General features: G+C 35.8%; 1 protein-coding gene across 1 annotated transcript; it reads left to right on the top strand.

Moving 5' to 3' along the window:
- Positions 1-27,444: 27,444 nt before the first annotated feature.
- On the top strand, positions 27,445-61,845 carry LOC141388653 (adenosylhomocysteinase-like 2). The gene is made up of 8 exons (XM_073958749.1): positions 27,445-27,649; positions 45,688-45,771; positions 57,525-57,935; positions 57,993-58,342; positions 58,406-58,558; positions 61,032-61,197; positions 61,269-61,515; positions 61,581-61,845. Exons 2-8 carry the CDS (start codon positions 45,721-45,723, stop codon positions 61,706-61,708), a joined length of 1,506 nt encoding a protein of 501 aa, XP_073814850.1. The 5' UTR covers positions 27,445-27,649; positions 45,688-45,720; the 3' UTR covers positions 61,709-61,845.
- The last annotated feature ends 8,592 nt before the right edge of the window (positions 61,846-70,437 follow it).

The raw sequence follows: 70,437 nt of genomic DNA, 5'->3' as shown, positions 1-70,437 counted from the left end.
TTTGGAAGAATTTTACTTATTAGAGTTGGGCAATCTCATTCAATTGAACGATCCGGATCACTGTCCTCGTTCAAAAACGAATGAGTAACATCATAAAAACCATACGCAGTTTTGTCAAGAAATTACCGGTGTCCCTTGAACGAGAAGGATCTCACCCAAAAGAAAATAAAGATAAATGTTGATAGATAAATGCTTTAATTTCAATATGACATGGTAATTATTGTCAAAATATGGGTAAAATATTGGGTGGGTTGGTATGTCAAAATATGGGGTAAAACATGGGTAAAATATTGGGTGGGTTGGCATGTCAAAATATGGGGTAAAATGGGGTAAAGGTAAAATATTAAAATATTATATATGTCTGCCGAGGTGTAGTTGCTGAACGTATACATCCCGTCGCTAAATAACTGTACTCCATAAGCGGGACCAATCATTGACTGTAATCCTGCGTAATCCTGTACTGTTTCATATTTTTAAATAATCATCTGATATGCGTCGAAACAAATTAAAATTGTGATTACCGCAACCTTTTTCCATTCATCAATGACTAGGCGAATAAAAAATGTTGCATACTTTAAGGCATAAATGAGTCTTCTTAACCCTTATATGTACGTTCGAACTTTTCTATACAACGTAGCAGTGAGGGACCTTCGAATTACTACGTTATATACAAATCGGGGAAATGGTTTAATTTGACCCACTATCGAATAAATAAAAATTGAATTTTTGTTTCTCATAATAAATGATAATTCATTTGCTTTTGTTTTTGCCACTTATATCTATCACGAAGTCTTAAGAATAAGCAACGGAAGAAAAAAATTTTATGACACTCCTGTAACTGGGAAAATGAAGGCAATTCAGATATTTCTGCACCTTTGTCCGATTCATCATCCTCGAAATCTAAACAAAAAAAGTCATAAACATACAGTTCTTTATTAGCGTATGCCAACACGCTTGTACCTTTGGAGATTATTTTCTTCAATATGAGCGTCTAATTTCCGAGAAAATATGCATAGTAGTCATTGAAAATGTAACGCCTTTCACAACAATTTTTATTTAAGAGTTTACCTCTCCTTTTTAGTGTGAACTTCAATAAAAATAGCGTTGATCAATAATTTTTGTTTCTCATTTATTTTTAAACTTCAATGAAAGCAAATTCGCCCAAAATTCGTTATAGAGAACTTATTTTGTGTGAGAATTTCCATTTGAGCCTTAAAACCAATTCTTTATAGAGAAGTTTTCGTTATAGAGGGGTTAACATGGGTGGAAAAAAAGTTGTGTTTTCAGTTATTCTTCGTTATAGAGAAAAACTCGATATAGGGAAGTTCGTTATAGAGAAGTTCGACTGTATTTGCATTTTAAAACAAATAGTGTAGCATGTGGATGTTTCTACGCCAATGTCTATCTTATTGAAATCTATGAAATCTACTTAAAAAAACGTCAAAGAGAGTTTAAACAGTACATTGTAGGTATATTTTTTAATTTTGTGTGTATCTTTCATGATCTCAGAAAGACCTTTCATACCATTAAAAGACAACTACTAAAGAATTGGAATCCAAATAATTTGTATGAAAAAATAATAACAAATGCCAACATTATATAATATATAGGGCTTAGTGATGGAGAACCTGTGCCATGTATGCTCCTTTTTGGTGTCATGTTGATAATTTAAGAAAAAGTGTTTTATTTTAAATGACATTTTTTGAGTCCTTAGCCCACATAGAGGGGTATAGTGTCAACATGAAAACAGGTGTGTTAAAATTTTTTGACTACTGCAGTTTTCATTTTTTTTTTAATCTGGCCACTAATGGTGTCAATATGAGCACATGCATGCTCAATTTTTAACATTTCTAAAAAATGGGGCTACAGAGAGTAATGTTTACAAAACGCACTGACAGCCTGCAAAATTTACTGGTCGCTACCAATGTCATTTCATTCCGGCGAAGGGAATTATCAATTGGCTTTTCAGTTTTTATACCTTCAGCATTTATGCTGAGGTTTACCATTTAATAAATCGCGAACTGGAAATATATTTTATACAATATGAATATATTTCTGTTGATTGAAGGTTTTAGCCACGATCTCATAATATAGACCATAACAAATAATTTACGTGGAAGCTGTGTTGGTGTGTTTTTTTTAATAACTTTTATTATTATTAATGATTACTGCAACTAGTTACAAGAAATTAACAAGCAATTTACTTCAAACAATTCAAAATTTCATTTGTGTTTATATATACAACTAGCTGACCCGGTCCGCGTTGCTGGCCCGTTGTTTGGGTTCTCTGTGTAAACTTTAGTTATCTGTCCAGTATTGATGTCAATGTTTTGACATAAATTCCATGTAATGGTATCTCCCAAATTTAAGATATAAAATCTCTTTTATTATACCCTTCACATAAATGGACAGTTTAAAGCGCTTTGTGACCCACATATAATGGTCGGTGCAGGTCAATTAACATTGCTATATATTGGTTTGTTGGTCTCGGTTGGGGTCATAAATATTACTGCAGAGAATTGTCAGTATAGGTCCACGTTTTGATATACATAGCTCCCAAAGAACGGGATTTTTTTAGGATTTAACATCATTATCACACCAAAATGGCTGTAATCTGGTTTTAATATAATTTAAAGATGCGAGCATAAATATTCGGATCGACCGAAAGACACGCCTTTTTCTTTGCGCTCGGTATGCAACAGCTATAGGTTCACGTTTTGATATATCTCCCAAAAAACGTAAACGTAAAGTCGTAAACAGTCTTGCAGAAAATTTTCAGTATACGTCCTCGTTTTGATATACATAGGTCCCATAGAACGGTGGCGACTAATTTTCGATATTTTTGGTGGATTTAACCTCATTCAGCCCGATCGAACGTAACGCCTCTTTTCTTCGCGCTCTATTTTACCACTATTGCATGGTAAAATACCCCTCAGCGAAATGTATGTTCCTTCGGTATATGTATGGCACCATTTATATAATTCATAAAAAATTACTTCTATAAACTATAAACTGAAATCAATGCTCATAAAGTTTCACTTCCCACATTTTGAGATTTTATCCGTAATTGTAATATTTTCAAAAATCGGACACTATCGCGGTATTCTGATTCTAATGATGATATTGTATTGTATATCAATAACTTTGTCTGATGTGCAATCATTTTTCTGGAATTTCGGTCTAGTGACATCTCAAGTTATCGGGATTTCACTGTATTCCAAAATGTGGAGTTGATCGAGCTATCCCACTTATTGTTAAGTGTTCAGGGTTTGTAGCGTTTTTTATGCACACTTACAAAATTATGTATATTATCTGAAATAATAAATGTTTGAACATTTTGTGATGACCATGATATTTCACTTCCGCGAAGACCATTCAGGGTCAAGACAGTATTACAATAGTATTGCAAACAATCTGTAAACAATACGTTCAAAATATCATGGACTTCAGATTTTTTTTAAATTTTGAAGGAGAACCTCCGGTCACTACCTCCGGCCACTACCACTTGTTCAAGCTAGTGTTTATATCATTTTTGTGTCACGCTTACTAAAATTATGTATATTAATTGAAATAATACATTTTTGAAAACTTTGTGATGACCGCGATTTCAGATTTTATTAAAAACATTGTAGGGGAGGACCACCGGTCACTACTCTTAGTCGTATAAAAACAGCTTACGAACGTTCTAATTAATTGAAATAATACATTTTTGAAAATTTTGGGATGACCGCGATATTTCACTTCCGCGACGACCATTCTGGGTCAAGACAGTAATTACCATAGCATTGCAAACAATTTGTAAACAATATATTAAAAAGTAACTTGAATTTCGCGGTTTTCTTAAAAAATTGTGGGGAGGACCACCGGTCACTACACTTAGCGGGTTAAATAAATAGATTACGACCTATTCTCAGACCTAAAAACTTCACATACAAAATTTTATAAGATTTCCCAATCGATTTTTCGGAATTGCTTTATCGTGACATCTCAAGTTATCGGGATTTTACTGTATTCCAAAATATGGCGTTGACCGCGTTATCCCACACATAGAAGCCAGTGTTATAGCGGTTTTATAGTCACGCTTACTAAAATTTGCTATACTATCTGAAATAGTACATTTTTGAATAATTTAGGATGACCGCGATATTTCACTTCCGCGACGACCATTTAAGAAAATATATAGCCTATTTTCACCACCGGTGTTCCCAGTACATTATCGGAAATTTTCCAAAAAATCTATTCAGCCGTTTTTGAGTCTTTTCGTTTTTGAATAATTTGGAATGACCGCGATATTTCACTTCCGCGACGACCATTCAAGAAAATATATAGCCTATTTTCACCACCGGTGTTCCCTGTACATTATCTGAAATTTTCAAGAAAATCTGTTCAGCCGTTTTTGAGTCTATTCGGAACATACAAACATACAAACATAGTAACATACACACATTGTCTTTTATATATTAGAAGATACTCAAAGTGGTTGTCGTTCTAAGACATGAAAATTTCGGACCAGGTCAGATGGCTTCCTTCTTTTGAGTCTGCGTACGTTGTACGTATGTACTATGCACCTGAGTGCATTATTTTGAAAGCGTTGTATAACATTTATGTTTTTATTGCTTGTGCATCCCCACAATTGCACCATAAGTCCATATAGGTTTTAGCATTTGGTTGTATATTGTAAGTTTATTTTCAACTGACAATTTCGATTTTCATCCAATTAACCAATTTAGCTTTCTCCACTTTAGCGTTAACTCTGCAGCTTTAATTTTAACATGTTCGTTCCATCTAAGCTTTGCATCTAGAGTCATACCAAGGTATTTAGCTGTGTTAGCATAAGGTATCTGTCTGCTATCGATATATAAAGGGTTACATGTAACCTGTGTTGGTGGTAATACAAAAAAAATGGGTAAAAATGTGTTGAAGTAAACAAGTTTTTTGTGTTCTTTCGCTGTATACGAAAAGTGCATGCGCCTTAACTGATTTTAAGAAATCGCGAATTACACGCTTTTTAACTTTTGTGTTTTTTCTTTAGTTGTGATTTTAATATTTCTCTGTACTTCTTAATTCTATTGCTGATCACACCAAGCAAATATACTTTCAAGATGACAAACTATTTTCCTTGAAAAAGTTTTAGCAAAATACTTCAGGTTTTGTATGGAAATTTAGCGAAATAGTAGAATAACTCCTAAAAATGTTTCTCCAATTTTTCATATTAAACCAAAAAATATATTTTTGAAATAATATTCCAACATTAAGTTTTTGTCTTTTGTTGTTGCTGCAATATACAAGTTATAAACCCAATCTTTAAAATTTTGGTCTCACATTTTTCTGGACATTGTCTAGATTATGTACGTATTTTTAATTTATTTTTTAGAGATTTTTATGGACTCTAAGTTAGAGCAAATAAAATTTTCTCCAAGATTCCTTCATTATTTTTTGATTTTCCGCGAAAACAAAAATAAATGTAGCAAATATTTAGGCGTCTAAAGATAGATATTAAACCGATTTATACATATATTTTTTGGTATTACAACACAAAGGAAATTTTTAAATATTTTTTCTTTATAAGGGAATAAAACCCCCCATAACTTTGGGACGCAGCATCCAATTTTGTGAACGCGAACAGATTTGAAACCACAATTTTTTTCTTAACCCAGGTACCAAAAATCATGAATGTGCTAGCAAAAATTTTTTTAATTTTTTTCGATGGAATTGCAAAGGAAATTTGAAATTTACCATATACACTTTCATACGGGCAAAATGTGCCTCATCGATATATTGGTTTTAGACCCCAAGTATGTATGTTTGGATGAAATTCGTTTCAAACAATTTGGAGTCGATTTAGCAATGCCCGTCTGTCTGTCTGGCTGGCTGGTACCCACGATAACTCTCGGACGGATCAACCGATTTGGCTCAACATTTGGCCTTCGTAATATTTTGTACAAACATAGGTCCACTCCATCAGGTACCTCCCCCACAAAAGTTCAAAAATGTTCGGAAAATTTGTTCACACGATAACTCTTGAAGGGAGAGACCAATTTGGTCCATACTTTACACATCCTAATATATATACCAGATATAGATCAGGTTCGGATATGGACACCTTCGGGTACCTATCACACAAAATTACGGATAAGTTCACTTTAAGACCAGCTCTCGAATCACTTTGATTTTTGTTGAGCTACTTGCATTCGCTGCCTTACCCAATGATTACACATGCAAGTAACTTGCAGAGAGTTGTGTATACATATTATAGTCGAAACTTCAATTTTTTCGAACTGACACTTGCATGTGTAAACGTTCGGAAAAAATTGAAGTTACTTTCAAAGCACTTACATTGATTACTGACATGGACATTTTGTCGGCAGTGAGGTCGTTAGTTGGTGTGGCAGTGAATATGTGTGAGTGTATTGGTATTTTTCGAACTGTCACTTGCATGTGTAAACGGGGGGTTAATTACGACGGTAAAAGTTTTTTTCAGGGGCAAGTCCATACTTCATGAGAGAAAAGCCTGAAAGCTGTAAAAACCCCTATGGCACCATATGTAGTGGATGGAGAGCACGATAACTCTCGAAGTAACCGATTTGGTCCAAAATTTGGCCTTCCTCATATTTTGTCATACTTTCGGTTCGAAGATAGGCAATACCGGTCCACAACTTCCGGTACTTCCCTCGAATATTTAAAAAAATGTCACTTAAATGGTATTCACGATATCTCTTGTACAAATTTGGTCCAAACTTTTGATCTCCTAATAGTTTGTCCAAATTTGTCATACTTCGGTTCGAAGATAGGCAATACCTGTCCACAACTTCCGGTATTTCCCTCGAATATTTAAAAAAATTTCACTTTAATGGTATGCACGATATCTCTTGTATAAATTTGGTCCAAACTTTTGATCTCCTAATATTTTGTCCAAATTTAGTTTAACTTTTAAAATGGAGGTACCTTAGGGCACCTCCTCCACAAAAGTTCAACACTTGTATGAAAGTGCAGTTTAAGGTCTGTTCGAAGATCCTTTGGAAATGTATACCGATGCTGTTCGTTGTTGTCCTGCTTACAGAGGTATTATGTTTTCCGTGGACAAGTCCATGCTTCCTGGCATACTGGTCCAAAAGTTATACGATGACCCACTATCGAAAAGATATGACTCCCAAAATAAGATCCACTTCCATAATGGACTATGTCGGTCCATTCCTTTAAGCACCTCCTCTGCAACCCTTTTGAACTTTAATCCTAATCCATATTTTCGTCGGCAAGTTCAAATGTCCAAAAAAGGCCACAAAATAATGAAATGGCCATTAACAGATCCGATCTGACCGTAGATGGAAGTTTCAATTCACATAGGCTGAGGGTATATCTCTGTCGACTGATGCTTTTTTACTTGTTAAATGATGAACTCTTTAAGCATCTAGTACTCTTATGTTAATGAGAATGAAGCTCAATTTTTGGTTTTCCAAAAAAAAAAAAAAAAACCAGAACAAAATATTTGCAAGCTGACAGCTCGATTTAACTAAAAAATCATCGATTTCTGTAAGTTGAAAAAACATCAACACAGTTACAGCTTGCAAATATTTTGTTTTGTTGTTGTTTTTTTTTGGGAAAGCCGAAAAGTAAACATCATTCTCATTAACATGAGAATAACCCATGCTTAAAGAGTTCAGGTTTTCACTAGAAAAATCATCATCAAAACTGAAAACCCAATTGATAATTCCCTTCGCCCGGGGTGAAATCACGATATTGGTAGCGATCAGTAAATTTTGCTGGCTGTCAGTGCGTTTTGTAAACATTACTCTTTGTAATAATGAGCATTGATGAAGATAAGCCAATAGGAATACTCCAGACTTAAGCAATCATGTGATTGAATCTTCAACAAAACAAAACGAACAGATAACTTGATTAGCCACAGAAATGAACTGGTAAAATTTTCTCTTCGATTGCACAATAAATGTGACCTTTACAGCAATTTCTTGAAATTTCACCTTTGGCCCCATACAAATTACTACGAAAACTTTGAGGCCCCAGTGGCAAGTGTTAACATATTCCGATTGTACTCAGACTTTGGCAATCTCAAAAACCTAACAAAACTAAAAAAATAAGGGGCTGTCGCGTAAAAAATCCGACATCGAATTTTTCCCTTTGAGTTAAAACCAGTCTAGTGCTGACATTGACCACGGTACGTTGTCAATTCTCGAAAGCATTGACACCATCTCGTCAAATTGACAACGGCGCACACTGGTCGAAACCATTGATCTAGCGGAGCGAAAGTCAAAAAATCAAAGTATAAAATTGCGAAATGTTTCCCATTGTATCGATCACAGACACTCAGGTGACTAAAATTTTGTTTTTTTCTTTTTTGTTGTTGTAAATATTCACTCAGTTGTTCACTGTCAAGTGCAAGAAATTTGGATGCATCAGATTTTAACAAAGTTGTTGCTAAAAACCTGGTTTCATATTTGTTTAATTGTTAAATAAGTTCGTAATAAAACTAAACAAAGTTTTCTTTTTATTGGTAGGGGAGGGTGTAAGTTAAATTTAAAAAAAATATTTGGGGCCTTAGGTTACATAGTTATATATCAATACATTTTCAAAAATTATTAATGTTTTTATGTTTTAAGTGCAATATACTTTTGTTGAATGGAGCGTTACTACAAAGGTTCTCAAGGGTCCAGTCCAATTCCTTTTCGACAAATTAAATTGGACTTCCTAGATTCCGAATAACCAACTTTTGGCTGCAAAAAGCCGCAAATCTTGCTGATAAATGCATGGAAAATATTGCTTAAATCCTCAAAATACCAAAAATCGGGCGGTACAGCTATATGGGGGCTATATCAAAACGTAAACCTATGTGTACAGTTTTTGGTGGAGATTGTTTGTGTCCACTGGGAACTCCAAATACCAAATTACACCTAATTTGGGCTGAAAATTAAGCTTAAATCCCCCAAAATACTGAAAATCGGGAGATACGTAAAAAGGGGCCTATACCCAAACGTGGACCTATGTCCACAATTTTTGGTTGAAAAGTTTATTGACCACAAGAAACCCTAAGTACCAAATTTGGAAGGAAATGATTGCATAAATCCTAAAAATACCGAATATCAGGATGTACCGTTATATGGGGCTATACCAAAATATTAACCGGTCTTGTTCATATTTAGTCCATTATTACCCAAGGACACATACTACGTTTGTGCAAAATTTCAGAAACATATCTCCATTCGTTTGCAAGTTATTAATTTCGCGCCGCTAGATCAGTGGTTTCGACCACTGTGCGGCGTGCCCTTTTCGACCAAAAACGGTGTTGATACGCTATCAAAAACGGATGTGGTCATTTTTTTTCTGGGTGCAGGAGTAGGGCATCTTCGCCACTTCAGTCGTTTTGTTAATATGAATTAAAGCTTGTTATTGACATATTTCAATATTTTAACAAGAAATAATATTTGAAAAAATTTAATCAAACACAAAGGTTTTGCATTTTTTTCATAAACACAAATTTGTTAATGTTTCGATATTTCGAATAGTATCTGTTCTATCATGTTTAGCGGGAAGTTTCCGCAGACACTATCAGAACTTATGCAAGGAGCTCTGGTCAAGTTATCAAGATGGGCACTCAACAATGGCCTCGGAGTGAACCCATCAAAGACTGAGCTAGTTCTATTTACAAACAAAAGGAAGGTCAGACCATTTACCCTACCAGTGCTGGACGGAGTTATTCTTGAACTCTCTTCGGAAGCCAAATACCTCGTCATTATCCTAGACCAGCAACTCTCGTGGAAAAGGAATGTCGAGGAGCGCACCAAGAAAGGTCTAATAGCTCTATACTCCTGCAAAAATTCCATTGGCAGGAGCTGGGGTCTGAGACCAACGGTAATCCACTGGATATATACGACCATTGTACGCCCAATTCTTACATATGGCTCTCTGGTATGGTGGAATGCTCTCAATAAAACGACATATTTAAACAAAATGAACAGCGTCCAAAGAGCGGCATCAGTCCTAATCACTGGTGCCATGAGGAGCACTCCACAAGCTGCCCTGAATGTACTACTGGATCTACATCCGCTAGATCTAGTAGTACAGGAACTGGCAGCAATGAGTGCACTTCGTCTTAAGGAGCTAGGTTCATGGCGCAGTTCCGAACACGGAATAACTGCAATTCTACGTCGATTCGGACTATCAACGGCCTCGGGGAACATCAGTGATTATATATCACCACAAATGTGCTTCGAGGCAACGAAGGTGCACATACCCCACAGGGATGAATGGACACACAGTAGCCAACCTCTAGACGGTATAGAGATCTATACTGATGGCTCTAAGATGGAAACAGGCACAGGGGCAGGTGTCTATAGCAAATCCCTTGGTCTACGACAATCATACAAGCTGAACGAATATTGTAGTGTCTTCCAAGCCGAAGTTTTTGCGATAAGAAAGGCCGCGGAACTGATAAACAACTTGAGAGGGGAAATAGTTGGACCGGTGACTATCTACGTTGATAGTCAAGCGGCCCTAAAATCACTCAAATCCCAATACATCAAGTCCGCGGCTGTTCTAGACTGCAAACACGCTTTGGAGCCACTAAAATCAATCGTCACCTTGTGTTGGGTCCCAGGGCATTGCAACATCGAAGGTAACGAGGCAGCCGACGAACTGGCACGCCGTGGATCGGAGTCACAAACCATTGAAATCGACTACTCCATCAAGCCACCACTGTGTCATTTCAGGAAAATAATAGCGCAAAAATGTCGGGAGAAATTCTGCCAACAATGGCAAAACACGCCAAACTGCAGCATATCAAGGGCAATCTGGCCAATCCCGTCCATGTCAAGAACCGCCTCACTGCTCTCAATGAGGAAATCAGACCTCAAACTAGCAGTGGGGATCATCACGGGTCACTGTAGAATAGGATCCATGATGAGCAAATGGGAAGCAGACCACACGGCTGACTACTGCAGGTTATGCAAGGATGAGGAAGAAATAGAAACGATCGAGCACCTTTTATGTCGCTGTCCTATGCTCCTTTCTAGAAGACAACGCACCATGGGTGTGCACACCATCCATGCTCTTACAGCATTCTGCCAAGAAGAGCCGTCGGATCTTTTACACATGGCAAAAGGCCTAAAATGGCTCCAAAGTACTGAGAACAGAGAGAACAGGACAAGCGCTATCCCTACATAGTAGCATTGTCAACCACGCCCGAGCTACAACTTACTTCTATTAACAAAACTACAACTTAACTACTTCTATATCTAACCTCCACATCTACACTCTCATCTACAATCTCTTTCTACTCCTATAGTTGCATCCGAAATTCACACCCAATCTGCAGACATCGCCTATACATCACTACATCTCACCCGTCATCACCTTCAATACCATCACCACCACACCTGAACTATTGGATTCTACGCTTTTACAACCACATCACTCACAAGCTCCGTCTACCCACAGCTACTATCACACATCCACATCTCCTATATATCACAATCACAACCACAATCCGTTTCAACCTTCAGGATGATCACAATGGACCCCAAGGTCTCCGAGTGGAGTGGCTGCTATCACAGCAGCTACGCATCCTAAAACCTAACCTAACCATCTGTTCTATTCGTACGCAAGGCGGATCCAAAGTAAATTTATTTAAGATTTGTACATGCAAGGCCACATTTTTTCCAGCAGAAGTTTTTTTTAGACAAATTATGATAATGTGGCTATGTTCAATCTAATAAAAGTTTGGTTGGGACACTATTTCCAAACACTGAAAATTACATTTGATATTTTTTGAGCTTGTTGGATAGTGCGGAGATGAACGAGTTGAGCTCTTTCATTCTTTCCCTTCTTTTATATGACATTTTCAACATCTGGCTTAGGAACAAACCAGATAGGCGACTGATTTTGAATTAAATTGCAGGGATTGATTCTAATTAAATTATTGTTGTTAAATTAAATTATTGCCCAAAGGTCCGACTTACCACCTTGTGAATTTATGAAATAAATACATAAAAATAGATTCTCTCTATAATCCACTGGAGTCACAACCCAAAAACCTTCAGTAAATCAAACGCAATGTGTGTTTTAATCTGCGCATTTTTTTATGGCTAACAGTAAGTTACTTATATTTATTTAATGTTCAATAAAAGTAAGATAAAGTTTCTGTAAGTTACCTTTTTAGCAAAAGTATTTGAGAACTTCCATAAAAGTTGATAAGATTACTGGCTGCACTACACATTTGCAATATTTCAATGTAACTTTTAACAAATACCTTGTCTGTGATGTTTTGCGTTTGCCGTGATAAGTAGATAAGGTGATCAAATTATAAATTTATTTTGATCTAGAAGTACCACAATACCTGGGGGGTGGATTCTCATGCTATGAAAATAAAAAACCAATAAGGAAAGGATCAAAGTAGGAATATGTAAAACTTAAGAAGAAGTATTTTATTTATTTTTTTTTGAGTCAAAATCGGTATATGTAAAATATACATATATGGGCAAAAATGTGTAAAATTGAGTTTTCCATTTTAAAAATGATCAATGATTTTTGGTACAAAGATTAAGAAAAGAATCGTCAATCCAAGTCTGTTTATGTAACTATGTTTAGAAAAAATTAAAAAAATCGTGGCATGATATAGTAAGCTATTACATGTCATTACAGTTAACTGAATTCGTACTTATTGCAATGTTGAAAAAATTCTCCCGAAATTGCTAAATGGATTCGCGAAAAACCAAATTTATGACAAAATTTTAAGTATTTTCAGACATTTTTTTGAAATAGTAGCGCATGTGCATACAAAATATACATAAAAAATTAAAATAGCATCCAGACTTCGTGAGAAATAAAATTACGCCTATGTCGTGAAGGTCGGAACTATAATATTCATGTTACTTGCAAAAACACGATGAAGATTTTGGAAAAAAAAATACAAATGTTATTATTATTTAAATTTTTTTATTTTCTGAAAAGTTTAAGAAAAAATATTTTGAGTTCTTTCGCGTGTTTGTCAAATATTTTGTGCGATAATGATGATACTCGGTTGCAACCAATGTTTGCCTTATAGTTTTCGTATTGGCGAACATTTTTAGATCATTATATTAAATCACAAAGAATTCGAGTCGTGCCATTAAATTAAAATAAAGTACATCATGCGCATCCGATTTTCCAACACAGTAAATGAATCACTTTTATTTGATATGTACTTTGTAAAATTCTATTTGGCGACCAGGATGTAGCATCAGTTGCATATTAGGGTAGAAAAAAACAGAAAAATGGCCATAATTTCCACGAAGAAAATTTATATTTATGCGCATCCGATTTCAATGATCACCATTTAAAAACCCATCATTCTATGCCGTTTCAGTGCGATCCATAAAGAACCGTCGACGTAGTATCTCACTCAATTTTTAGAAATAATCTATTATATTTCCGGATTCCCGATAATTTTTAAATATCTGTTTTCGCACATTTTAAACAGGCGTATTAGTCTATTTATTTAAGTAATGGTTTATTAGATTCCGAATGACAAAAATTAAATTCACGCGGGTTTCCACGGGAATCGCATGACAGTTTTTTACAACCCAAAAATGGTTTCTTTGAAAGTTACACACTCGAGTTATACATGCAAAATTGCGTAATCACGAGTTCTTCAAGCACATACATATTAAACTTTTAGATAAATCCAGTTGCGCGTCTAAAATAGAGACAAAATTCAAAAAAATTCAATATTTCAGTCTTTAAGATGTCAGCATCCCTTAGAGGACAATGTAGTGGATAATATATACAATATCCAATGGATATATTAAAAATATTTGAAGTGTATTCTTTAACTTCTTCTGGGAGCATTAAGCTCTACATTGTGTTGAAAAGCCACAAATTGGAAATTAATATAAAATACTCGTTTCCTTCAACGCATTTTTCCTATTTTTTTCATTAATACGACCATAGCATCCGCTCAGATTTAAAAAAAAATCCATCGGTGAGTCGAGCAAAAGCAGTTGATTTTACAGAAATGCATTCAAAATGTATAGTATAGTGCAATTGTTCGCGAGTTACAATACCCCATACCACAGTTTCAACATATGTTAATTTTCTACAAAAAGGCCCATATGAGAGCTATATCCAAATCTGAACCGATTTCGATATAATTTGGCACATTTATTTCTAGACCGAATTCCGTCAAACGATCCAAAGTACATCGAAATAGGACAAATATAGCGTGTACTCGTATATGGGAGCCAAATTCCGTAACACGTTCCAAATTTCATCAAAATTGGACAGATACAACGAGTGAGGTGCATCAAATACCTCAAATCGGCCGAAAAGCTATATCCAAATCTGAACCGATCACGTTCCAAATTTCATCGAAATCGGACTTATATAGCATGTTTGGTGCAGCAAATACGTGAAATCGGCAGAAAATATATATGCGAGCTACATCCAAATCTGAACCTATTTTCACCAAAAGCAATAGCGTTCTTCCTATGGCGAAAAAAATTATAATCCCATACTTTGTGAGATGTTAAAAGGCAGGAACAAGAATACATACATGTAGGAACGGGTTACGCATGCTCACATTTGTGCGCCTGCATTACACACAACAGGAGATAAACATAGACGAAGACGACACAACACATTGTACATACGAAGAGAGGAAAGCGAACTTCACATAAACACAAATGTGCTGTTTTACATTTAAACTATTTGTCTTACGACAAATAGCTTTTCACTGCTAAACATTTCTTTTAGGGAATATAATCCGACTACCACCAAAAATAATATGCCTCTTTCTCTCTGGGACCCCCATAAGCAACCAAAATTTCGTGACCATCCGATCAAAATTACGACCTGTAGCTTGATTGCAAAAAATGGAAGAATTCGATGCATTATCGACTATTGTGGTATCTCCCTTGTTTGACCACCTTCGCCAACCTGCTTTACACCAATGTAAAGGTAATATTTTCTTCTTCCATTTACAGGCTTTGCCGTTGGAATACCACTACTAGAAGCCGATATATTCACAAAGAATAAAACTTTGAATTTGTCTCCAAATGAGTTTTTCGCCATTCCGACCCCTAAATATTATCCGACTATCACCAAAATCAATAGGCTTCTTCCTGTGTGGAGCCCCCATCTACCCCCAAAATTTCGTCACCATCCGATCAAAATTCCAACTTGTAGCGTGATTACAAAAAATGGAAAAATTGGGTTTATTACTGAATTTTGCAGTATCTCGGTTTGCTCACTTACGCCAACATACTTTGCATCAATATAAACGAGATCTTTTCTTGTTCCATTGACGGGTATTCCTTTTGGAATACTCCAACCAGAAGCGGAGATATTCGCATAAGAAAAAAACGTTGACTTTCCTCCACATCAGCTTTTCGCTTATTCCGACTCCTGAATATTATCCGACCATCACCAAACTAAATAGGCTTCTTCCTCTGTGGGACCCGCATCCACTCCCAAAAAATTCGTGACGATCCAATGAAAATTGCGACCTGTAGCGTGACTACAAGCAAATCAGAAAATAGGATGCATTACCGACTATTGCGATATCTCTGTTGTTTGAGCAGATACGACAACCTACTTTACATCGTTGTAAAGGTGATATTTTCTACTTTCCTTGCCAGGTTTTGCTTTTGATATAACTTAAAAAAAACAGAGATATTGGCTTTGAAATATAACGTAGACGTTTTCTCTAAATAAGTTTTTCCCCATTCCGACCCCTGAATATTATCCGACCATCATTAAAATCAGTAGGCTTCTTCCTCTGTGGGACTCCCATTAACCCCCAAAATTTCGTGACGATCCGATCAAAATTGCGACCTGTAGCGTGATTACAAAAAAAATTGGAAAACGGGATGCATTATCGACTATTGCCATATCTCTGCTATTTGACCACCTACGACAACCTAAGGTCGTGGGTTCGATTCCCCGTCCAGGCAACATCAAAAATTTCAACGGTGGCAAAATACCCCTCAGTAATGTTGGCGACATTTCCTGAGTATTTCAGCCATGTAAAACTTCTCCATAAAGTGGTGTCGTAAGGCACGCCGTTCGGACTCGGCGATAAACAGTAGGTCCCATATCATTGAGCTAATATGAATCGGGGTGCACTCATTGATATGAGAGAAGTCTCCCCTGTCCCGTCTGGGATGTTTGTGGAACAATTATTACGACAACCTACTTTACATCGTTGTAAAGGTGATATTTTCTACTTTCCTTGCTATCATCAAAATCAATAGGCTTCTTTCTCTTTGGGACCCCCATTAACCCCCAAAATTTCGTGACGATCCGATCAAAATTGCGACCTGTAGCGTGATTACAAAAAAATCGGAAAATGGGATGCATTATCGACTATTGCCATATCTCTGCTATTTGATCACCTACGACAACCTACTTTACATCGTTGTAAAGGTGATATTTTGTAGTTTCCTTGCCTAGTTTTGCTTTTGATATACCTCTTAAAGAAACAGAGATATTGGCTTTGAAATAAAATGTTGACTTTTCTCCAAATAAGTGTTTGCCCATTCCGACCCCTAAATATTATCCGACCATCACCAAAATCAATAGGCTTCTTCATCTGTGAGAACCCCAATAACCCTCAAATTTTCGTGACGATCGTGATGATTACAAGGTTTAGATGAACAGACGGACAGACGGACTGACGGACGGACACACATAGCCAGATCGACTCAGCTCGTCGAGACATTCATTTTGGTATATATAAGTATGGGTCTACGACCACTATTTCGATGCGTTACAAACTTTTTGGCCAAAACCAACTTATAATACCCTCCCCACATAGTGGTGTAGGGTATAAAAATATGTTATACAAATTTTAAAATGCTTATAAAAAATAATCATTTTATGCTTTAAATGATTTTTTATGCACAAAATTCATTGCAAAACTAAATTTTGTTTCAATTTCTCTTACTATGTTTTGCAACTCTGCCTAACAAGAATAACCACCACAAAGAGGAGACAAAAAATCGTAAGAGAAATCGTTTAAATGTAAAACAGCACAATGAGTGCAGAGACACGCCGATCATGAACAGTCGCTAAATAGAAGTCATCAAGTATAGAAGTGCTCTTGGAAGATAGAAGTAATTGAAGTTAAGAAGACATTATAGAAGTTGTGAAGTTTTATATTTTGTGAATTATTTTATTTTTATGTTAATAAGTGAACTCTGTAAATAGTTTTATTCCAACTTTATTTAATTAATTTAAGAACCCATTTTAAGAACATTCATTAAAGTGGTTCATTTTATGACAAGGAAGGTAACCAAACCTACATACATATGCAGGAGAGATTTCGATGAGGAAACTCATTCGCAGGGGTGCACCCAAACAGCAAGCTCTCTCACACTTACTTTAGCTTTAGGTAACAAATTAATTTCTTGTTAGTTTCGGCCAGTTGCAGCCAAAGTTGATGCTTTACGCTGATGATAGTTATGTTCCAGAACAAAAACTAGTAAAGCAGGCACCTGCAAAGGGCTGCATCAATCCTTATCCCAGGGGCAATCAATAGGGAAGTTCAACCTCTGGATATTCTAGATCGATTCTAATCATCTTTTTCAGACAATTTGAAGTGGATTCAGCCGTGTCCGTTTCTAGAAATCTAGAACGGAGTAACTGATTTAGTCCGTATCTCTGGCCATAGGTCGAAGTTGGGTGTTATAGGCTGAAGGTATATTTTTGTCAGAAAAAGCCACTGATATTTTCTGACATGTTTTATATATAGATGGATTTTGTCTGACGAAAGCTCGTATTCTTATTGAACTGTTTACTCTGTCCGAAGTAGCATCTATTATTCTTCTTTTTGTCACAAAACGTATGTTTTTGTTTTATTGAGGAATTTTCGCGTACCTGAAATATGAAGTTTCCAACTTCTACTGTCTAACCAAGTCTGTTGTTGTTGTTTTTGTTGTACCAACGCAAATATGTTAGTTCGTGAATTATTTCATTGTACATTAAATCGTGACAGCTATGCTCACGGTGATAACACCAAATCAGGTACTGCATCCACAACATCCTGTTGTGTTGATGCACCGGTAAAACCTTCGCCTTCTCATGAAGATGGTTCACTAGTGTCATGAGGAGCCACCCTGTTGCAGTCCTCACGGTGGCGTTCTGGCAGGTTTGAATATTCTTTTACCGCTAACATTTGCATACCACGCTGGCGCCGCATAGCTTACCACAGATCGGCCTAATGTTTTAGAAGAGGTCAGCACGTTTACTTGTCAGTTGCTGCCGGCCAGAGATTTGAGAACTTTGTTCTTATTTCTGATCTAGTCGCAAATAGGTGGGGTAGTCAATGGTTCGAATTAGTACACCATCGACCAATATGTTCAGTGGGAGCCTCATTTCAGCCGTCCAAGCGGTTAAAAGTGTGGCAGTGGATTTGGCGGCGGATATTTTCATATTCCTCAGATGGAAGAACTGCAGAAGGTCAGGTATGTAAACATTTGTCCTATCACATATCGACAATAGGACCCGACACCAAGATCGTACAATCATTCGCATAAATTACGATCTCTATGCCGTCTGGAGGATGTGAAATTTCGGAATGGTAGAGGGTAAAATAGTTCCGGGGATATCACGCTGACTTGGGGAACGCCCGGTTTCACTCTACGGGGTTTAGAATTCTTGCACTTGGATTTCCCGTCAGCACATATACTTAATTATCCAACGTTTCAAACACGGCTGGATAGTGGTTTTCTCAATATCCTCGAACAGCTTGGCATGGCAGACGGTAAAGAAGGCCTGCGATAGGTCAAGTGCTGACTGTTCGGTCGCATGGCCTGTTCATGTTCAGTCCTCTACTGATATGGTGTGTAATGCTGTTGAAGTACTATGCATTTTCCGGAATCCACGTTGATGTTGGGCAACGTGGGGAGGAGTAGTACTTCTAGAATCTTTGCTACCTTGCCAACTTTCCAGGCTTCTGGTATTATACAGGTAGCTAACGATAGGTTGAGGACACTTGTTCAATTCTCAACTACGGTTTAATTCAGTTGCTTAAGCATTACCATTGATATTCCATGTGGGCCGATGATTTGGATGATTTCGCGTTCTGGATGACGTCTGCAACACTTCCCATTATAAATTGTTGTGGTACCTCCTCGGCTGGGACGGCTCTTCTTATACGGCGTAACACACTCCTCTTCGCTCTATCACTATAGGGGTGCTCTATAAACTGCCGCTTAAAATAAAAGACACACCTCTTTGGGTCTGATAATGTCACGCCGTTGAAAGAAACTAGTTGAACCCTTGCCAATTAGCTTTCCCATGGTTTCGAAAAGTATGGCATTCAGAGGTTATGATGACGGGTAGTGTATTAACGGAGACGATGATAAGAAGGTTATGATAAGAAGAAGAAATTATATTAAAATTGTGATCCTAAAAGTATGCTATAATTTGTTTAAGCTGAATCATCACAACTTATATTGAAGGATAATAACAGCTGAACCCCCCCACATGAAATAATACAGAAGTTTGAACAGTTCTTTTTGGTGCTATACAAGTGAATACAAGTGAAATTAAAATGCCAAAAACCAAAGGACGAAAAAGTTTTTGTAATATGAATGATGAATTCAATATACGGGAACAATTGCATCGAATGGAAGAAAAGTTAAATATTATAGACCGCCTGACTGAATCTGTGGACTTCATGTCTTCTAAGTTTGAGAATTTAATTAAAGCTGTAACTGCGAATGAAAAAAGAGTAGAACAAGTGGAAAAAGAAAATACTAAGCTCAAAGCCGAAATTAATCATTTGAAAGAATCGGTAAAAATGTTAACTGATGAAAGAGTAAAAAATGACTGTCTAATAAATGGAATAATGGCAAATGAAAGTACGAATGCAAAGGATGCGGTGATTGAACTATCTGAAAATGTTGGTGTCCAAATAAGTGAAAAAGACATAGAAGAAGCATACTTTTTGAAGAAGAAAAACGCGAACAATAAAAGCCAATCCTTAATCGTTAAATTCAATTCCAAATCTACCAAGAACAAACTTATGGAAGCTAAAATCAAACTAAAAGAGAGTGATACTACAAAATGTATATATATTAATGATCTGTTGAGCATGGAAACACTTGAACTTTTTAATTATGCGAAGTTGCTTAAAACGGTGGGTTATTCTTTTATATACACTAACAGAAGTCGCATTTTTGCAAAAAGAAGTGCAACAAACAAGCCCCAACTTATACGTGGAAAAGAGGATGTTGACACCTTGTTACTGCAAGCTACAACTAATAGCTTGCATGGAAGAAGATCAAGGCGAATTGTGCCAGTTTTAGAAGATGATACTGATGATAACGAAAATGATGAACAAACAGCGTTTGTATCGCCAGACGACCCGCGTAACTGAATTGTGTGATTGAGCATTATATAAAGTTTGTAGAAAATATTTAAATTCTATAATGTTAAATAAAAACTATTATGAAAATATTGATTCATTTAACGAACATTTCATGAAATATAACCATTATAATTTTCATATGATTTCTGTTAACATCCGAAGCATTTCGTCCTATGCAAAATTTAATAAATTTAAATCAATATTAGCTGAGTTCCCAATTTTACCAAATGTAATCGCAATACAAGAAACATGGTTTCACAGTAACCTCACACAACTTTATAATATACCTGAGTATACTGCTATACACTGCTGTCGAAAGGATGGATATGGCGGTGTGTCATTTTATGTGCGCAATAATATAACATTCGTTGTAGAACTCTGTGAGAGTAAAAATTATGTGGATGCATTGCGTATATCGATTGACGGATTTAAAATTAATGGGATACCACTAAAAATAACTAATTTCTATAGATCTCAGAAATGCCATATAACGCCTTTCCTAACATATCTTGAAAATGAGTTGTGTGGACAATGCCGTACAGCATCTATTGTGGTTGGAGATGCTAATATTGATCTGCTTAACCCCGGAAGCTCTGTAGATATTCTATCGACTTTGTCTTCTATGCACTATGAAGCATGCCATATGTTAATAACACGCCCAAGCAGCAAAAAATCTTTAGACCATGTGTGCAGCAATGAGGCAAGTAGAGTGCATATAAGTACAATAGAATGTCAATTGTCAGATCATAATATAATATGGTGTCGCATGATGAGTAAGCTCCAGAATAACGAAATAACCCGAAATATTTTTAAACGGTATGACTATAATGGTATAGCTACGAGTATTCATGACTACTCCGAAAATTACAAGTATAGTGGAAATCCTTCATCTGACATGGGAAATATTATGTCGGACATCTCAGAAATTATAAAAACTAATACAACAGTCAAAAATACGAATGTACTATCAAAATCATTGCTTACCCCCTGGGAGAATGAAAACCTGCAAGCACTGAGAAAACTCAAGGCAAAACTACTGACAAAAAGAAGAAAACTTGGCAGAGATAGAAGAAATGAATACATTATCAAGCAAGTTAGTCGGATAATAAAGATTGCAAGTCAGACGAGTATGAATTCTTATATAAGCTCGAATCTACAAAATTTTAATCAAAACCCTCGAAAAAGTTGGCAATTTCTAAATGAATGTTTGGGAAGAAAGCAAAAACAACCAATTCAGTTACGAAATGAAAGGAATGAAATTATTGATGATGAAACAGTAAAGTGCAATGCATTCAATGAATACTTTTTAAATGTTCCAAAGGTACTAAAAAGTAATCTACCATGCAATGTTGGCGATCATTTTAATAATTTTAGTAGCTTAATTCAGTTTCCGTCAAGGTTTTCGTTGATCACTGTTACTAGAGCTCATGTTTTGGAATTATTGGAAAATATAGATATTGCCAAAAGTCCTGGTTATGATGGAATTACAGGCAAAATTCTGAAAGCATCGAAAAACTGTCTTAGTGAACATCTTGCAGCCATATTTAATAAAATGATAGAAACTTCAATTTACCCTGATGCGTTAAAAATAGCCAAAATTGTTCCAATACCTAAATCCACAAATTCTAGTACAGTTTGTGATTTTAGACCCATAGCATTGTTGCCATTAATTGACAAATTATATGAAAAGTTAATATACAACCAATTGTCAAATTTCTTGGAAGAGACTGGACAGATGTATCCATTACAATTCGGGTTTAAAAAAAATAGTGGTACCCAAGAAGCCGTTGTGAAAGTTGTCAATGAAATTTGTGAAGGCCTGGATTCAAACTATGGTGGAGTGGGCGCAGTATTTTATGATCTTTCTAGAGCTTTTGATCTGGTAGATCATCGTATTCTTATATCAAAACTTTCCTATTACGGAGTTCAAGGTGGAGAGTTAAAATTGTTGGAGAGTTATATTGCCAACAGGAAACAATTTGTAGAAATAAACGGTGTTAAGGGAGATATGGGAACTGTAGAACATGGAGTACCACAAGGAAGTGTGTTGGGACCCTTATTGTTCACAATATACCTTAATGATATTTCCAACCTAAACTTGCATGGTAAACTAATTATGTATGCCGATGATTTGGCTCTACTTTATCCATACAATCACCCACTTGTGTTAAAATGTCAAATGGAGCGTGATGCTGCTATTATTATGGAATACAGTCGATTGAATGGACTTGTAATCAACTCTAATAAGACGAAAGTTATTCGATTTCGTCCTCGTTACTCAGAACAAGACTCTGCATTTTATGTTGAAATTGGAAACATGCAAATATCTGAAAGCCAGTCATTAAAATATTTGGGCATACATCTACAAAGTAATTTGGCATGGAATGTACATATTGATGAATTGAGAAGGAAGATTGCACCCGCTATAGGTATACTGCATAAGTTCAGAAATAAATTTGACGTAGAAACCAAACTTCTACTATATAATTCTTTAGTTCAGAGTCACTTAAACTACTTGGCGTTGATATATGCCTATAAGAAAACTAATCATTTAAAATCATTACAAAGATGCCAAAACAAAGCACTTAAGATCGTATTTAATTTGCCGCAACTATATTCTACGTATGAATTATATAATAATGTTGCAGGAAGGATATTGCCCTTATATGGAATCTACAAGTTACAACTTCTAACATATATGTATAGAGCTGTAAACAACATTGGTCACCGATCAATCCAATTCACTACTAATCAAACATTGGTAAATACAAGGAACTCATCTAATTTACATGTGAAAAGATGCCGGCTAGAAATGTCAAAACAACGAATTGAACATAATGGTTGTTTAGAATTTAACCGCATTCCAAATCACATTAAATGTAATACAAGAATTTCATCGTTTAAAAGGGAACTTAAAACCTTTTTGTCAAGTACTATTGAAATGCTTTTGATGTAATTTTTCATCTTATAACTTTTTTTGTTTTTTAATCAATAAAAATATTTTTGTATATTTTAAAATGTTACACGTCACAAATTAGTATTTGTTAACCAATTAGCCCCTATAAAGTCTATAAGGCGCTGGGGCAACATTAATGAACTGTAATGTAATTTTTGATGAATAAAGAATTAATAAAAAAAAAAAAAAAAAAAAAAAAGGTTGTCTCAGCCAACGGAAATGACGCGTTGCCAAGATACGTCATTGATCAGACCTGGTGCCACAATAGTGATATCTGGCGAACTGTGGCAATCTCCTCCTATCCTCGAAGGAGCGTCTACATTCTTAGTGTGAAACATGGAGCTATCAGTTTGCTCGACCAGCGCTGAATCACTCTTGTCATTACCTAGTAGCATTGAAGTCCCCTAGCAACATACGGTTATTGCTCCCTAAACGCACTCCACAGCTATCTGCGACAAACTGAAAAGTAGGAACAAGGTCCTCAAGTCCCTAGCCGGCAGCACTTGGAGTGCAGATAAAGAAACCTTGTTGACCACATATAACGCGATAGATCGGTCTGCGGTAAGCTAGGAGGCGTCAGTTCGGTCCCCGGGATTATGTGATACAAATTGGAAAAAGATTCAAACCTCCTCAAGTCAGACACATTCTGGCATATCAGGAAGGATATTCATGCTCTAGAGAGGGAAGTCCAACAATATAGGAGAGAACCCCTAGATCAACAGACACATCAAGCAGGTTTAAATAGTATTCACACGGATACAGTTGCTGAGGCCATAAGCAAATATAGTGTGAATAAAGTCCTCGAAGTAAATCCCCCATCTATCGCAGCTGAGGAGCGTCAGCTGCCACGACAAAATAAAGTAGTTTGGCTCAACTCGCATCGAAGCAGCCACTTTCCTGGAACTGGAGATAGACCCATATCCAGATTGAACAGAAGAACGAACATACAATCATAATAATAAACACTTTCACAACAACAACAAACGCGAACTAATATCGGTAGTACTAAAATTTACTGCTACCCCCATACATTCCATGTATGGGTAACTAGATTCAAGCTCGGGCGAGATAAGTCTGTACTGGACAGACTGATGTATTAGGAAGGAAAGTCTTACTCCTCCACTTCTTGTGCAGGCCTTCCGCAGAACGTTATAACCATGGCAACGTTGCAAGCTACAGGTGGCAGTGAGCTTTGTTTCCTGGAACGCGGCGATCATGATGTTCCGAACAGCTAAACAACAACTTGTGGTAGATACTGCGTTTGTTGTTGTTGGGGAGACTGCGGGGGCGTCTCGTATTCCGATGACGACGAAGACTCGGACGACGAAGCTTGAGACACACTGGGAGATGTTCTGACACAGCAAGCAGCAACATACCTATCGCAGTAATCCTGGGTGCGACTACATCCATTACATTACGAGATCTACATCCATTACATCTCACCATTGTTGACATGTAGTGGATGCGGATCTGGCAAACGAAATAGATCCATACTGGCCCGGTGTTCATCTCTATCCTAGCACGGGCCAAAAGATCTCGGAACAGGTATGCTGGGATAAATTGCCGCTCACATGTTAAAAAAAATACACGAACACAAACACATATTTGTTGAGGAGACGCCCCACAGTGGCCAAAAATGGTAAAAACTAAATACTTCGTTGAACAAATTTATTGATGGGGAGTGAGAGAAAACATATTAATTAAGAAGAATCTGAATTTTGGTACTGATACGTGAAGTAGTTTTTGCTATATGATGATTTAAATCCGACAATTTTAGTTAATACGTATTTTTGTGTGTTTTTTTTTATAAAATTAATAAATTATATTATGCGTTTATATTTAAAATCTAAAAGAAACGGTCGCAGCAAAAAAAAAAGTTCCTAAGTTCTCTTGGGATGTAATAAACTTGGCTACACTTTTGTTTGCATGTAAATGTTAATCATATGGTGTTTACGTTTACCCAAACATGTATTACTAAGTTTGTTAATTTTCTGAAGCAAATTTTAAATTGAGTGGAGTGGGGAAAAAATTGTATAAAAGTGTATATAGATATTTTTTGCTGTGTGAGTAGTAAAAAGTGAGTACTTCAAATATATGAAGGTCCCAGCTGCAGAGGTTTGCAGACGAATGTGTCATTTCTCTTTTTCAGCGACCACCTCACTGAGAGGATACCCCCTTTTTAACAAATCGTTTTGCGGTGTTGGCTATAGCGCGAAAACGAATGAACCGATCATCATATATTTTTGTGGGCTTATTAAGTACCTAATAATCTGGCTTTAAAACGAGAGAATTTTAAAAATATCAATTTTTCAAAAAATTGTGAACAGCGAAAATCAAAATTCAATTTTTTACAAAAAATTGACCTTTTTTAACCACTAATCAGTCAAGAAAATTGTTTAATGTAAATTTCTCATATATAAAGACAAGAGTTTGATATATTCAATATGCTCACAAACAATATGAAGACTAAACACCAAATTTCAGTCATATCGGGTGGATATTGACGCCACAACACTCAAAATACCGAAAATGAGGAGGCACGGTTCTATGTGGGCTATAGGAAGACGAGGACCTATACCGACATATTTCTGGTGGAAGGTTATAAGTACCCCAACGGATACTTAATACCAATTTTCAGCCATTTCGGTGTGATAATAAGGCTAAAACCTCCAAAATACCGAAAATCGGGAGGTACCGTCCTATGGGGGCTATATGAAGGCGTGGACCTATGCAGACAAATTTCAAGGTGAAGGTATAATGCCCCCTACGAAGACAAAATACCAAATTTCAGCAATTTCGGTGTAATAATGAGGGTAAAATCTTCAAAATACCGATAATTGGGAGGTACCGTTGTAGGGGGGCTATATCAAAACGTGGACCTAAGCCCACAATTCTCTGTTGGAATGTGTGATACCTCTGCCGAAGAATAACCACAAAATTTGAATACTTTCGGTTGGTCATTGCGTCTAAAACATTAAAAATACCGAAAATCGGGAGGTACGGTTCTATGGGGGCTATGTCAAAACGTGGACCTACCAACCCAATTTTTTGTCCTGAAGATTGTAAGTCAATAATAGATACATGTATCAAAATTGATGCACCTACGACAACTCCTTCTATTTTTGGCCACAGTTAATATGAACTCGCGACATTGGGCGCCCTAGGATGTTTACAGTCAGTGGCTTTGTGTTAGCATTAAACTAGTTCCGGCACTCTGTAATCGCTCGCATTTCGGCTTGGAGGATCGTGGGATATTCTTCTTTCCTGGTCTACGATATAAAGACCCAGACCCGTCTTCCCCCTAGTACAGCCCTATCTGTAAACCAGCAGCTGTCAGTTGGCATTTGTTCTGGGGTTCCATCGAACCACTTGTCTCTGTCTGGTATTAAGATGTATTTAGTATTTTTGTTAAAAATGAAAATTAATTTGGATCGTGCGGAACCATTATCCATTAGTCACGTTCTCACGGACGTGTCTAAATCTACTTACGCTGATTAAGATTGATTGTGGGTCTTAGTGCCAATTAAAATATATATAATTTTTGAATACGAATTCCAAATGCTGATATATTTTACAAACGAGACAAGGTAATATTTGTTATACATACATATGTATGTATGTATATTGGCTCTGTCATATAAAACTTGCAGTAGACTAATTACAACGATAAAACTTATCAAGGTGCATACTAAACACACATTCAATAAAAACAAACTACCATCCAGTTAGCCATAGCCACACTCTGTCTACATCCATCCATCTATCTATTCATCTATGAAAACGTTCGTAAACAAATTTTTGAAAACAGGGAAAAAATGAAAACAGAAAAAACTTCTAAACAAATTGGCAAGAATGAAGCGATAACAACGAGATAACGATCATAATTTTGAATTGTTGTGTTGTCGTTGTTGGTTGGCGTCGGCGTTGTTCTTCATTCAATATCTTGAAAACAAACACAATATGTACACAACAGAGATCTCTCGTCTATAACCAAGCAGCCAGTCAGCCAGCCAGAGCCCTCCAACAACAGATACCACAAATGAATTCTGTTCGAATCGTTCGTTTGCAGAGACGCTGTTGTTTTGTTGGTTGGCTGGTTGGTAAATGAATGAATGTTCCATTCGCTCGTGTTTACTTACTTAGTTACCTACATATGATCACTCTCCCATGGCCCACTAAATCAGTTGTGTTCTCACTCCAGACGTGAGTGGACGTATTTTCGTATTTTTCCAAAACGATTTGAAGAACGGGGGTCAATCGCGCTGTTTCTTCGTTTTGATTAAAAACATAAATACGCGATCGTATGCAACAAACACTTGTTTTTCAATAAAATTGTGAGTTTAAATTTTGTCGGTGAAACCGATAAATAAAATAATAAACCGATCAAGAGAAATGGAATAAAAGAAAATACAAATATACATTAATGAAAAGTGCTATCATCCAATCCTTAAAAGTGGGACAAATTATGTGATTAAATACAGATAACAATAAGCGTTATGACTTTTTAGGATTATTGAATATATAAAACACTTAATTTCAAATAAATAAACCATAATAGTATTTATTTAAAAAATTCCTTAAAGAATTTAAGTACTATGATATATGTATGTGCTTAGAACTGAACATCGAACCCCTATTATTTCAAATTCGAAGGAACCATTATTACTTAGGCGGGCGGGTTAAAAAGACAATCTACTTCGTATCACCCACACCGCTACGTGGGGAGGATCTTATAAGTTAGTTTTGCCCTAAAAGTTTGCGACACATCGACATAGTGCTTGACGGCCACAATGAATTTCTCCAAGAGCTGAATCGATCTGGGTATGTGTGTCCATTCATCCCTCTGTCTGTCAATTTCACCTTGTAATCGCGTTACATGTCTCAATTTTGTTTCGATCGCCAGGAAGTGTTGTGGAGATGTGGTCCTTTTCATTTTTCCTTGAGCAGCTCTTTAACTGAATTTAAGCGAAAATGTTTAACTATTTTGAGGGAGGCATCCGAAATTGTCGTCCGATATAGACCTTTTACACTTGATGTACGTTTGAGATAAATATAACGATGTGCAAATATTGGACAAATGTCATTCACCCCTTTCGATTGTCGTGGCCACCGACATAAATATCAAAACGTCGACCTGTACCGAGAAAATGAAGACGTGGACATACGCCGACAAATTTCTGGTGCAAAGTTGTAGACCCCAACGAAAACTAAATATCAGATTCCAACCATTTCTGCGGTATATTGAGGCCACAACCTTTAAAATAGGAAAATCGGGAGATAACATTGTATGAGGACTATACATCGCCAAATTTTTAATGGAACGTTTTATACCCCCAAGGTTGACTAAATCCCAAATTTCAGCCATTTCGGTGGATATTGAGGCCACAAACTTGAAAATACCGAAAATCGGGAGGTATCGTTCTATGGGCGCTATATAAAGACATGGATCTATACCGACAAATTTCGGGTGGAAAGTTTTATACCCCCACCGTTTAATGTGGGCTGTATTAAAATCTGGACCTGTACTAACAAGTTTCCGTGAGAAAAAGATCAGATAACAAATTTCAGCCATTTCTGTGGGATATTGAGACCACAACCTTGAAAATACCTAGAATCAGGAGGTACCGTTCTATGGTTCAAAATACCAAAAATCGGGGGGTACATATATGAGGCTATATGAAGACTTGGACATATGCCGACAAATTTCTGGTGCAAAGTTGTATACCCCGACGAAGACTATATACCAGATTTCAACCATTTCTGTGGTATATTGGGGCCACAACCTTTAAAATACCTAAAATCAGGAGGTACCCTCCTATGGGGGCTATACGAAAACGTGAGCCTATACCGACAAATTTTATGTGGAAAGTTTTGTACCCCCAAACGAAGACTAAATGCCAAATTTCAGCCATTTCGATGGGATATTGAGGCAACAACCTTACAATTACCGAAAATCGGGAGGTACCCTTTTTTGGGTTTATATAAAAGCGTGAACTAATTCTGACAAATTTCAGGTGGAAAGCTTAATACCACCAACGAAGGCTAAATGCCAAATTTCAGCCATTTCCGTTGGATATTGTAAAAAGTCGTTAAGTTCGGCCTGGCTGGACTTTTTATATTCTTAACACTCATAGGTCGAATTTCTAGTCGAATAATTAGTTTCATTTCCAGTCAACAAATTTAAGGTGCAAACATTTTTCGAATGCCTAAATTATCTAATCTAAATCATAGTTTTTGGTGAAAAAGTTTTTTTAACTGCAGGAAACTTCAAATGTTAAATTACGAATAGTTTCGTCAAGCATTGTAGCTAAAATCCTCAAAATATCAAAAAGTGAATCTATATATTCCATCTTCAAATTTGACCCGCCTATGGAAAAAAGACACTCGGGTGCAAAATTTTAGCATTCTATATCAATTATTGCGGACGCTAGAGTGATTACAACAGACGGACATGACTAGATCGTCTTAGAATTTTATCCTGATCAAAAATATATATAATTTTTACGGTTGCAAATAATCGATGTGTTACAAACAGAAACACAAACATAATATACCCTTCATACTATGGTGGAGGGTATAACAAGTTATGACCATATCGGTTTGAGCATTAATTTTGGGAGACAATGGGGTTGTATCTCTGACCCTAAGTACATATTTGGAGCCAAAATACCCCGCCACGCCCAATATTTTAAATATGTTACATCTTGAAAACTTATGATCACACCCATTCTTTTCAATATATTTTACTTCCAAAGCCACTGAACCTAATTTCATAAAATTTTGAGGAATGTCCCGCGGTGAAAATATCCTTAATATGTAAACGAGCCTTGTAATGACTGAGTGACTGACTGGCATATCATCGCCCAGACGAACCCGCTGAAACTAGAAAGTTGAAATTTTGACTGTGGGTTGCTGTTGGTGTGTAGGGGTGAGATATGGCTGGGTTTTTTTTTTGGAAATTCGTCCTAGTAGGGTACGAAAAGTACTAAAAGGTACAAAATATGGTATCCTTTGTATTCGGCAAATAGAAACAGCCAGAATTCTGACATTTGGTATGAGGGTCTTTGATGGAGAGTCAGAACGATGTATCAAAGGGTTATTGGAAATTCGACCTATGAGTGTACGAAAAATACTCAAAGTACCAATTGCAAACTTTGAACGAATATAACTATAATCTTGAAATTAGGTATGGGAATCAAGGTTGGGAAATGGTGTTGATATAAGGAAGTGGTTTTGGAAATTCGTACTTATATGTATGAAAAGTACTAAATGGTACTAAATTTGGTACAACTTGGATTTGGGTGAACGGATAAAGCTAGAAACCTGAAATTTTAATTAAGATTATTGATGGAGTGTAGTATTGAGACATGGAGGTAATCTTGAAAATTCGTACTTATGTGTACTAAAAGTACTAAATGGTACTAAATTTGTTACAATTTAGATTTGGGTGAACAGATAGAGCTAAAAACCTGAAATGTGGAATTGTGATTACTGTTGGAGTATAGTATTGAGATAGTTTTCGAAATTATGTGTACAAAAAGTCCTAAATGGTAGTAAATTTGGTACAATTTGGATTTGGGTGAACGGAGAGAGCTGGAATCCTTGAATTTGGAATTAATATTACTGTTGGAGTGTAGGATTGAGGTATAGAGGTATTTTTGGAAATTCGTACTTATGTATACGAAAAGGTACTAAATTTGGTACTATTTGGATTTCTTGAACGCATAGAGATTGAATCCTGACATTTGGAATTATGATTAATGGTGGAGTGTAGCATTGAGATAGTTCTGAAAATTCGTGCTTGTGTACTATATTTGGTACAATTTGGATTCGGAACGTAAACGGATAGAGCTGGATTCCGGAAATTTGGAATTAAGATTGAGGTATTTAGGAAATTCGTATTTTTGTGTATGAAAAATCATAATGATACTAACGGATAGAGGAGAAATCCTGAAATTTGGAATTCAGATTACTGTTGGAGTGTATGATTGAGGTAGTTTTGGAAAATTGTACTTATATGTACGAAAAGTACTAAATTTGGTAGAATTTTGTATTGGGTGAACGGAAAGAGTTGGAATCCTGAGATTTGGAATTAAATGTAGGGTTCAGATATGGAGGTAGTTTTGGAATCGTACCTTTGGAAATTGGGAATTACGATTATAGTTGGAGACTAGATGTGTGTGGTGAATGGATATCGCTGGAATCATGATATTTGGAACTAAAATTAGCAGAAATATGGATTTAGTTTTGGATACTTGTACTTATGTGTAGGAAAAGTACTATATGGTTATAACTTTGGTACAATAAACAGCTGGAATCCTGAAATTTGGAATAAAGATTACTTTGGAGTAAAGGATTGAGATATTGCGGTAATTTTGGAAAGTCGTACCTTTATGTACTATATTTTAGAGTTGGGAAAACGGATACAGCTGCAATCCTGAAATTTGAAACTAAGTGTAGGGTTGAGATATGGAGGTTATTTCCGAAATTTGTACGAAAAGTGTTAAATGGAACTAAATTTGGAACCGTTTGGTATTTGCTGAAATATGAAACTGGAATTTAAAATTCTAGTATTAGGATCACTGTTGGTACCATAAATATACGGAAAGTACTAAATGGTAGTCAATTTAATATTGGATGTTAGGGATAGAGCTGGAGTGTAGCATTGGTATATGGAGGTGGCTTAGGAAATATATGTGTACGTTTGGGTTATGACTTTTTTACAACCTTGTATCCCTTTTTTACAACCTCGTATCCATGGGTGCCACCGTAGTGCAATGGTATGCACACCCGCCTTGCACGCAGAAGGTCGTGGGTTCGATTCCCCGGCCAGGCAACATCAAAAATTCTCAACGGTGGCAAAATACCCCTCATTAATGTTGGCGACATTTCCTGAGTATTTCAGCCATGTAAAACTTCTCTATAAAGTGGTGTCGTAAAACACGCCGTTCGGACTCGGCGATAAACAGTAGGTCCCATATCATTGTGCTAATATGAATCGGGGTGCACTCATTGATATGAGAGAAGATTCCCTTGTCCCGTCTGGGATGTTTGTGGAACAATTATTATTATCCCTGTATGATATTTTGATGAGTTTTTACCTAAGATTGCATAAAATCTGAATTATAAAGTGATTCGATAAAAAGCAGCTTCCGTACAAAACGCTTTTTAAGTTTTATTTTTCAGAACTTTTGACAAACTTTTGAAGTCACTATACACAGATATTTCACTGAAAACAATGTATGGGGCACACGACATAACCAAAATGACATAACCGTTTGTTTCTCACTAATTTTATCATCGTTTTATAACATATATATCATTTAATATTATATATAACTTCATTTCATATATCATAAAAATTAAAAGCGGTTTGTGCGGGACCTTTTTTAAAATTTAAATGGAATAAAAGTTATTTTAGTCATTAATAGGCAAAACAGGAAATATTCATTCATGCAACAGGAAATAATTTTTTGAGACAATTTATTTTCATTTCATAGAATTTGTTCAACAAAAAAATTTTTCAAAGTGATTTGTTCGGAACCTTTTTTTAATAAAATGGAATGAATGTTATTTTAGGCATTAATAGGACAAAGTTCATTTATTCTCACTACAGAAAATAATTTTTGAGAAAAAATGTCAAAAAGTCATAACCCTAATAAACATAGTTCTTCCGCTAGCGAAAGATTTAGTGCAATGATTGTATTTTTAAATATCTCTGTAATTTTCTTCTGGATGTTGGTTATTTATTCGCACTTAAAAGCAAATAATAACAACAATAATTAATTACTTGCAACAATTTGTATAATTATTGTTTATTTAGATATTAATATAGTTCACATATAAATATATTTTTGTTTATTTTATACATTTTATAATGTTGCACTTGCATTAATAGTATTTTAAAATAAATAAAATAAAAACACACGGTATGCAAAACTCACGTTCCAGATTCCAAAATAAAGCAATGATATTTTTTTATTTTATGCATTTTAAAGATGGTCAAATCTTACTTTATGGAATTTTGAAATTGCAAACATTTCTAAAATTCTAAATAGTTAAATTTTTTCAAATTTCTAGCGAATACCATCAATGCAAATACATTTAACAAGTATTTTTTCCCATTGATTTTATTGTTTTGCATTTGAATGGAACAAAAAAGATTTGCATGTTGATCATAACTTAAAAACTAATAAAAAAAAACAAAACAACAACAAATAATTTACAACTGACAATAATCGTACGTACGTTCGGCCATGCAACAAAGACAGTTTATCTCAATATTGCTGTGAGCAATAAATTTAAATACTAGCAGTCACTGCTTCGAATCCATGAAATTCCGCATTATTGGTTGGCTCATACTGTCCATATATCCAGAGATTTGTCGTTGCGCTCTGTCGTCAATTCTCCTCATCTGCCATCAAACATTCATTTTGAATTAAAAGTGTTGTCAGATCTGCTGCTACAACAATTGATATATGTATTATTTCACTTATCACTTGGCAATTTATTACACAGGCCTACATCTTTTTTTTGTGAACACAAAAAACGAGGACAACCTTTGTTGGCATTAAATTAAAAAATAAATGTGCAAAGGAAAGTGTTAATTGGTTCAAGTATTTGTATTGATTTAAATGGTTAAACTTTTTTAACATTGCATTCCGATTATGTGTGATTTCTCTAATAAAAATGTTATCATGTTTAATTTACAAAAATAAGGTCAGAATAATTTATATTACAACATGAAATAAAGTTAAAGTAATAAATACCTTATACAAATTTAATGGCCTGTTTCACTAAGATGATTCGAATTCAAATTTGTTCCAATTACAACCAAACTCCTTTTGTTGTAGAAAAATTTTGTTTGATTGAAAACAAAAATGAATCAAATATTAAAAAAAAAAAACAGAAGTTTGGTAGTAGTTCAAACGAATTTGTTTTCAAATCGTCTCAGTGAAATATGAAAACATTCGAACATTTTCTCAAAAAGATCAAGATGGTAACAGACTCAATTAATTAATTTCTTGTTGGAGTATAGCTTAATGATCGAAGATTTTTTTCAAGTGTTGTTGGTAGCAGCTCATCAGACATATTGGCTGTGGAGTGGCTTCCCTGTCATCGAACTTTTCATTTCTCACATGTTTTTCATTTCGCAAATGGTTCTCATTTATGTTCTCCAAATCATTGTAATCTAGTGTATTTTTATATTCATGAATAATTTCCATATATCATATGGATTATATTTTTATTAGTACGGACATGTTGGAATATGCGATGTTTAAGTATTCTCTAAAATTTCACTAAAACAAAATTGTTTATGACTACGATTCTGTCTAATACGACAATTAAACAATTAGCGAAAAGTGTATGTTGTTTTTTTGACTTTATTTGAGATTATGTGAGCGTTTACTTTCATAAGAACCCAAAATAAGTAGAGGTTTAAACTAAATTGCCGTTTAAATATCCATTATTAACTGCTGAGGCAATTACTTATAATTTGATTATATTTTGTAAATAAAAATTGTGCACATAACGCTAGAATGATTGATGGACATTTGGCGCATTTAATATGGTTTCAAATGGTCTTAACATATTGTGTATAATTGACATGACTGTAACAGACATGTAGAACGTAAAATAAAATTAATAAATTACGGCTCTAGTTGGCGTGACCGAAAAAGTCCTACCCTACAGTAATTTCCAACATGATAGGTCACATTGGAATGGAATTTTTTATAGCTGTGTTCCTGTACTTACCTGAGGTTACCATTTTTACCATTTGTTACCATTTTTAACATGCAAAGCGTTCCTTAACCCCGAAAAGTGGCAAAACTGGAAGCAATTTTTAAGAGAGTGAGAGAGGAGAGGGAGCGGAAATGGCTTTCTCTTCTACCACAGGTTACCAGCAAAATTTCTGCAGGTAAAAAATGGCAGAACTGATTTTTAGACTTTTTTTGACGATTATTTCACAATGAAGAAGAAAATGGACGAAAAAACAAAAGAAAAAGTTTATAGCTGTGTTCCTGTACTTACCTGAGGTTACCATTTTTACCATTTGTTACCATTTTTAACATGCAAAGCGTTCCTTAACCCCGAAAAGTGGCAAAACTGGAAGCAATTTTTAAGAGAGTGAGAGAGGAGAGGGAGCGGAAATGGCTTTCCTTCTACCACAGGTTACCAGCAAAATTTCTGCAGGTAAAAAATGGCAGAACTGATTTTTAGACTTTTTTTTGACGATTATTTCACAATGAAGAAGAAAATGGACGAAAAAACAAAAGAAAAAGTCGAACGCTGACAAAACTAAATTAAAAACTGTGAAATAAAAGACGAAAATTGATTTTTTATGTTTCTTTTTGACATTGCTGCCAGATCTACCATTTTTCCGTTCCTTTACTTTTCTGGTAAAAATTTTCATGAGAGAGCAATTTTGAGCAATATTGACACTTTTCTCATTTACCACTCTTACCATTAAAAAAAGTAAAGGAACAAAGCTTATGTTTAACGTAGTAAGGCCAGGATTTATGGGTTACTAAACCACCTTTAGATTAAAAAAACAAGTAAGAACGGCGTTAAGTTCGGCCCGGCCGAACTTGTTATACTCTCCACCACGAGTTGTATTGCAGTAAAATGGAACAGTTAGTTTCCTTTCGTTCTCGAAGAAGATTAAATACCAAATTTCAGCAATTTCGGTAATACAATGTGACTAACCTTCAAAATAACGAAATTCAGGAAGTACCGTTCTATGGGGGCTATATCACAACGTCGATCTATTTCAGGCAAAAAGAAGACTAAATAGACGTGGACCTATACTGATAACTCTCTTCTGGAATATTTTAAAACCCATGGAAGACTAAATAAAAAATGTCAGTCATTTTGCGAGATATTGACGTCACAACCTTCAGAAATACGAAATCCTAGTAATTTTAAGACGTGCAAAGTGCCAACTCGGTTACTACCTTCGAGAGCTATCGTACCTTTTTAGCGAAATGTTTTGAACTTTTGTGGGGGAGGTACCCAAAGCAGTGGACCGATATGACTTCTCTTCGAACTTAAATTAAGTTTGGACAAAATATTACGATGTCCAAATTTTGACAGAATCCGTTCGACAGGTATCGTGTGCTTCAGCCACTACACCGGATCTCGTATGGCATTTTTCTCTGGAAGTATGAACTTACCCCCGAAAAAACTTGTACCGTCACACGGGGGCAGCAAATACAAGTGGTTGAAGAAAAATTCAAACCCATTCGAGAGCAGGTCTTAAAATGAACTTTTCCGACATTTTGTGTGGGAGGTACCCGAAAGAGTGGACCGATAGAGTCCATATGAACCTATATTAATCATTTTCTTCGTGGTGCTATTCTACCCATTGAGAATCGTACGGAATCGCATTACTTTTTAATCCCGCAATACCTCTTCTGCGGGGCTGTATTAAAACGTGTACACAATTTTCTTATATACCAAATATATTTACGAAATTTCAGCGCCATATCTCTACTTGTCTGGATGTTAGAGTGATTAGCACTCTGATTCGGTCCGATCTAACATGATCTGATGATAAACACTTGGTCTTATATATTGAGATGCTGCTTATTCCGACAGTTGAACCAATCCAATTTTGGAATTCAAATTGTTAGAATAATTTTAATGTCAATCATGGTGAATGCATATATCGGTCATATGAATGTTAACATTTATTTTGTCTTCGGTCGGAACATGGGCGTAGATACGGCTGATGTAGAAGAATTTTGCTTTTATCCGAATTATAGCTAGTCTTTCATCCCTCGGATTGAATCTTGAGACGAAATATTTCTGCCTCCCGTTAACTCCAACCTCACAGTCAAATTCATGTTTTGTTATATTGCAGCTGTAAATTATATCTCCGAAATACTCACTCGAATTCTACTCGAGAGTGAAACTCGCTCGAATTAAAACGAGAGTACTCCTGCGAGTTATAAGAAATTCAGAAAAATAGAGTATTTCAGGGGTGAGAACGTACTCTTAGTTTTTTGTGAACCATAAATAATTAAAATTTTATGCAATTTTTTATTTATATTTTTTAATAAATTGCATTGTGGACGATTTTAGACAACATTAATGTTTAAAAAATGTTGAAATAAGTAATGAAACATCAAGAAAAATTAAATATTAATTCTCCCTTAAATTTGCCTCTCTCTCGATTTTGCTCAGCTCTGGAGTATTTACTTCGTCACTCGCGAATCATTTTTTCGATTTGCTCAATTTTATTCGTGAGTGAAAAGTTCGGATGCAGAGAGTTGGCTCAACTTCCACCCCTCCGAACTTCGCCCCTCAACTTGACTCACATTCTTATTTTTAAACCAGCAGTACTCGCGAGTGCTCCCAGATATGTACCGTCAGCCGAAAGAATCTTCAATTTATTGTTGGTTGAAGATCGCATACGGTGTGTATCAGGGTTATGACTTTTTTACAACCTCGTATCCTTGTATGATATTTTGATGAGTTTTTACCTAAGATTGCATAAAATCTTAGTTACAGAGTGATTCGATGAAAAAGCTTCCACACAAAGAGCTTTTAAAGTTTTTATTTTTCAGAACTTCTGAAAATTTTTTGAAGTCACTGTAAGCTGATATTTAACTGAAAACAAGGTATAGGAGCACACGACATAACCAAAATGACATAACCGTTTGTTTCTCACTAATTACACTCTCCACCATAATATGGAGGGTATAATTAAATTTGTCATTCCGATTGTAACACATCGAAATACTCATCGGAGACCCTAAAAAGTGTATATATTCTAGATCAGGTTAAAATTCTAAGTCGATATAACCATGTCCGCTTGTCCGTCCGTCTGTTGAAATCAAGATACAGCTCGCAATTTTTAAGATAGAGCTATTTGGTATTGCAAATGGGCTATAACGTTCCACGTTTTGTATAGCCCCATAGAACGGTACCACCCGATTTTCGGTATTTTGAAGGTTGTGGCCTCAATATTCCAGCAAAATGGCTGAAATATGGTATTTGGTCTTCATAGGGGTACTAAAATTTCCATATGAAATTTGTCGGTATAAGTCCACGCCTTCGTATAGCCCCCATAGAACGGTACCTCCCGATTTTCGGTATTTTAAAGGTTTTCACACCGAAATAGCTAAAATTTGGTACTTAGTCTCCGTTGGGGATATACAACTTTTCCCCAGAAATTTGTCGGTATAGGTCCACGCTTTCATATAGCCCCCATAGAACGTACCTTCCGATATTCGGTATTTTGAAGGTTGTGGCCACAGCAACCTATCGGAATAGCTGAAATTTGGTATTTAGTCTTTGTTAGAGGTAAAAGCCTTTCTGACTGAAATTCGTTGGTATAGGTCCACACAGTCATATAGCCCCCATAGAACGGTACCTCCCGATTTTCGTAATTCTGAAGGTTGTGACCTCAATATTCCACCGAAAAATTGAATTCTTCCATGTGGTTATAAAATATTCCAGAAGAGAATTACCAGTATAGGTCCGCGGGTTCCTATTGGTTTTTAGTCTTCTTTATGTCGAAAAACTTTCCGCAAGAAATTTGTAGGTATAGATCGACGCTTTGATATAGCTCCCATGAAACGGAATCCCCCGAATTTTGGTATTTTGAAGGTTTACCACATTGTTGCCGAACTTACTGAAATTTGGTATTTAGTCTTCTTCATAAAAGAAAAGAAACTAATTGTTCCAGTTTTCTTCAATACAACTCGTGGTGGAGGGTATAGCAAGTTCGGCGTGTTCGAACTTAATGCCGTTCTTACTTGTTTGTTTTATCATCGTATTATAACATATAAGTATATCATTTTATATTATATATAAATAAAATAAAATTTATTTTAGTCATTAATAGGCAAAAGACCATTCATTCGTACTAAATTGGAATGAATGATATTTTATGCAGTAATATGCAAAAGTTCATTGATTCTCACTTCAGGAAATCATTTTTGAGAAAAAATGTCTAAAAGTCATAACCCTTGATGTACCCCGGCTCTACTAACTATGCGCAAAGAAGAGCGGTTTGGAGTGCAAATTCGAACATAAATAATTTTAATTTTAATTTCACGAGGGTTGTCAACATAGGTGATTTCATTACCTTGTTTTTCGTTTTCTCATAATAGTATTTCTTAAATGAAAGCGTATATGGTACACTCAGAACTGGAAGACCAACACTTCGATGGTGTAAAAAAGTGGAAGACGAGATCAAAAAGAATGATGTTTCGAATTGGAAAAAAAAGCAACAAATAGGGTGAAGTGGAAGTGGAAAGGGTATATAAAGACATGGTATTCAAAATCGCTAGTTTAAAAATGATTCCCTAACTGTTGAAGGGTATGTTACAGTTACTACGACTGACTTAGATCCCTCCAAATAAATAGATTTATTTTTAAACAAAGCTATGTTCAATTATTGTACTCTAATTAGTAATTATATAATCGGCATTTTAAACTTTATTTGGTCATTTAATTTTATATCTTTTTGTTAATGATCGTAAGGAATTTAAAAATAACAATCTATTTTTTTTTGTATTCAGCTAAAATTATTCATCATCAAATTGACAGTTTATAATGACGTTTTATAATGCAAATAAATATGTACCTGCATGCATGTATGCATATTTATTTTTTTCGCAATATTCATTCATTCATACATATATGTATGTACATACATATGTATATTGTAGTAATCACACCCGGCTTATGACGTTACACCACAATAATGACAGGATTTTGTGGTGGTTCATTTTGTTTTGTTTGGCATTTTAATATCACCTTATTCTTCTAAGGAATTAAAATCACTGACCGGTCGGTTATCTTGCGAGCGTTATACTACACATGCCTACTCGAAAGCAGGTCATTCATTCTAAATCGTTGTAATCCAACATCTGTTAAGTTGTGAGACAGGTCTTTGAACTGCATTGTATTGCGTTTCAGTGTGAAATGGTTTGTTATTGTTAAGAATAACATTGGACTTTTTATTTTTAAATACGTGCCGCTGCATATGAATACCGGTTAATTAATAAATTTCACATTCGCTTCGGGCCATTAAACCAAATTTGTTTAAATTTCCGTCTTTACATTCTGAAACTTTTTAAAATAGATTACGAGATATTCTACCCATTGAGATCAGGAATTAATGCCATGGCGATCCGAGATAATAGACGTGTTTCTATCTCTCTCTTAATTCCGAAGTTCTTTCGATTAGAATTATTAAAGTTTAGTTAAGCCTCAGGATTTCAAAGTAGTATGTACTATGGACACAAAAACCCCCAAAGTACCTGGTAATTGCCATAGAAACTTTAAAATGTTAACATCTTAATCATGGTAGAACAAAGAAGGTAAAGTATATATAACAACTCAACAACAAACACACAGAAATTTGTTTTTGTTTGTAATGTTAGTGTCATCGGTATACGTAAACAAAATAAGGAAATGTCTATAAATTATTGGAATTAAAAAAGTAATATTTTTTACTTTTGATTGAATATTTTGAAATACATGAGTGAAAATTCGTTCCTTTTTTTCAATTTGCATGTTTCCATATCATTCCACTAAATGGATAATTTCTCGCAGAAAGTAGAATTCTTGCAAAAATGTTTGGGATTGCTGGAAAATCATTGAAAAAAGAGAAGGTGTTTGAATCTTTTGTTTTTGAAATTAAGAAAGCCCATGTTTATTAGGGCTTTAGTTATTTTAAATTTAACAGAATACCACAAATATTAACAAATGTTGTCCCGCCTCCATAAGCGGTGTTTGAGTGTTCGGCACGTCGTTCAGACTTGGAGGAGGTTACATGTCATTGATATGAAGAAGTCTTTATGGGAAATAGTTTTTTTCTGAATGATATATTTTTTCCTCAGAAAATATATATCCCTAATATATATCGAAAACAGAAATAACCAGTAAAGAAAGGATCAAAGTCGGGCGGGGCCGACTATATAATACCCTACACCACTGTGAATATGTAAAATATAAATCGGAGCTAGATCTGGATCTTAACCGATTTTGATATAATTTGACACATTTATTTCCAGACCGAATTCAGTCACACATTCCAAATATCATTGAAATCGGACTTATATTTCGTGTTTGGAGCTGAAAATACACGAAATCGGCCGAAAATATATATGGGTGCTATATCCAAATCTGAACCGATTTCGATATAATTTGGCACATTTATTTTTAGATTGAATTCGGTCACACATTCCAAATTTCATCGAAATCGGACGTATATAGCGTGTTTGGTGCAGCAAATACGTGAAATCGGGCGAACATATATATGGGAGCTATATCCAAATCTGAACCGATTTCGATATAATTTGGCTCAATTTAAGTGGCGAAATTTCGTGGCCACTGGGAACCACATATGTAAAATTTCAGCTAGTTCAAGCAAAAAATGTGGCTAAGATCCCTAAAATACCTTAAATCGGGAGGTATCGTTATATGGGGACTATACCGAACCGTGGACCTATCTTGACAACTTTTAGTGGAGCAATTTCGCGGCCATTGAGAACCTCAAATGTAAAATTTCAGCTAGTTTGGGCAAAAAATTTGGCTAAGATCCATAAAATACCTTAAATCGGGAGGTATCGTTATATGGGGACTATACCGAACCGTGGACCTATCTTGACAATTTTTAGTGGAGCAATTTCGCGGCCATTGGGAACCTCAAATGTAAAATTTCAGCTGGTTTGGGCAACAAATGCGGCTAAGATCCTTAAAATACCTTAAATCGGGAGGTACCGTTATATGGGGGCTATACCAAAACTTGGACCGATATAGCCCATCTTCGAACTTGATCTTCCGACGGCTAAAAAAATGGTATTCCCCAATTTTCAGCGAAATCGGTCAACAAATGCGACCTGTATGTTGCGAACGGACGGACGGACGGACATGCATAAATCGACTCAGAAAGTGATTCTATGTATATCCCTAGAAGGAACTATGGGTCTATCTCGCTTCCTTTTGTATGTTACATACAAATGCACTAACACATAATACCCCTTACCACATAGTGGTGTAGGGTATAAAAATATAAAATGTCGTACGGAATTTGACACTAACTTTACAGCCCAGTTCAATGAGCTGGGTATTTCTCTTACCTTATATTGTTCTACCATGCATCTAAATAGTGAATGGAACACATAATCGTTATAGTAAAAGAAGATTTATAGACAGAGCAGGGCGTATCTACATACGTGCAATTAAAACAGCAAGTTATCATGTTTTAAAAATAGTATATACCCCTAATATGGAAATAATTCCACATCTCATTAAATTAGATAACGTCTGCTCCGTCGGAAAAGGTCGTAAGTCCACTTTTTTTGAAAATCGCGTTTTTGTTACAGGATGATAGTACAAGTCAAAACACGTCGTATGCTACAAAGAAAATGGTAGTATATCGCGTTTTTCTATATGTTGTGCCCTTGTCGGAAAAGGTCGTAAGTCCACAAAACGTACAAATTTGAGTATGAAAAGGTCGTAAGTCCACAGGAAAATGTATACTTTAAAAGAATACTACAGCTAATGTAGTTCAGACATAATGTTTAACGTCATCGATGGTTGGGGTACAATGTAAAGAACTAGCACACACCTTTGGATGATAATCGGATGATATTTGGCGGAGCCTGTGGAACAAACTTTTGAACAAAAATGTGATTATTTTTATATTGCAACGAAAACTTACATTTGAAATCTATTTTCCCCTATAAGCGAACTGATTATGAAAGATGGACTTCTGGCCTTTTCATTGATACAAATTAGGATGCTGTATGTGTTCAAATACCTCATATATTGAAAAATTTGTAAAAAAAATAAAAAATTTTACTGTTTTACTGTCGTATATCTTACTTAACTTTATCATCAACTGGTAATTTGTGGTTTCTCCAGGGACATTTATTCACATAACGAGATTAGTTTGTATTCTGAATTCAATAAAGTAATACCTTCTAACGGACGGGTAAGTGCAATGTTTATATTATTAAATGATTCTAAAATTATAATTGATTGAAATGTTATTAAACTAAGAAGACGTCATGTTTTGGCTAACAAAGATCAGTATGAATTTGGAATGGAATTAGACGATGGTGTCATGGGTCTAGTTCCCCATGGTTTTCACGGTGATTCTGAATGCTCTGATGATGAACTTCGTAAACGCAGGATGACATTACATGCTGAAGATTCTACATGGTTTGCAGACAAAAACAAAAGATGCAGTGAGTTGGGGCAGAAGTACTTGGGTAGACAAAAAAGGACACTATTTGGGATTACAATGTAGCTAAGAAACCACTTACATTAACGGAATTAATCATGAAATTTAATTGAAGGAAAAGGTCGTATGGCAAAAATACAAGGTCGTATGTACAACGTGTCATGTTTTATATTAAATATTAGCCGAACCGGTCCACGTTGCTGGCCCTTGAAACAGTTTATGTTACCTTTTCTTATGTCAATTAAATTTTTTTGCATCGCAAATTAATTGGGATATGCAAGTGAATATCAATAACAAGTAAGAACGTCGTTAAATTCGGCCAGGCCGAACTTTTTATACCCTCCACCATGAGTTGTATTGAATTTTACTTCAATTAGTTTCCTTTCGTTTATGAAGTAGACTAAATACCAAATTTCAGCAATTTCGGTAAAACAATGTGGCAAACCTTTAAAATACCGAAATTCGGGAGGCACCGTTCTATGGGGCTATATGAAGGCGTAGACCTATATAGACAAATTTATGGGAGAAAGTTTTATACCCGAAACGAAAAATAAATATCAAGTTTCAGCAATTTCGGAGGAATACTCGTATTGATGCCACACCTTCAAAATACCGGAAATCGGGAGGTACCGTTCTATGGGGGCTATATGAAGGCGTCAATACCAAACATCTTAGAAGTAATAGAAACTTCTATACCGAATCACGAAGATCAATCTTAAAAATTGCGAGCTGTATCTTAATTTCAAAAGACGGACAGACGGTCATGGTTATACCAGCTTGGAATTTTACTCTGGTCGGGTCTTATTGCTAAAATATGTACCCAGGATTGTAAAAAAGCGTTTTTTTAATAGGGCCTGCCCCCACCCCCTCCGAAATTCAAAAAATATAAAGCCTATTTTCATCTCGGTTGTTCCTTGTATATTCTCTGAAATTTTCAAAAAGCATCGGTTTAGCCGTTTTCGACTCTATGCGGAACATACAAATATACACACATTATCTTTTATATATTAGATATCACACAAAAGTGTTGGTCCATTAAACCCGCTAATAATTATCTCATCACCATTTTAAATTGCAAGCTTATTCTCTGTCTTAAACTCAATTCATTCTTAAAATTTCGCGCCGATCGGAATATTACTGCGATCTACAGGACAGCTACAAAGTCGGGTAAAAATTGTGGGTTTGGTCCATTTCACACCTTTCGATCATAAATAACATCTAATGGGGTCACTTCTGGTCGGAACCCGACCTCTCCACAAAATTTCGTGATGATCGGTCCAAAATTGAGGCCTGGAGTTTTATTACAATTGTTAATGGATGGACGGACACACATAGCTATTTCGCTTTATCTCGTCAAGATATGAAAAAATGGCAAGGATAGGGGGTCTTCGACGAATACTTCGCGATGTTACACGAATATTGAACAAAACAAACTTATAATACCCTTTCCACATTGTTTTGTAAAGTATAAATATTTTATTTAAAAAACGTCCGTAAATTGTAGGAAAAGGTCGTAAGTCCTTACAAAAATACAAAACTGTACAAGGAAAAGGTCGTAAGTCCAAAGACATCCAATTATCTCCCAAACGCGACGGAATTTTATCAAACAAAGTACAGGTTTTGAAGCGGAATAAATAAACGAAAAATACTGCCTTTACCACCATAATAAAATCTTTAATACAGAAAGCGCTGGAATGTTTTTTCTTCCTCCTGAAAAACTTATTGAGAGGGACTTCCGACCTTTTCCGACAGAGCAGACGATAAGATTATTTTTATTTTAGTCAATTTTGAAAACATTATTATTATAATCGCCTATATTAAAAAATAGGGGCTTCTGTCAGACGATGTTATTACTTTGTGTGATTTATAAGGGTTTTATCTCTATGTTTATTAATTATTGTCAAAAACATATGTTAAGAATAATTTATATTTAGTCAAACTTGTCAGAATAATAAATATTTATTCTTATCATTATTTATAATTTAATTATATAATAATGTATTTGACGAATTTAACACCTTTATTTATAAAAAGTATAAATAAATAAGTTAATGCAATTAACACAAATTTATATCAATTATCACCTTCATTTGAAATTCTTTCATTAAGTGTAGCAGTTAATTTAATTAATTAATTAATGTTTTCCTCTTCCGATTCTTTTAGGATACACAACAAACAAATACAACAACTATAAATATGAACAGAAATATTGAGACCCCAATTTGTGATTTGGGTTTTTCTGATAAGGTAAATGTATAGATTTGTATGTACATATAATTAAATTGTATTTGGACATCTATTAAAATTCAATTTCATTTGAGTAGCAGCTTTCTCCATGAGCTTCGGATTGTTATGTCAAGTACACTTTTGTCCAGAAGTACATTCACTTTACGACTAACATTTGATGTAATTTTAAAATAAGCCACTTCAAACTACTCAAGTGCTGGGAAAGTGTTCGTTATAAGTTTTGTGAGAATTATATTCAAATATAATAAATGTGAAAAAATAATTTTAAAATAAAATGGCAAAGAGAAAAACTTTAAATTTGGTCTCATAATATATTATGGGGTATAGATTTCTTAAAATGTGACTAAAAACACTCATCTAACCAAAACGGTTTCTGACTCTTTATTTCAGACTAGTTGCTTCATACACCAACATGTTTACACTTATCATTTTGTATTTAATATTTTACGAAATTAGATTTTAAACAATTCCATTCACCAAATAATCAATTGTCATTCAAACTTAATGATGTGACACCCTCTTTAGAGAGAGAGAGAGAGAGTGTAAGAGAAGTAAACCACTGTTTATTGAGTTTTAATATTTTTCCAAAGACTTACAATTGTCAAACGCTTATATGGAAGAAATATCAATCACAGATTTTTTAACGAATCATAACGTTTTTTCCAAATATGGCAAAACAAACAAATAAACAAGTCGGCTTGAATAAATTCTATGTCAAATTTGACAGAATAAATAATAAATATTCAACAACCATATTAGGAGATCACATGAACAAGCATTTGCATTTTTTATTATCACGTGTGTGAATTTGTTTTTTAATTTAATATTAAAGGTGAATAAATAACCAAACAATAACAAAGTTGCAAATATATTAAATTGAATTATGTATTTACACTGGAAATGTAAATAATAATGTAAATGCCGTAGTAGGTGTCTCTGAAAAATTTAACAAAAAAATTTAATAAAAAAAAATCATTGATTAGAAATCTTATCGCTAAGAAGTCGGGTTTATATTTAAAATATGTATATAGATAATGGTTGAAGAAGGTAATATAAATATTTATCTATTTTTAGCAGCAATTATAGTTAATATAATTTTTTCTAGTTGACTTTTCCAAGAAATTGAATTGATTACGTAGTTGTTAGTTTTTATTTGTTATTGTTATTATAATATTTTTTTATTGTTATTATAATATTCCTCGAAGCTCCAACTTTGCGATTTTTCCTAATGAATTATGTAATCTTGTAAATCAGAACAATGTGAACCATATGTATATACATATTGAGTCCATCAGCACTAGCTTGAGTTATTAGATGTTGCATTTATATTAGAGAAATTCAAAAATTGTATATGCGAAATAATGCTATTGATATAGTGAGTGTTTTGGCTAAGTCTGGAGTATTCCCCCATTGGCTTAACTTCATCATTACTTTCTTTACAGAGAGTAATGTTTTCCGACAACAAACGAAATCTATGTAGAAATGTGGTTTGTTAGTGTGGTAGTGATGGTTGTTTAGGGCCTAAACTTTTAGCTGTTGTGCTTTGTGACACGGAGTCAATGTGTGTGTAGATACGATGGAGGGGAGGAAAGACAAAAACAGTAGAAGAAAAACCACAACATCTTTATAGGCAAAGCACAAAAACCGGGTTTTGCCAGAAAAAAAAAAATAATGGTGAATGTAGGGGAAACTAGAAAATTTATTTTTGTATTTTGTGTACATGAATACACGAATTTGTTCATTCGCTTTAAAAGAGGTGCGTTCAAATTATGGACAAAAAAATTATGAACGGAATTAGTAAAAAATGCATACTTTTGTTTTTTCTGTGAATCTATTTTGCTCTTCAAATATTGTCAGATCAATCATATTTTTCACTTCATTATAAAACGTAGGGGATGAATGATACCAAGCAACGGTCTTGACCGGCTTTAACATGGCAAAGCCCAGGATTTATCTTGGTCCCTCTTTCATCTCAAGTGGACACTGACCTCCCCGTGGTGTCACCTGGGGAACTGCCTTTAACACCCGTTAAAGGTAGTGAGCTAACATGTGCCGCGCGTTCACCCGTAAGAACGTTAAACACTTGGGTTTGGGCGTCGGGTTAGTAACCCTCCCCTAGAAAAAACAGCCTACTATGAAAAAACGAAAGAAAAGAAAAACAAACCCCTCTAAAGTTGACATACCCGGAAACGTTTTAAGGACCATGATCTGCGAATCTGCACCTGGAATGTTCGCACTCTTTATAGAGAAGGTGCAGTCTTCGCATTGGCAGACGTACTTGAAAAGTACAAGGCCGATATTACTGCCATACAGGAAATACGATGGATTGGGAAAGGCGTCACAACAACACCTAAAGGTGACGCACTGTATTATAGCTGCCATGACGTAAAGCATGAGTTTGGTTGCGGGTTCGTAGTTAGTCGGAGACTAAAACATCTGGTATCTAGCTTCACCCCAGTGAATGAAAGACTTACTGCAATTCGAATAAAAGCTAAATTCTTCAACATCAGCTTTATTTGCGCTCATGCTCACACTGAAGAAAAGGACGAACAGACCAAAGATATATTTTACGAGCGCTTAGAAGAAACATATGACCGTTGCCCTGCCCATGACATTAAAATCATTCTAGGCGATTTTAATGCTAAAATTGGAAAGGAGAATATCTTTGGCCCAACAGTCGGGAAATTCATCTCGATATTCATAAGGGCACCTGGCTGTCTCCAGATCAAAGAACAAGTAATCAAATTGATCATGTTGTAATAGATGGAAGACATTCATCCAGCGTGTTGGATGTACGATCGTTCCGAGGCGCAAACATTGATTCGGACCACTACCTTGTTGCAGCAAAGGTACGTACCCGTCTAAACGTTGCAAATAAAGCACGAACAGACACAACGCGGAAGTTGGACATCGATAGGCTGCAAACACAACAGATAGCCACAGCATATTCCACTCAACTAGCCCAATTGCTTAACGCGAGCACTCCTGGTCCCGATAACATAACAACACAATGGCGATATATTGCCCACTCCATGCAAACAGCCGCAAAATCCATATTTGGATTCCAGAGACCTCCACAAAGGAATTCATGGTATGACCAGGAGTGTCGTGCTGCTACCGAAGAGAAAAATACGGCATATAGAGCTACTTTACAATCAGTAGCAACGCGTAGCGCACGAGAGAGATATCGGGAGAAAAGGAGAGAAGAGAAACGCCTTTTCCGCAAGAAAAAGAGAGAAATGGAAAAGCGGGAGTGTGAAAAAATCGATATGTACAGGAGCCAGAATGAAGTCCGAAAATTTTACCAAAGAGTGAAACATCAAACAGATGGCTTTGGTACAGGCACATCCTCCTGTAGAGACCAGCAAGGTAATCTGGTAACAGATACAGATAGCGTGCTCAGGATATGGAAGGAACATTTCTCCAATCTGCTGGTATCCAATAGTAGCGAAGACGATGATACCACAGATCCAATCCCAGATCCAATCCCAAGATGAGGTAAAAACAGCAATCAACCGGCTGAAGAATAATAAAGCAGCAGGAGCCGATGGCTTACCAGCCGAGCTGTTTAAAACCGGAGGCGACGTGCTGATAAGGTGTATGCATCAGCTAGTTAGCACCATCTGGCAGGAAGAACGCGTACCCGACGATTGGAACCTAAGCATCCTATGTCCCGTCCACAAGAAAGGAGATAAGACTGTATGCTCCAACTATAGGGGCATAAGTCTTCTCCCTATTGCCTATAATATAGTGTCAGGGATATTGTGCGAACGACTAAAGCCAATGGTCAACGAAATAATTGGATCATACCAATGTGGCTTTAGACCTGGCAAGTCCACCATTGACCAGATATTTACCCTGCGGCAAATCCTAGAGAAGACCCAAGAGATGCAGATCGACACATTTCACCTTTTTGTCGATTATAAAGCAGCATTCGACAGTCCCCTCCGATCAAAGGTATTCCACGCATTGTCTGAATTTGGTATCCCCGCAAAGCTCATCCGGCTTTGTAAGATGACTTTAACTGATACTAGGTCCTCAGTTAAAATTGGAAAGAACCTCTCCGAAGAATTTTGTACCAAAAGAGGTTTCAGACAAGGAGACAGCCTTTCGTGTGACCTATTCAACATTTTGCTGGAAAAGGTAATACGAGATGCAAATGTCAAAAGAAATGGGACAATTTACACCAATAGCCACATGTTACTTGCTTACGCTGATGACATAGACATCATGGGACGATCAGTAAAGGAAGTAACTGATACCTTTAGGAAGGTCGAAGCAGAATCTGCGAAAGTGGGTCTGGCGGTAAACGGCGAAAAGACCAAATTGATGGTGTCGACGCGCAAAGCGTCCATAGAGCTCGGACCAACTGTGGAAGTTGGTACCTACAATTTTGAGGTAGTTAAAGACTTCGTCTACCTCGGCACTGCCATAAACACAACAAACAACATCAGTTGTGAAATAAGAAGAAGAATTGTATTGGCCAACAGATGCTACTATGGTCTAAGTAAGCAATTTAAAAACAAAGCCACATCTCGTCAAACAAAAATAACACTATAAAAAACGCTGATACTACCCGTGCTAATGTATGGCTCCGAAGCATGGGTACTTGCGCAAGCAGATAAGGCAGTGCTTGGTGTGTTTGAGAGGAAATTTCTTCGAAAGATCTACGGACCGATTTGCGTTGACGGTGAATATCGACGTCGTATGAACCACGAGCTATATAAGCTATACAATGACATGTATATAGTTAAACTTATCGAGATGCAACGATTGCGTTGGCTAGGTCATATCATGAGAATGAGCGATGATGAACCCGCTAAAAAGGCGTATGAATACATGCCACATGGCGGTGCACGCAGAATCGGCAGGCCTAAGCTTCGATGGAGCGTACAAGTGGATGAAGAAATGAAAAGGCGCGGTATTCCAAAAAGTCAAGCGAAAAACAGAGAGGAATGGAGATCTTTTCTTAGTTCGGTCTATGGAACAAATGTTCTGTAATGGGCCAACTAAGTAAGTAATAAAACATCAATGTATTAATTTTCTTTTCAGAAAAAGCACTTATGCATTTACTTTTTTACTTACTTTTTATTTTTAAACAGATATAGTAACACAAAAAAGAATAACATATCTGTTAATATTTATTTAATGACAATTGTAACAAAATGTGGTATGTTTCCTATTTACTTAGTACTCTATGTATATTGCAATGAAAACAAACATTAAATTTCCAGAATATTCGCTACTGAATATACAATAAATCAACTTTTTAATAAATAACTATCACAAAATCGAATATTCGAGTATGAAATATGTTGGTATCGATTTTACATCCACATACCCCCGATGATTAATAACTTTTGAAACATTTATATTTGTCCACTTCAGCTTGGAAATAATTATGAATTACGTACGTATATTTTCCACATACGAGTACATACATACGTAATTTTGGTTAGTTATACTATTATCACTTATCAATATTTAATCTTGGCACTAAATCTTGAAGACCAACATTAATAATGATGGCAAATATTTGATAATTTCCTATGGACACTGCGTCGACAGTAATACTTGAAAATATATTTATTAAATAGATTATTATTTGTGGAAAAAAACAAAAGCACACAATATTTGAGGAGTATCTATTTTTATATGTTAAAGTATCTGCACGTGATAAATAATAGGGATTTGTTATTGTTAAATTTTGCGATGTTTTAAAGAACTTATCAACCGCTCAGTGGAATTTTTCAATTGATATATTTGCTTCTCTGCTTTTCCGTCAGTAATCAAACATAGCGCAGAACCATTAGCAGATCTTTGTTAATTAATTTATGGCTAATTGTTAATTGTGTGAAATGGACAATGGTGTCTGAACTGGATTTAAACTACATTTTTTATTGAATGGATTTTAGCAGATTTTGTTGTCATAAATCAATAAAAAGAAAATAGACGATTATGTGATTTCAATTGTGATATTTAATGCTGTGAGGGAATGATAGAGAGGGAGGAAGGGGGAGAAAGAGGGAAATAATGAATTTGCTGAGGGATAATTTTCTGAAAATACCCTTGAAAATTTTAAATACACACATATTTGCCCAAACCGAAAAATACTAGATCTATATTGCTCTCTTCCTTTCCTTGTAAGAATCTCCGTGGTGGAGCAATGATAAGCACGCCCTCCTTGCACATTATGGTCTAAATTCGATTCCCAGGCCAGATAACATCTCATTTTTCAGAGGTGACAAAAAGCGTCATCAATTCCAATTCAATACGAACTGAGTCGGCTGCATCGCCCGGATCTTAGCTGTGCTAAATCCACTCGTGTTTTCCTTGGCAGCTGGCGTTATTCAGCTGTAAAGGATGGGGTTGGTCTCCGAGTGCTATATTCACACTGTACCCTGCGCAATTTTATCAGTTTGAATGGTATTCTAGTCTGCCTGATAGGCTCGTTGATCTAGCGCAGTTATGCTTGCCCATATACGTTATCGCATGTACAACAACAACATACATAGTTTCTCTTCATTCTCATTTGCCGTTGTTTATGAAAGGAAAGACGCTCTCAAGAGGCAAAGGCACAAAATATTTGAGCACCAATGATCTAGAGGTTCTCGCTTGTATCTTTGGACCTCTCTCTCTCCTGATCACGAAGATCAGGTCGAATTGCACTTAAACTTAACATAACCAACAAATGTTCAAGTTGTGGGACAAAGGGTTATGTATATCTGAATTTGTGGACCAAATTAGGTTTTACTTTCCAAAGTTATCGTGATTACCAGTTGATGTTGTTGTAGCAACGCATATATGTTCGTTCGTGTATGTTTTCAGTTATCAGGTTCTGGTTCCTCTGTATACAGACTCAAGAATTCTGCAACCTGGACTGGTTGCGTCCATAAAGAATCAGGGGACAGATGAGTGGGGTTAGCTGGGCAGCTAAACAAATGAAGTGTGTCGTGAGGTCCCAATCCACATGCCGAACATGTGTTGGGTATTGTAGCATCAATTTGGGCCCAATCCGAATTGAGGCGGCTGCATCGTCCGGATCCTAACTGGGCTAAGACCACTCGTGTTTCCCTTGGCAGCTGGCGTTCTTCTGCTGCGACAGATTGAGGGTGGTCTCCAAGTACGGCATTTTGACAGGTTTGAATATTCTTCCACTGCGTAGCGCCAACATTTGCATACAACAAGGTTTCTTTGCCAGCACCCCAAATACTGCCGTCCAGCGACTTGAGAACCTTGATCCTACTTCTGATCTCGTTACTGTGGCTTGCTCGGACGACTTGAACATGCTGTCGAACGTTACACCCAATATCATGGGGTAGCTAGTGGTGGGATCAGAACACCATCTAGCCTTATTTCAGCCGTCCAGGTGGTGAAGAGTGTGGCAGTGGCTTTTTTCATATTCCTCAGATGGAAGAACTGCACTAAGTCAACTATGTAGTCATTTAACCTATAACATATGCGATCGACGATAGGACTCGACGCAAAGATCGTACAATCATGCGCATATATTAGGATGTCTGGAGAGTTTGGAATTTCAGAAATGTGGACGTTGAACAATTCCGGAGATATCACCCCGCCTTGGTGAACTCCCTGTTTCACTCTATGGGTCTTTGATTTCTTATTTCTGAATTCCACAAACGACTAGTTCAATCCTCGACTGATATGTGTGGATATGGCGGGTAATGATGTTGTGGTGCTGTGCATTTTCCCGAATGCATGCAGATGTTGAGTAAATGGAAAACTGTTTCTCATCGAGGAGAGGAGTAGTGCCTCTAGAATCATCGATGCTGGCGATAGGAGGGAGCTCGGCCTATGCGATTCTCCTCTGCTGGCATCCTTGCCTGGTTTCAGTAGCGGGATCAACCTGCCAAAATTCCGGGCTTCTGCTATAATAACGATGGGTGGATAACGATAGATTGAGGACACTTGTTAAATACTCAACCCTGTGTTCATCCAGTTCCCAAAGCATAACCATTGATATTCCGTGTGTGCCCAACGCTGTGGATGATTTCACGTTTCGGTTTAGGTCTGCAACATCGCCCATCGTAAATTGTGGTGGTACCTCCTCGACTGGGAGGGCGTGACACACTTCTCTTCGCCCTATCATCTTCTATGAACTGCCGGTTAAAATAACACGGGCACCTCTTTGGGTCCGTTACTGTCACTCCGTTGAAAGTAACAACCGTTCTATCACCCTTCTTTCTTTTCTTAACCGTTGCAATGTACTTAATTTTGTACCAGTGTTTCATTGCTTCATGTGGTCTCAAGTTCTCTCAATTTTAGGTCATCAAGGTTCGTACGTAGAAGCTCATCCCCCTCATTTGCTAGACTTGTCGCCTCGCCTGATCTCAAAAGCAATTGTTTACTGAAAAACTGGCTAAGCCATTGAAACTTTGTTGCGTATTCTCTTTTCTGATATGTGTTGTGTCGCTCATTTACTCAAAGAGTGACATAACTCAAAAAATGCGTTTTCTGAGTTAGCAATTTCTATTTTTTCTTCGACTTCTACTTTATCTTGTGTCAAATTTTCATGCTGATATCTCTAAAACTCTAAAGACGAATTACAGCTCATTTACTACGAGTTTCGCATAATTCAACACGAAAGTTTTGTGAGTTTATGAAGCACTTCAAATCATGCTTGATCATACACAGAAATTTAACACTGATATCTGGTTATCTGGTTGCAAAATATGGTTCAAGTAGTTATTTTAGTTTTAGTGTAATAATCTTTTTAAGTTGGGAAGTCAAATTTCAATCGACAATTTAAAACGCGTTTTTCTCAAAACTTCATTTTTCGAGATATGTCACTCTTTGAGTAAATGAGCGATGTGTGCTGCAAAATATGAGTATGCGTGTCCGATGCTGTTTTAGTGAATTTTTGTGAAATTTGTTGCTACATGTTGCCGTTTTCCATTGTTGCTAAACATATTTCGAAGAAATTTTAGCAGGCAAAGCTGCAAATATTCGGTCCTTTTGCTAATATGACGTTAGCATTTTAAATCCTGCTGAAAGTACTTCGTATCCAATATAGAGTGAATATGCATCGAAATTCTAATACAATCTTTCTGTATATTCAAGTTTGAAAGGGGACTCTATTCCAATGAGCCAAATTTTTTAATTGAATTTTTGACTTTATTTTGCTTTTGTTGTATAATTCTTATATAAATCTGATTTGAATACAAGTGAATCACTAAGTTTACTCCCAACACTCGAAACATAACATAAAGAAACTTTAACACTTCATATCTTCCATACATACTTACAAAACCCCAAGAAGTTGAAAAATAAGCTAAAAAACATATCGCTCATTTATTCAAAGAGTGGCATAACTCAAAAAATGGGTTTTCTGAGTTAGCAATTTGAGGTGGAATTTGTTTTAAATTTCAACATACTTCATATTTTTTATTATTTATTATTATATTTTATTCCGCTGTCTGCAGGATTTGATCTTGCGAACTTCTGATTGGTAGCCGAACACACTACACACTAGGTCACACGTACAAATATTAAGGGCTGTTTAAACGTTTACATGTGCACTAGGGCTATGACTTTTTTACAACCTTGTATCCCTGTATGAAATTTTGATGAGTTTCTACATAAGATTACATAAAATCTTAATTATAAATTGATTCGATAAAAAAGCTTCTGCACAAAAAGCTTTTAAAGTTTTTATTTTTCAGAACTTTTGACAATTTTTTGAAGTTACTATAAGCAGATATTTCACTGAAAACAATGTATGGAGGCACACGACATAACCATAATGACATAACCGTTTGTTTCTCACTAATCATCGTTTTATAACATATATACCATTTAATATTATATATAACTTTATTTCATATATCATAAAAAAAATTTAAATGGATTGAAAATTATTTTAGTCATTAATAGGCAAAAGGCCATTCATTCATGCAACAAAAAATAATTTTTTGAGAAAAAAATTTGCTCATTTCATACAATTTTTTCAACAAAACAAAAATTTTATGTGATTTGTGCGGAACCTTTTTTATAATAAAATGGAATGAATGGCATTTTAGGCATTAATAGGACAAAGTTCATTCATTCTCACTACAGGAACTCATTTTTGAGAAAAAATTTCAAAAAGTAATGACTCTAATGTGCACCACCAAATGTTCTTTGTTTTGTTTAACAAAAAGTAACCGGTCGGCGGAGAGCGTTGAACACACAACCCTGTGATTGGTAGTCGGAAACACACGCTCTGTGCCACCGTACTCATAACTTAGTAAGGAGTAACATAAGTAGTTATTTTTGCTTACATTACTTTGTAATGGGTTACATAATGACTAACGGATCCGAATGGGATTTAAGGTATATTAAGGATTTTATCTAAATTTTTTACCAAACTCGCTGAAATTTGATATTTAAGATTCTTGATGGACTAGAAACTTCTCCACTAAAAATTGTCAAGATAGGTCCACGTTTTGGTATAGCCCCCATATAACGGTACCTGGCGATTTACGGTATTTTGAGGCTTTTAGTTCCATTTTTTGACCGAATTGACTGAGATTTTACATTTGACTTTCCCAATGACCAACAAGCTTCTCTACTAAAAATTGCCAAGATATGTCCACGTTTTGGTATAGCCCCCATATAACGGTATCTCTCGATTTAAAGTATTTTGAGGCTTTTAGCTACATGTTCTGACCGAATTAGCTGAAACTTGACATTTGAGGTTCCTAATGACCATAAGGCTTCTCTACTAAAAATTGCCAATATAGGTCTACGTTTTGGTATAACCCCCATATAACGGTACCGCCCGATTTCAAGTATTTTAACGTTTTTAGCTACATTGGCAGACCGAATTTAGGGTTCCCAGTGATCAAGAAACTTCTACAACAAAAATTATGGATATAAGTCAACGTTTTATTGTAGTCCACATATAACGGTACCGACCGACCGATCAGAGTATTTTATGGTGGAAGGTATAAAAAGTTCGGCCCGGCCGAACTTACCACTTTTTTACATGTTTTAATTTAAATCACACCCACCCCTATCAATTAAAAATAAATTTTGTTTAGTTTTGCTAAGAATTTATTTAACAATGAAATGAATGTGAAGTCAGTTTTTAGAAAGAATTTTCTTAAAATCTGATAAAGTATTTTTTTTTGCAATTGACAGTGAATAAATAACTGAGTGAATATTTCCAACAACAAAAAAGTAAAAACTAAATTTTAGTCAGCAGAGTGTCTGTAATCGATACAATGGAAAACATTTCACAGTTTTATAGTTAGATTTCTTAACTTTCGTGCCGCTAAATCAGTGGTTTCGACCAGTGTGCGATGTTTACATATGGTGCATGCGGATCTGACAACAGAACAGATCCATGGCCTGTGTTTCTTCTGTCTCCCGGCTCGATCGGAGCAGGCTTACCGAGATATATTGGCACTCCCATGAAATTTATCAACACAATCACCCAACCGTTGAGTTGACGGGCTCTGGTCAAAGATTCATTCCTCCGAGTCAATCGGGTGCATAGAATCATCCGCCGTAGGATTGATCACGCTCTTGTAAAAAGAATTGTTGTAGATGCCAAAAAATATGACATGCCAAATCACTTGCAATTAAGCATGCTTGAATGGCATAGAACATTTTGCTGGGGAGTACATTTTGTCACGATCAGAAATGAGCTTCTTTCCAATAATTGCCTAAGACCCCACCTATTTTAAGTCCCAATTCACAAACAGATTTGAAATCTACTAAAATATGCATATATTACTTTTTATTTACAGCAAGAATCTGTTCAACCCGAAGCCCTTAAGTTAGCCAGCCGTACAAGAAGGCGTTCATCAGCAGCATCCACATGTTCGTTTACTTCAACTTGCTTTACTGCCAGTTCTGATGAAGAAATTGTCATTTCTCCACGTGAAAAGAAACAACGCAATACCAAAGGATTTACTGATTTTTGTGTGAAAAACGTCCTTGGTCAGCATGCATTTGGACGGCGGGAAATTGAAATTGCCGAACAAGAAATGCCTGGCATTATGACACTAAGGAAGAGGGCACGTGAAGATAAACCCTTGAGAAATGCCAAAATTGTATGTTGCACACATATAAATGCTCAGACAGCGGTAATGGTTGAGGGACTTGTGGAGCTGGGGGCATCTGTGCGTTGGGCTTCATGCAATATTTATTCAACACAGGTAAATTGAAAGGAATAAATAAAATATCTTTAGAAAATTAAAATATGTTTTATTCAGAATGCCGTTGCTGCTGCCTTGGCTGAAGCTGGCATACCCGTATTTGCCTGGCGTGGTGAAACCGAAGAAGATTTCTGGTGGTGTTTAGATAAATGTGTTAATGCCGAAGGTTGGGTACCCAATTTGATTTTGGATGATGGTGGTGATGCTACCCACTTAATGTGGAAAAAATACCCGGAACTGTTTAAGGGTATTAAGGGAATTGTGGAAGAGAGTCTAACTGGGGTACATCGTCTCTATCATATGTCAAAGAATGGCAAATTAACGGTACCTGCCATAAATGTCAATGATTCGGTCACTAAAATGAAATTTGATAATTTCTATAGTGTACAGGATGCCATATTGGATAGGTAGGATGTTGATTTTTTTTTTAAATCCAATATTTTATTTATAATTTTCCTTTTGAATTCCAGTTTAAAACGTTCCACGGATATTATGTTTGGTGGTAAACAAGTTGTTGTCTGTGGTTATGGAGATGTGGGAAAAGGATGTGCCAAAAGTCTTAAGGCCCAAGGATGTATTGTTTATGTTACCGAAATTGACCCAATTTGTGCTCTCCAAGCCAGGTAAGAATTATTAACATGCAAGTGACTCAAATAACTGCCTTAGCGCTGATACACGCAAGTTTTTTATACCCTCTACCATGATGGGGAGGGTATAAATTAATTTGTCATTCCGTTTGTAACACTTCGAAATATTCGTCGGAGACCCTATAAAGTATATATACTCGTATTCTTGATCAGCATAAAATTCTAAGTCCATGTCCGTATGTCGGTCCGTCCATCTATAAGAGAAGATAGAGATAATTTAGTAAGGAAGTTTGGTATTGAAAATCGGCTATATCGGTCGTTTTAATATAGCCCCCATAGAACCGCACCTCCCGATATTCGTTATGTTTAAGGTTGTAACCTTACTAAAGCACCGAAATGACTGAAATTTGGTATTTAGTCTTCGTAAGGGGTAAAGAATTTTCAACCAGAAATTTGTCGGTATAGGCTTACGCTTCGGCCAGAAATTCGTCGGTATAGGGCCACGTCTTCATATGGCCCCCATAGAACCGTAACTTCCGATTTTCGTTATTTTAGAGGGTGTGACATCACCATCACATCAAAACTCCTGATATTTCCTATTTAGTCTTCGTTGGGGATTCAAAACTGCTCACATGAAATTTGTACTTATATGTTCACGTCTTCGCACAGCCCCCATTGAACGGTACCTTCCGATTTTCGGTATTTTAAAAGCTGTGACCACACAAAAGGAGCGAAATTGCTGACATTTGGTATTTGGTCTTCGATTTTTCTGTATTTTAAAGATTGTGACCTCATTATTCCACCGATATAACTGACATTTGATATTCAGTCTTCGTAAGGGAAATAGAACTTTCAACCAGAAGTTTGCCGGTATAGGGCCATGTTTTCACATCGCTCTCATAGAACCGTACCTTCCGATTTTCGTTAGATTAAAGATTGTGACCTAACTCACTTCCACCAGCGCACCGAAATAGCAGAAATTTGGTATTTGGTCTTCGACGTGGGCATACAGCTTTTAACATACAATTTATCGGTTTAGGTCCACGTCTTCATATAGCCCTCTTAGAACGGCGCCTCCTGATTTTCAGTAATTTGAAGGGTGTGTGCTCACGATTCCACCTACATGGCTGAAATTTGGTATTAAGTCTTTGTTACGGGTAAAGAGCATTCAACCAGAAATTTGTATTTGTTTCGGTTTGGTTCACGTCTCTATATAGCCCCCATAGAACGATACCTCCCGATTTTCGTTGTTTTGAAGGTTGTGACCTCACTATCGCATCGAAATGGCTGAAATTTGCTACTTGTTCTTCGTTGGGGGTATAAAACTGTTCACATAAAATTTGTCGGTATAGGTCCACGTCCTCATATAAGCCCCATAGAACCGTACCTACCGATTTTCGGTATTTTCAGGGTTGTGACTTCACTATCACACCGAAATTTCTGAAAATTGTTATTTAGTGTACGTTGGGTAAGGAACATTCAACCGTTTTATGTCCACGTCTTCATTATTTTGAAGGGTGTCGCCCCATGATTCCACCTAAATGTCTAAAATTTGGTACTTACCCAGCAAAAATTCGTATCCGTTAGTCATTATATAACCCATTACAAAGCAATGTTAATATACATAACTACTTATGTTATTCCTTACTAAGTTATGGGTACGGTGGCCCAGAGCGTGTGAGTCCGACTACAAATCAGAGGGTGGAGTATTCAACGCTCACCGCCGGGCGGGTGCTTTTTGTTAAATAAAACAAAGAACACTTGGTGGTGCACATGTAAGCGTATAAACAAATATTAATGTTCGTACGTGTGGCCTAGTTTTAGTGTGTTCGGCTACAAATCAGAAGTTCGCAAGATCAAATCCAGCAGACAGCGGAATAAAATATAATAAAAATATGAACTGGGTTGAAATTGAAAACAAATTCCACCTCAAATATAGTAAAAATGTTTCAACTTCTATTGGCCATAGAACAACTACTTATTCTAGTGGTCGTAGAATAAGTAGTTACTCAGTGAGACATGCCCTTGTTAAAATAATGGGTTAGTAGGGGGTTTTGTAAGTAGTTACCACTGCCAAAAAGTACTATAAAAACCCATTATTTTGGGAGGATTTTTTGCTGGGTAGTCCTCCTAAGGGTTAAAGAACTTTCGACCAGAAATTTTTCAGTATAGGTCCACGTCTCCGTATACATAGAACCATAGAACAGAACCTTCCGATTTTCGTATTAAAAAAAATATATATAAATATAAAGGGATTTTCAAGGAATAATCCTTAACGTGGAGGAAGAACTTAGTACTTTCATAAACGAAAGGAATTGACTTGTTTTTTGTTTCTTCAATAGAGTTCGTGGTGGAGGGTACAGAACCGGGTATACTTGTTAGGGTTTGATTTAATATCTTCACTTTCATTCAAACTTCTGAGTGGGATTTGAATTAAAAAAATATGAATCTCAATTTCTAAAAATCGTTTGTAGAAGTTTTAGTGATTTTATTTTTTCCCTTTTTTCAGTATGGATGGCCATCGCGTTGTCACTCTGAATGAAGTCATTCGTAATGTTGATATTGTTGTAACGGCTACCGGTAACAAGAATATTGTTACTCGTGAGCATATGGATCGTATGAAAAATGGTTGCATTGTTTGCAATATGGGTCATTCAAATTCTGAAATTGATGTGGTAAGTTGGTTAGATAAACACAATAAACCCTTATAACATTCGACTAAATGTACGTATTTTTTTATTTACAGAACAGCCTTCACACTCCCGAACTGACATGGGAACGTGTACGTTCTCAGGTTGATCACATTTTCTGGCCAGATGGCAGAATGATTATACTTTTGGCCGAGGGTAGATTGGTGAATATGTCATGTTCAACGGTACCCTCATTTGTAGTGTCCGTAACAGCTTCCACACAAGCTTTAGCATTGATTGAACTCTATAATGCCATACCGGGACGTTATAAGTCGGATGTCTATCTTTTGCCAAAGAAAATGGGTAAGTTCATTTTAGAACCATACATTTCCGGCACTAACTAATGTTTCTGATTTCTGAATTTCTAGATGAATATGTGGCCAGTTTGCATTTGCCCACATTTGATGCCCATCTAACCGAATTGACCGATGAACAAGCCAAATATTTGGGTCTAAACAAATCGGGACCATTTAAACCAAACTATTATCGATATTAGTTGTGATAAAAAACAAAATGCGTTGTACTTATTATATTTTAAATTAATTGATTATGTTTGTCAATATATTATTTTAGAAATTTTTGAACAGTATTGAAAAACTATAAAAATAAATTCCATTTTATGTTAATGCTTTATATATTTTGCGTTTGAATTGTACACCTGCACAGATACAACTGAATATATCCGACCTTTTTCAACATTCAGTGAGTATAATGTGCCGTTTCCACGGCAGTGTTCGAAAAAACACTATGGTACCGTATCATAGTGTTCTATACCGTACCACTGATGGATAGGTACACTACGATAACGTACCGCTACGTAACACAAACACCGGAGCACTCAAAATCGTAGTGCTCCGACTGCGGACCACTAAAAATTGTAATATCGGAAATATCATTTAGGGGACTAATATTCCCTGGGAATGGGCAATCAGAACATGACATTTCCATTGGAAATATCGAATTTTTTTGCATAAACGTACTCAGTACAGCTTTACGTACAACCATAATTTACGTAGTTTACATAATTAGTTTCCTTTCACAATTTTAGGTGAAAGGGTACCACCTATGGGGCTATTTCAAAGTGTCGAGATATCTATTAAATTTTTGGTGGAAAAGTTTTATATCTGCAGGGAACCTCTAAAGTCAAATTACGGGTAGTTCCGTCAAATAATGTACCTAAGACCCTCAAAATACAGAAAATCGGGAGGTACCGTTATATGGGAGCTATACCAAAACATGGACCTATGTTGACGATTTTAGTGAAGAAGGTTCGTGACCACTGAAAATTAAAATGTCAAATTACAACTATTTCAATATTTGGTGGAGAAGTTTCGTTGGCACTGAGAACCTCAAATGTGAAATTACAGCTATGTAGTTCGGTTAAAAGTTGTAGCTAAAATACTCAAAATACCGAAAATCGGGAAGGTTTCGTTATATGGGGGCTATACCAAAACATGGACCTATATTGAGGATTTTTGGTGGAAAAGTTTCATGGCTTCTGAGAACCTCAAATGTTAAATTACAGCTAGTATGGTTAAAAATTGTAGCTAAAATTCTCAAAATACCGAAAATTGGGAGGTACCGTTATATATGTGCTATACCAAAAAACATAGACCTATGTTGGTGATTTTTGGTGGAGAAGTTTCGTGGCTACTGAGAACCTCAAATGTCCAGTTACAGCTAGTTCGGTTAAAAATTGTAGCTAAAATTCTCAAAATATCGGGAGGTACCGTTATATGGGGGCTATACCAAAACATGGACTATGTTGACGATTTTGGTGGAGAAGTTTACAGACTACTGAGAACCTCAAATGTTAAATTACAGCTAGTACGGTTAAAAATTGTAGCTAAAATTCTCAAAATACCGAAAATTGGGAGGTACCGTTATATATGTGCTATACCAAAACATAGACCTATGTTGATGATTTTTGGTGGAGAAGTTTCGTGGCTACTGAGAACCTCAAATGTCCAGTTACAGCTAGTTCGGTTAAAAACTGTAGCTAAAATTCTCAAAATATCGGGAGGTACCGTTATATGGGGGCTATACCAAAACATGGACCTATATTGACGATTTTTGGTGGAGAAGTTTCGTGGCTACTGAGAACCTCAAATATCGAATTACAGCTATTTCAGTTAAAAATTGTAGCTAAAAGCCTCAAAATACCGAAAATAGGGAGATACCGTTATATGGGGGTTATACAAAACCATGGACCTATACCCATAATTTCTTGAATATAAGTTTATTGATCACTAGGAAACCTAAATGTAAAATTATAGCTAATTCGGTTTGAAAATGTGCCTATAAACGTCAAAATACCTGAAATCGGGTGGTACCGTTATATGGGGGCTATAGCAAAATGTGGACCGAAATAGCCCATCATCCAACTTGACTTGCCCAAAATTTCGGCGTCCTCTCTCCATTTTTGTGGATGCTAGAGTGATTACCACAGACGGACGGACATGTATAGATCGACTCCGAATGTCACCCTGATCAAGAATATGTACTGTATAAGGTCACAAATTATTATTTCAATCTGTTACATGGAAAAACAAACTTAATATACCCTCCATACTACGGTGGAGGGTATAAAAATTGGAACTCCGTTTCCATTTGATCCAAACATTTTGAACATACATATAAAATTTTATGGCGATCGTTTAACGTTAAACATCTTTACCAGTTTATTGTTGTGCCAAAAAAACAATTTCTACTAAAAATTATGACGATCGGTTAACAATAATCCGTGCCCCTAACCGATCTTTATTTCTATAGTACTTTGTATGGGGGCCAAAGGCGAATTTTCAGAAAATCGCTCTACAGGCCATAATTATTTTCCAATCGAAGAAATACTTTACCACTTCATTGTTGTTGTTAAAAAAGCAATCCTACAAAAATTTATAAATATGGGCTTAGGTATATGGCCCAAATTAACTATAAATACAAAATCTGGCCCGATTTTCATGCATTTTGTAGGACTCGTTTTTTAGCCACAACAATGAACTGTTAATTTTTTCATCGATTGGAAAATAATAGCCCGGTCAGAGGGCGGGGGATATCGTTAACCAATCGTCAAAATTTTTTGTATTAATCATTTTTTAGATACAACAATGAACTGGTAAAGTTTTTATCGATTGGATCAAAATTGGGACCTTTACAGAATTTTCGTGAAAATGCACGCTTGACTCCATACAAATATAAACAAATATCACTAGGTTAACGTAAACGGGTTAACTGATCACCATAAAATTTCGTGTAGTTTTTTGGAACAAATGCCAAAAATTAGGGGGTAGGAGTTCCAAAACAATTTTATGTTTTTGGGTTGGTACAACCTTCAAAATATGTAAAATCTGGAGGTACCTTCATATTGGGAATATACCAAAATATGAACCTATTTTGATCATTTTCTGCGTGGAGATTTTATATCAATTGAGAATCTGAAATACACAGTTACAAAGTTGACTAATGCTATAGAAGACTTCACATTGAGCGGTATCGTAGTGCCTTTTAATCTGAGAACCCGCAATAGTCTTCTATGGAGGATATATTAAAACGTGCATCTGTACCATGTATACGGTTCTATAGGGCCTATATGAAAACGTGGACCTACATTTACCCACAACACTCTGTAGGAATGTTGCATAACCCCAACGAAGACTATATACCGAATTTTACACATTGTAAAAATACCAACAATCGGGTAGTACAGTTCTATGGGGGCTATATTAAAACGTAAACATAAACTAACTAATTACTGGAGGAAAGTTTTTTTTAATTTCAAAGAAGACTTAATACCAACTTTCAGTCATTTCGGTGAGATAATCCGAAGGTACCGTTCTATGGCGGCTATATAAAGACATGGACCTTTACCAACAAACGAAGACTAAGTACAAATTTCAGCCATTTCGATTGAATATTTAGGCCACAACCATTAAAATACCGCAAATGCGGAGACACCCTGCTATGGGGCGATATGAAAACGTTGACCTATACTGACAATTCTCTCCTGGAATGTTTTATACCCCATCGATGACTAAATACCAAATTTCGGTTTTAATTGTTGAAAGCTTTAATATACCGAAAATCGGGAGGAACCTTTCATGGGGACTATATCAACACGTTGGCCTATGCTGAAAAATTCTAGAGGAAAGTTTTATAGACCCAAATGCCTAAATAACAAGTTTCAGTAATTTTGGTGATATAATTTTGATGAAAACTTCAAGATACCGAAAATAAGGAGGGACCGTTCTACGGGTGCCTTATCAAAACGTTGACCGATATTGGCTTTATTCAATACTTAACATCCTATGAGTATAGAAACTTCTCTATTAAATTATAAAGCACCATCTTAAATATTGCGAGCTGCTTCTTGAATTCAACAGAAAAACGGACGGATGGACTTGGTTATATCGACTTAGGAGTTTATGCTTTTCAAGAATATATACATTTTATAGGGCCTCTGACGAATATCTCGATGTGTTACAAACGGAATGACAAATTTAATTATATTCTCCAAAGTCGCCTGTATATGAAAAATTAACTACCAATCTTTCCTCTGATGAAAATTACAATAATATATGTGCTTGGTAACGGATATAATGAGTTTTGTGAAGAGAACCACATCTTCCTCCCATGCTACACATTGTCTCTATCATGACAGACAAATTCCCAGTTCTTACAAATTGCGTGGAACCCTATCATATTACCTGTTCAGCTCAATGATATGTAGACAGCGGAATTTTATGCAACGCCTATTTTTGTAAAATTTGCATATTTTTGGCTTCTTATTAAATTCTAATCGAAATAAATCACATATGCAAAAATATGCGAAATGTATAAGTTATGCGTATGCAAATATTATTTTTGCATATGGAAAATTTCTGTATTTCACATATTTTCGTATGCTACATATATTTCAATAGTATCTTCTAAAATGTTTATGTGTACATTTTTCTGGTTGAAATTCACTTCAGACAAGTCAATAAAATAGAGAAATCTGTAACCAGAGCCACAATTTTCAAAATGTCGAAAATGGGGAGCTTTCGTTGTATGGGAGCTATATGAACGCCTAGGCCTATACCGACAAATTTCAGATGGAAAGTTCAATACCCCCAATGAAGACTTAATACCAAATTTTAGCCAATTTGGAGGGATATTGAGACCATAACCTTCAAAGTACAGAAAATCGGTAGGTTCTGGTTATGGAAGCTATATGAAGACGTGTGCATATAACGACAAATTTCAGGTGGAAAGTTTTTTTACCTCCAACGAAGACTGAATACAAAACGTCAGCCATTTCAGTTTGATATTGAGGCCACAACCTTCAAAATACCGGATATCGGGAGGTACGGTTCTATGGGAGCTATAAGAAGACCTGGACCAGATTAAATGTCCGTTCTAAAATTACTTATTGGTGCCACCATGGTAACATTTTTTGCACACCCGCCTTGTACGCTGAAGGTCGGGCGTTCGATTCCCGGCCGGCGAACATCAAATTTCCAACGATGGCAAAATACCCCACAGTAAAGTTGGCGACATTTTCTGAGTATTCCAACCATGTACAACTTCTCTACAGGTGGTGTTTTAAGACATGCCTTTCGGACTCGGCGATAAACAGTAGGCCCCATACTATTGCTGTTATATGAATCGTGGTGCACGCCCTGTCCCTTCTGTGATGTTTGTGGAACAATTATTATATTGTTATTTAAACTTGATGTGATAAAGTTGCAGACTCCAAAAATTTATTTTTTACAATGAGCTTATTTGTCCAAAAGAAACTTTGATTTGCTGAAAGCTAACTCGCAGGGTAGTGGTGTAGGGTATCGTATTATCGGCCCAGTCCGACTATAGCCTTTGCTTACTTGTTTTTTTATATATCTGCTTATAGTGACTTCAAAAGTTTGTCAAAAAGCTCATATATGTAGACAAATTTTTAAACAACTTTGCGCGTGAGCTTGTTTTTAACGAATCACCTTATAGTTAAGATTTTATCCAATATAAGGTAAAACCTCATCAATATGTGATATGGGTATACGAGATTGTAAGCAAGTCATAACCTTAATATACAGGGCAATCATGAATAAAAATTCCCTTTTCCCAATTTCACAATTTTTTATTTCCATATTAATGTCCAATAAGGGAATTTTTTGACTATTCGGCGAGAATATTCCATAATTAAGTGATTATAGTAAATTTAAACGTTTTCACACATTTTCGTGCGGAAAATACCGAGGGAAATATCCATGATTGCCTTAATACATATATTCCTCGGTGCAATTATTTTTCAATCAGAAATGTACATTTATGGGTTACCTTGTATTTTATGCTAGGAACAGAACCAAGCCGAACGTGGTTTGAGTCTTTGCTTACATTACTATATTAATTCAGTTAAATAATCTGAGTTATGACATCACATGTAGAGGGCGCCCTATATATTTAAAAAATGAGAAGTCAATCTATATTGAAACAAAAAACGTTTACTATTAGCGGAATTCGGGTATGATTCGCCAGTCTTAAAAACTAATTAGAAACTGTCGAAGAGAAAATTGTTTATTAAAGATCTATTACTTTAGTGACCTTTTTCCGATTTTTTTTTTGATCTTCCGAAGCTTTTCTGTTAATCTTTTCTGTCGTTTGCTCCACCAAAGAGACACAAAATTGTCTAGACATTAAAATGTCTTCACATTAATGAATTCATCAGGGATGATAAAGTGGTAGCAATAGCTGCTGTTCCCAATTCTTTAAAATTTGTTTTGTGAAATATACAAACCACGTATTGTCCGATTCGCATAAAAATTGGGGAATATAGTTTTTTGACCAAAGACAAATCTCTTGCTATTGTTCCCCAAAATAAAATTCAGTCAAAATATGCAAAGTTTATTTGCGACTTATAAAAATACGGTCAAAAATAAGAATTAACTACTTGTTGGAGGTGACAATAAATGTATTGCAAAAATGACCAAATCTACGGTTTTTTGGAGAATTGCCAAAGATATGTTCCTTGATGTGTTGTCTATCCACTTTGGACATTCATTGGAGTAGTATTGAGCTTAGTTAAACCAAAATTTAAGGTTCGGCATGTTACACTCTAAGGGTGCTTGATCTTTCGTTGGACGACTTTTTTCGAGTTTTTGCTTAAACTGGACCCAACAAATTTATAAGGGTTGATATCAGAAGTTTGGTCCCAGGTATTTATCAGTTTAGTTTTGTTATATATATTATGTTGTGATCTGGCCTTTTTGGACCCGTTTTACCGACTTTCAGAATAATGACTATTAAATATTTAATACATCAATATCATCAGTGGGGATGTCTTCCCAATTATTATTATGTCCGTGAACCCGATTTTGCATACTTTTTTGCTTGGTAAAAAATATAGTACCCAAAAATTCGGTATTCCAGCTTTTCTAGAAGGTGTATAATTTCCATATTTGATAGGTTTTATTAGATAGCAGAGTATAATATCTATTCATTTATTAAAAATGAAGTGATTCCAATAATATTGGGAGAGGAAATTAAGCTCTGTTGTAGATCTTTCAAAATAATATACTGCGGGTCTATTTTCCCCTATAGTGTCCAGAGGGATTTCGATGTTTTCAAAGCCAAAATCGGACTGTTTTGCATTGGTCCATTATCCGACAATACATGTTGAGTAAAATGTTCATTCTTTGCACACTTGTCTGCGGCCGATTCGTCATAGTTTATTGTCAATATGGTTTCATACGTTTTTTACCTGTCTGAAGACCCTTCACGGCGACTTTTATTATCACTGAACTTTATCACATTCAATACTGTTAGCCCATTATTAGCCGCAAAAGTCATAAAAATGCATAATGACTACAAAAATTTTCAAAAATGATTAGTTTTATAGTACTGCTTTTCCCTATGCAATACATTTATTGTCACCTCAAAGTAGTAGGTAATTCTTATTTTAGTCCGTATTTGTTATAAATTTGTATGTATATTTCGACGGAATATTGTTTTGAGCACCAACAGCAAGAGTGTGAACCAAAAACCGTATAGTTTTTACATAATTTGTTGCCATAAGCGAACAACCAATATGGAATTTTTTACAATTTTGCTATTTGCAATACATTTGTTGTCAAACTGTACATACCAATTCTGGGGCCTCTGCAACTAATTTCATTAATTATGATTTTAATCTTCACGACAGATGCAAATTACCACAGATTTGGTCATGGTATTGCAATGTCGGATTAATAGTTCATTGAAACGTATAACATTTCTCATAACTGCTAAACCTAAATAACGACGGGACGTACACAAATATTTGCCCTATGACATACCTTAATTGGTCCATATGACCAAAACAGGCTGCCAATGAAAGCAATGAAGACAACTTTAACCTGTTGTGTGTCATAGGCAAATGCCGCCTTGGACCCTAAACACACAATTTCAACAGTAAAGCACAGAGGAGACACTGTTATGGTATGGCATTGTATGAGTGCTTCCGGTGTAGGAAATCGTGTCTTTATCGAAGGAATTAAGGATTAGATGTATTATTTAAACATTCTGAAAGGATAATTTGAAATTTAGGCGCTGAAAAAATGGGATTTGGGACAACATTCCAATTTTATCAATATATGACACCGAGCACAAATCACATATTTTTCCAAAATGGATGCTATGTATGTAACTGTCCAAAAGTGATTCAAACACCTCCCCGATCCCCGGATTTGAATCCTATAGATAATTTATGGAGCATATTGGAGACAGATATAAAAAATCATAACATCTAAAGTATAGGAACCCTGAAATATGCCTTGCAAGAAGAATGGGGAAAAATTCCGATATCTTGCCCCGAAAACTTAGTTAAATTTTTGCCAAAAAGGCTAAACGCTGTAAAGGATAACAAAGGATATCATACCAAGTGCTAAACTCCTAAGAAATCCCTTTGATTTCCTAAAACTTTTAGAGTGGATACTTTTCACTGTGAGGTAGAAATCGATGTTGTTTAACAATTTTTATTTTTTTATCTAAACTTACCTGTATTTTGTTAATTTTATTTTATAATATTTAAGTTAAGACACTAATGTAATATAATTGTTCCACAAACATCCCATAAGGGACTTCTCTCATATCAATGAGTGCACCCCGATTCATATTGGCTCAATGATATGGGACCTACAGTTTATCGCCGAGTCCGAACGGCGTGTCTAAGACACCACTTTTGTAGAGAAGTTTTACATGGCTGAAATACTCAGGAAA

This window comes from Musca autumnalis, unplaced genomic scaffold, assembly GCF_047663935.1.
Source record: "Musca autumnalis isolate F117 unplaced genomic scaffold, ASM4766393v1 scaffold_1, whole genome shotgun sequence".
In the NCBI taxonomy this organism is placed as follows: Eukaryota; Metazoa; Arthropoda; class Insecta; order Diptera; family Muscidae; genus Musca; species Musca autumnalis.
This window is presented reverse-complemented; position numbering and strand designations above follow the sequence as displayed.

Bases quoted from the DNA above. Each gene is read 5' to 3' on its own strand.
- LOC141388653 (XM_073958749.1), top strand. From the start codon at position 45,721: ATGAACAGAAATATTGAGACCCCAATTTGTGATTTGGGTTTTTCTGAT. The intron at 58,559-61,031 runs GTAAGAATTATT...CCCTTTTTTCAG, and splicing joins ATTTGTGCTCTCCAAGCCAG to TATGGATGGCCATCGCGTTG. The intron at 61,516-61,580 runs GTAAGTTCATTT...CTGAATTTCTAG, and splicing joins TCTTTTGCCAAAGAAAATGG to ATGAATATGTGGCCAGTTTG.